The sequence below is a fragment of the Cydia pomonella genome, chromosome 9, assembly GCF_033807575.1.
Source record: "Cydia pomonella isolate Wapato2018A chromosome 9, ilCydPomo1, whole genome shotgun sequence".
NCBI lineage: Eukaryota > Metazoa > Arthropoda > Insecta > Lepidoptera > Tortricidae > Cydia > Cydia pomonella.
This window is the reverse complement of record NC_084711.1, coordinates 11,906,495-11,966,078: the sequence shown is the minus strand read 5'-3', so window position 1 is coordinate 11,966,078 and position 59,584 is coordinate 11,906,495. Positions and strand designations below refer to the sequence as shown.

At 36.1% G+C, this 59,584-nt stretch overlaps 2 protein-coding genes across 6 annotated transcripts; both read left to right on the top strand.

Moving 5' to 3' along the window:
* The first annotated feature begins 3,639 nt into the window (after positions 1-3,639).
* Positions 3,640-52,131, top strand: LOC133521404 (TOX high mobility group box family member 3-like). Of its 5 annotated transcripts, XM_061856349.1 has the most exons (15): positions 3,640-3,772; positions 4,249-4,422; positions 20,068-20,142; positions 41,724-41,846; positions 43,484-43,593; positions 43,833-44,052; positions 44,749-44,826; positions 44,966-45,099; positions 45,516-45,651; positions 46,327-46,407; positions 47,129-47,413; positions 47,692-47,922; positions 48,448-48,732; positions 48,923-49,041; positions 50,070-52,131. In XM_061856349.1, exons 2-15 carry the CDS (start codon positions 4,360-4,362, stop codon positions 50,137-50,139), a joined length of 2,010 nt encoding a protein of 669 aa, XP_061712333.1. In that variant the 5' UTR covers positions 3,640-3,772; positions 4,249-4,359; the 3' UTR covers positions 50,140-52,131. The 5 variants fall into 5 exon arrangements, with proteins under 5 accessions (XP_061712333.1, XP_061712336.1, XP_061712334.1 ...); XM_061856352.1 differs by lacking the exon at positions 44,749-44,826 and having other exon boundaries at positions 3,642-3,772; XM_061856350.1 differs by lacking the exons at positions 3,640-3,772; positions 4,249-4,422 and adding an exon at positions 15,261-15,433.
* A 995-nt stretch (positions 52,132-53,126) lies between these two features.
* Positions 53,127-56,708, top strand: LOC133521408 (protein RER1). The gene is made up of 5 exons (XM_061856356.1): positions 53,127-53,415; positions 53,602-53,706; positions 54,315-54,411; positions 55,917-56,140; positions 56,510-56,708. The coding sequence occupies exons 1-5, from the start codon at positions 53,338-53,340 to the stop codon at positions 56,591-56,593; spliced, it is 588 nt and encodes a 195-aa protein (XP_061712340.1). The 5' UTR covers positions 53,127-53,337; the 3' UTR covers positions 56,594-56,708.
* Positions 56,709-59,584: the final 2,876 nt, after the last annotated feature.

Genomic DNA, 59,584 nt, shown 5'->3' with positions numbered 1-59,584 from the left:
GAGGGATCCTCTTTTTGTATTTTATTTCGTAGAGTTTCATTTGCTCTAAGCATATTTAAAACGAGGCTTAAGCTGGCATTTTTTTATGAGCCAAGAAAAGAATTATTAAATACATCGCCATACGTCCGACAGAGCCAATTTAAGTTATTTGTTTGATTGGTAAACATGAACTTTAGATTTACCATAAAAATTATATGTAAGGTACTATAGTATAAATTGTACAGCAAAACCAAAGGCGTTCTCTAGACATCAGCCCCTAAATTGTACCCAACGCTCAGAAAATCTCCGCAATTGGCTACTTGTCAGTTTTTTGTAAATAATGTCAATCGATCTTGATTTTTCTGAGGATCAACGGTCTATATATGACACATGGCATTTGAGCAACACAAAGGTCAGGAATGAGAATTAAAGTCTGACGCTCGCACTCGACGATTGCAACGCCTCTAACAAAATGATATTGTAATGTGACGTCACATTAATCTGCTCTAAATGTATGGAAGATCAAGACAATTGCTATATTGACCCTGAAATATTGTGTTTATGTATATCGTTGTCATAAAATTTATATTTCAATAAAATGTAGGAATCAAATGGTACCATTTTCTTTTTTAAAGAAAATAATAATAATAATTTTTGAGACTTTTTTATAAAGGATTACTAATTTTCTATCCATTTAGCAAAATTTTGTTATAACATTCAACATCTGTCAAGTACCCAATAGACTACTATGCAAGCGTAAAGTACCTACAGACATCCAGTATTTTTAAAAAGTCAGACCGCCTAGACTATAAATCTGGTCTATTTGTTAATAAAATTACCTGCGTTAACATAATAGAGTTGCTAATTTTATCAATTTCACTTTCCTTTGGAACTAAAAGATCAAACAATGCCGTTGCTTTATAACAAAACGGATAATAAATCCCACACTAGGTCAGGCCGCTCGTCGCCCCGTAAGCCGAGATAAATATCATCGGCACGCGTCTCGGTGTCTCAAGGCGGCAAATTACAGTCGGAATCGTCGTGTCACTTCCAACAAAGTGGTGATAATGATAAAACGCGAGTCCATTCATGCCGCCGGGTGCCTGCCGCGCGCCGACCGCCGCACGCTGACAGCTGATACTTTGTTTACCTTTGTTATGCCTACTCGATTCACAACAACGACATCTCACATCAGGTGAATCGTATTACGTATGGACTTCCGGTGATTTTTTGCGAAGATACACACACCGGGCCAGCTAACTTTAAGCCCGGAGCCCGATTCTGATTTTAGTTGCTTGTTTTGGTTTTGATATGATATGTCAGCTGTGAACAGTGACATCTCTGGACCAAAAACTTTCATCTTAGAAATAATCAAGCAACGCTCACGTCTCACGTCATGTTACTAAGCACATTTCGGTATTTATTCGTTCCATTTCCATGTCCTAGTGATCAGGAATTAAAAGCCATACATGGTTTGTTATAATAAATAACAAAAACGTATATGACGAATGAATTACATGAAGCGTAACGTACGTACTCGTACAACACGTTCCGATCAGCTGTTCGTCAGACAGGCGTGTAGTTCGAGCGCTAGTAGTGGGTTGTTAGGACACGCACGTTCGCGCAATCTTAAGGTTAGGTGTAACGTGACGTATTTCATTGAGCCGGGATGTAAAGCAGCGGGCGGGGTCACCGTTAAAGTTAGTGTCGGCTGTCGGCTCATAAACGTATCGGCCGGGCGGGGGCGCGCTGGCCGCCCCCGCGGCGACCGCACTCGACACGCCGCCGGCTGCCGGCTGCCGCACGTCGCCGACGCGCTGAATCGCACCCATTCACACAATAACACTAGAATGGATATACCCACTGTTTTTTCACGTTTTTATTTGCTTTTTGAAATAGTTCATTTTATTCCTTGCGACAATTCGATCAATATTATTCGTGTTATGTTTTTGCAAAAAATGCTGACAACATAAAAGCTGTGGCAAAATAAGGGGACAAAATTAAATATCTGATATGACTTCACACGCTGATATGCTTAACAGCTCTAATTTAAAATCCTGGTATGATCTTCATTCATAGGTAGGTATATACCCGTTTGAAAAATCAGTTAACCATAGAGATTTTCTTATAGGTAGCAATAGATAACAAGTTGGCATTTTAATCGTAAAGCTGTTTGTTAACTTTATCTGTCAGAGTGACCTATTGTGAAGTATTTTCCTGATCAGATAGCAAGGTTCTTTAAATGCCTCTCTCTATTTCTGTCAGTAGGTACATTGGTTATACCTTCAACAACCTTGCTTGGATTAGAAAGTCGTTTGTTACTACTTTATTCAACGTCACAAATATCAAAACAAATTCTTTGTGTTAATTTAGGTTCTTTGTACAAAACAGTGACAAAAAGAACGCGTGCGAATATTTCCGTGTCCGCAATATCAATGTCGGTTAATCTGGCGGCGTATCCACAATAGCTCCCCTGGGAAAGGCGGCGGCGGCGTTCCGACAACAGACAGCGGGTGTCAGCCGCCACGTGCTACCCAAGGCCACTCGCTTAGTGTCAAGGTCATTGCCACTCCAGTTCAGTACACGCGGCGCCCACGCTTCTCCTGTCACCACAAATAGACCGACCCACTCGACTCCATCCGCACCGCGACGACACACCAGGCCGCCGGTAACTAGAGCACTTGACCACCTTTTTGCGTCAGATACTCGTACTATCCTTCTCGGTGCATTGACACAGAGACACGTCCTTACTAACGAAACTTTCTGCTTCCAAGTTATTTATCTTGTTAAGTACTCGAACCTTATGCTTGACAGACGATGCTAAAACCTGATTTCAAATAAGTTACTACCGAATCACCCTTTAAAACAATTGAAGTAATTTAAAAGAGATTGACATGGATACATTTAAACAGAAGGGAACAAATTGAATTGAATACGCTCTACAAGCAGGGGAGGCCCGGCGCCACCCTAATTAGTGAATGTTTTGTAAAGGCACTGTCCGGCCACTAAACACCTCTTGACATTACAGCCCTGTTTTACGCTCAATTAATTACTGCTGCTCCCATTTTATCATTCTACACCATTACAGTCGTAATAATAAAGTTAAGCTTTCACTCTTAAATGGTTCTAAAGCGGCTAATAAAACAAACAATGAATATCTCAATGTTTCTTCCAGGTCTCGACTGGTCGGAAAATTAACATTCATAGACACGTTATGTTGCGAACAAAATATGTAGAGATGGGGATTATGAGTTAAGTAATATAGGTGTCTTAAATTTAACTTTTGTACTTATTATTTGAAAAATGATAATGATGCGTAGTTTATGTTGTCCGGTGTTAAAAAAAGCTCTACGTTACCGCAATTAGCGTTGTTTTTTCAAGAATGACAATTTCTATTTAAGAAGCTGGTAATTAAATTCACGCTTGAAGGAAATACCTCCACCAGTATAAGTCCTCGAGTTTAATAGAAAACATTGGTGAAACCCTTAATTCGCGATTAAGGCAAACATGGTAGTGGGGTGGTGTGGAGACGAAGGCCGTGGAGTCAGTGCATATGCGGGCGTGTGAGGGGTGCGCGGCGCGGGGCGGCCCGGGGCGCGGGGCGGCGCGCCGCGGGCCGCCACTTCTCTGTGCTCGAGGAGCCCCGGTACACCTCGGTTTCCGGCGGGCGCTCCCTCGCGGATTCGCAAGTATCCCGCCGCGGTCGCGCGGACCCGCGTGTCGCCCACGTGGCCTCTCACTTAAAAGACGAAACTCCAGTTTTTTTACGCGCTCCCCATTGATAAAATTCCACGTAATTATGACCAGGCGATTAAGTTCAATAATGCCTTTTGCTTGCGTGCAGAGCTCCCGTTCGTCTTCGATGTGGCTTGCCACGCGTTGTCGATGAAATTCTTTGGACAGTTACGTTAGGAATTTGTATAATTTATTTTGATTTGTAAGTTTATTACTAAACATTAAGTTTTTAAATTATCCTCCTAGGATTTTTAAATATACCCATAATTTTGCACCAAGTTTACCAACCGTCCACCCCTATTGTTACCACTCACCACGTATTCCGATATTAAATAATAATACTTACAAGACGTCATTCAAACTAAACGGTCGATATCGTTAAATTATATACACCTACACATAAATTAACTGCCGGCGGCTGTCCTAAGTGTATAGTCATTCCGTTAAAATTTGGGCAAATAGTAAAAACCTAATCGAGCTTAAGGCACTCAAGCATAAGGCAGACAATAACAGTGATTTTTCTAATCTATCCAGAGTCTACTTTAATTTATTGGTACTGTTCACGGGTCAAATTGAATGAATCTGTCAAATGGACCGTAATATTTTAAAAGCAGATTATAAAATCAGAAAAGTGGATATTTCAAGATGGAGCCAATACAAACGACACTCCGCGATCAGGAGAGAGCGTATAAAATGTATATGTACACGGTGAGTTATAAATTGATATTACAAGAAAATAGGGATGTACCGACGATTCGGAAAAGCCGACTATCTAGCCTTATTTGTAGTCGGGGAGTAGTCGGCAAAATAGGCAGATTAGTCGACACTTTAACTAACGGAAAAACAAAACATAAAAGAATTAGACAGATGAGGAGAACAGTTATTGAAACATACTGTGTGTATGTTTCAATAACTATGCTCCTCAAAAACTATTTAGGTCGCAAGCGAACATTTTTGTTCATATTTTCATATGGGGCGTCCATTATAACCAGGGGCCGGAATTTTTGTGGCATTTTTGAAATGTCATAGATTTTTGTGGCATTTTTGAAATGTCATAGTGACTTCTCATTTATCGACATATCTACCTAAATTATATCGATGTATATACGCCAACGTAGAAAATTAATTTTCTACATACAGAAATGCATATTTGACTGTAAAAGAAGTAATTTAAATGAAAACCAAATAGTATGGAAAAAAGTATGACTATTTATTTCTTTTATCGAGAACTAATAGAACACTTTACATTGAATATGAAATTAAAAACAAAACCGAACTGAATTGATTAAATGGGACATTTTAAACTTTTTATTGCACATCTCTATTTAAATTTTCAACTAGTTACTCAAAATTTTTCGCTGGAGGGGGGGGGGGGGGATCCTTGAAAACCCCTCACAATAATGTACGTATATGTATATGTGATATATGTCATCACATCATATTCTTGGCTTTTTGTCACTGCTCATAGAAGCCTGGGGTCCGCTTGACAACTAATGCCAAGAGTTGACGTAGGCACTAGTTTTTAACTCTGCGATACCGACTGCCAAGTGACCCTTAACCTTCAGCGGAAACTCGGCCTTACTGGGATTAGTCCAGTTTCCTCACAAATTTTTCCTTCACTAAAAAGCGCCTGGTAAATATCAAATCAAAGTTTATCAAAGAGTTCTTGACTGGCGATTACGTAGTCTTGGAAGACCCTCAACAAGGTGTAATGATCAGGGCTCGGAACCGGTTTATTTTTAAATCCCGAAATAGCCCAATATTTTTAATTATTTTATACACTTTACGTAGGACTGGATCATGTATTTAGGTTACAACTTCGCATAATTAGACAGTGCCATTAAAAATGAAATAATAAAGCAAAGAACGAAAAAGAACGTAATAATACCGGTATTTTTTGTATGAAGAAAAAACCGGTTCCGAGCCTTGGTAATGATGATCTGGTTAAGATCCTAGAGGACTCCACGCGACCAGTCGTTATGGATACAAAACGACCGACGGAACGATCAAAACAATACTTTTTAAGGGCATCCGAACTTAAAAAATACTTTACAGTACATATGGGGCTACTTTATAGCACTAGTGCGAGAAGTAGCATATTATGTTACTGTGTCGAACATTTAAAGGGCCATATGTACTGTAAAACGTTGTACGATACATGTGCGAATAGGTAATTCGCAACTCGTGTCGATTTAAAACACTCCCTTCGGTCGTGTTTTAATTTATCGCCACTCGTTTCGAATTTCCTATTTTTCGCACTTGTATCGTAATGTACTATATTATTCTATTCTATCAGATGTTCTCAGACTCATATTCTTGCTCCTCCCTCATCTAATTCAAAATTTTATACATTGTAATAGCTCTTTTACCTTCCGGGCTGTTCGGATGTGGAATGCTTTGCCAGTAGAATTAAGATTAGCTAAATCTCTCCCCATTTTCAAAAATCTGCTGAAATTATACTTGCTATCTCTGCCTTAAGTTGCCATTTTATATATTGTATATATTATGTAAGTATAAATATATATTATATTATATTGTATATTTATTAGTGTATTAGGTATCGTTTTAATATTTATATAAGTAGTATGTATTTGTGTTTAATAGTCTCGATATTTAGCTCCTTACACTACCTGTTGACTTTTGTATGAGTTCTACATTTCCTGCTGCCTAGGTTGTCTAGAAGAGATCGCTTTTTAGCGATAAGACCGCGTGATTTTACCTGGTTCTATTTTCCTTTTTTTTTTGTAGTTTTACATGTATGTAAAATGTATAATTGTTGGTGCATCAAAGAATATTTACTTACTTACCCTATCGCCCTACCAGGGTTCCATTTGTCTAGCTTCATGTTATTTACTTATCTCTCTATCTACATATCTATCTCCATACATATATCTAATTATTGAACACTTAATGTGTTTTTTATGATTACTTATTTTATTCAATTTAGTTAGGTACTTTGAATGTAGTTGGCAATCAATTAAGATTTAATATTTTCGTTTTGACTCTAGATGTACCTATTTTATCGATTGGACTTTATTACTGATTAGGAAATAATTTACCTATTTTTGAAAATTTTGGTTATCGTGGTTTCAGTGATATAACAAAGACAGTCTTTGCTCTGCCTGGACCTTAAAACATTCTACAGTTGGACGATAGTGTATGAGGTTTCGTATAATTAATTATTCCGCCTCAGTTACAGTAGAACTATAGTGCCTTAATTTCAATGTTTCCGTCTCCTATTTTCTTAATGTTAAACTTTAAGCTTACACAAGTGGCGTTTGCGTATAATTAACTGTCTCGAATGTATATCTAATAATGTATCATTGTAGATACATTGTAACCGACTGAACCTAAATGTATCTGAATTTAAATATATATAAATTTATATATATATGTATAAAATAACTACCAGCTACTGATACCAGCTCCAGGCTGCCCCCGTCGCAAAGGTGCCCATCACGCTCACTGCGTTGCCGCGTTGGATTGCGATGGACAGCCTTTGCATCAGGAAAAACCCGAAGCGGGGGTGAAGGCCTCTTTCTAGCAGGCGACGGCCCAGATCCCTTAGAAAGGATTTATTTACCCTCAGCGCACCAGCATCCCGAAGTCTCGACAGGGAGAGGGACGAACAAATACCCATTCAGCACCGAGTATTTATCTGTTTTAAGGGAAGCCGCGTACTCAGCAGCCGCTCCTGCCGACCGCATAGAGCGGCTAAGATGCGAGGCGGCAAAAGTACTGACGCACGTGACGTCCCATAGTAAGCACTTACCTCTTTCCCACGGCACCAGGGTCAAGCCGTCAGGCCTTAGGTTTGGTGATTAAGTTTAGTTTTTGATTACTTTTTGTATTTTCATAAAATATATCATTTAACCTACTTATATATATGATTTTGATGGAATGTCACATTTTGTACTCATGACTCCTCGCTCTTTATCAGTAGGTACCCTAAATTAATCATTTTGATGGCATTTTTCGAAATATCCCTATATTATTATTGTCTTCACATTTTGTTTCATATGTATATTTATTACATTTCGTAAGTATAATTTTGTACACAATTTATAATATGAATACATGGTATATTTTATAAATTTGGAATGGAGATATCCGGTTTCAATCAACTTCTTCAATCTTGCCACATTGGGGAGGCAAAAATAAAATAATAATCGGATGTTGATAGCGAAATGTTCAGTCGGTGACTTAAACCAAAATTGTTATAAATCGCCTTTAGTTAAACACGTAAGTGAGAATAGTGAGATTAATAAATGCTTTTATCGAATTAGTAAACAATTGGAATTAAAATTTCACAAACGACGCATATATTTACAAAGAAAACAATATGAAAAAGTCAAAATTAAAGGACTATTTAAGTTAATCGCGGAATCACACAATTATCACAGGTAACTAGAAATTAGACTTCTCGCAACCCACCACGTTGATGTTGTCTTTTATACCACGTCGGTGGTAAACAAGCATGCCCGCCTGATGGTAAGCAGTTACCGTAGCTTATGGACGCCGCAACTACAATACGGTCTGTACAAATCCATCTGTTTTCTGGCCTCTTTTCCACATAGTTGTTAGCATCCTAGAGATCAAAATGGCTTAGAGATCAACCGGCTGCAAATTAAAAACCTGCTGGCGATTAAATTGCGCTACATTACAGCAACATATGTCGATATTAAAATAATTGTTTGAGACGAAATACCGACACTAAGCTGGTAATAATAATGTTAAATACATACACTTCTAACTGTATTATCAAGTTTATACGTCATATTACTCATAATATATTCGTACGTAGCGACTTTATTAAAAACTGGGGTAGACAAGCAATTTAAATTGTACCGTTATCTGTACCCACTGTACCGCAGGTAACGTAAATACACAGAGTTAATAATGCACATACTTTATGTTATGGAAGATATGTAAATGTTAATTTATTCTTTGTAAAACCATGATATTAGTTTCGGACATATGTTATCGGCACTACCTATATATTGGTAAGTATATATACTATATATAGGTCGTAATCTATGTCCAAATGTAAAAAGGCTTTCACAAATAAGGAACGGAAAGCTTCTCTTTATTCTTTGAAATCAGTGGGCAATGACGCATTTTATCATCCACATCCAAAGTAATTTTGAGTTATTTCCTCTCGTTGCTTAGTGGATTTCTACATGACAAAAATGGCATTGTTTCGAAAATTTTGGAATATATTTGTAGTATTTTACAGCTGGTGTTTTATTCTTGTTGACGTAGTGAAAAAAAATGTAGTTCACTCGGCACCGGCAGCAAAGTTTGTTTACCTCTCGTGCCATGAAATTCTCGCAACGCACAAGATTCCACTTTAAGAACCACTCTATATGATCGTGAGTAAGTTTTGGAGTAATTGGCTTGCTCGGATCTCTATATTAGCACGAGGGGTAAAACAAAAATATCAAGCCTTGTTACTTAAACAAATAACTGTTTACGATAGTAACGATAAAGCCTCTGAATTCATTGGTAGATATTTTAGACATGCAAAAGTGAACTCAAGGAGGAAAAGCCATACTCTTTACTTCAAAGGAAAAAATACTTAACAAAATATACCTATTATTTTCACTACACACGCCCAGATAGATAGGCTCTCTTTATTTTAAAAAGGAGGGAGCACAATTGCTTTTTATCCACTCGATAGCAAAGTGATTTCATGAAAATTTTAAGTTGTTTCGTCACATTGAGTGGTAGGTTGGGCTTTTAAGCGAAGTGAGTGATTTTCAATGATATATATTTAATATTAATAATTTGTTTTCAATTAAACATATTTTACACGTAGCATTTTCACCTAGATCTGTATTACACTCGGCAGCAAAGTTTGTTTGCCTCTCGCACGTTGAAACTCTCGCAACGCTCTAGAATAGCATGAGAGGTAAATACTTAGTGCTTCCGATACAAGTGTTACACGCTGACACGGGTACCCGTGTTCTTAAGCCCGGCGATACTAAAAACCCGAACTACACGAACCCGCCCGGATTCAGAACGTTTACATGGGTAACCGGGTACACGGGTACATGGATCCACAAAATAACGGCTCTTATTGACCCGCGGGTTCAATCCTTCATTTTCGTGTATCAGAGATTTGTGCTATGAAGGGATACGATTGAATATAAGAGATATTAGTAACATTCGATTACTTTGCAGTTTTACCGGATTGATTGGTAATGTCAATAATAAGTAGGTAGGTAGACTTTGTTTCAATAAGTCATATGTTTTGCTTTACTCTAAATAAGATTAATATTAACAATATCTTAGCAACCGCTGACTTGATTGATATCACTTTCTTCATTGATGTAGTTTTTTGATAATAAAAGTAAACCTATTCTTTATTGTATTGTAATCATGCTCATTATACAATTTGAGGATGGTAGTTACATGACACCCTATTAGGGTTTCAATATTTTTTTAAGTCTAAGTAGATATCAATTTATGTTTTATCGACCTAAATAACTAAGACAAAAGTATATATATAGTTATGCTTACTGAAACTACCACGAACGGGGTAATAACAAAGTGGGATTAAATAGCCATATTCTGTGCAAAACAAAAAACATGACATGGATAATAAACAAAGTGCAGGTGTTTCATTCAAAAGAACGTGTTGTTTTTAACAACATGCGTTGGCGCTTTTGGTCTTATCTATTTGTGATATGCTCAACACATCTGCAAAAAAAAATACAATAACTAACCCTTCAGGTAGGATTATTCCATTGTTTTGTTGCCGCGTGGCATTAAAAAGCATTTTACTAATGACAGAGACAGCAAGCAATTGATAATATCTATGCTTAAGATTTCTAAGTATCTCATAGAACTTTAGTTAGACTCCAGTTCGCCACTTGGTCAGTTGAATAACTACTAGTTTTTCTACGTTAAGCGTATCGTTCTGTTGCTTTATTAATAGTTTTTGTTTTGTTGTTTGTTTCCAATTGTGGTTTACTGTTAATTTGTCGTTATAAACTTTATCGTTAAAAAATGAAAAGCGTATAACTTGCAAAATAGTGTATATATCGATGTGTAAACATCAATGAGATCCCCGTCCCGTTCAACGTATATGGACTCCATTTTATTTTAACGTCCGATAATAAACATAAATATAATAAAACATAATTTATTATCTCAAGATGTTTGTAATCGTAGTTAGCAACATTTTAATTGTATTAATTGCAACGTAATCTCAGTAAATCTAACAAGGCTCAGGTAGAAGTGGTAGAACGCGTCGTATAAATAACAAAAGGAGCGACGCACAAGCGGTATCTTTTCAAGATTTCAAAATATGTACAAAAAATTAAATTGGTATAACACAACACAGTATCAATCACATTGAAAATCCGATAAAACTGTTAAACAATCGGAGCTCCTGAACCTGAATCTATGTTTTATTTAAAGCTATACATGACATCAATCTCCGCTATACGGCAAGGGCGGGGCGGGTTAGACCCGCGTGTATTTATGGTCCGTTTCGCCGTGTACATGTGTACACGTGTACACGGATACATAGATCTTAATTACACGTGAACCCAACTAAACGTGTAAAATGGGTCAGAAAACCGTGTACGTGTAGTTAGGAAACGGGTACCGAACACGTGTACACGAAACCCGGACACGACCGCGAGTTCTAGTAAATACGAGTTTTGTGTCCTGACTGAGTGATTCATCCACGCAGAGCCGAAACTACAAACGATAGAAAGTTGAATTTGCACACTAGGTTGCATTAAATTTATAAACTGTAGAAGTGATAAGAAGCGATTTCGATAAATTCAACCCCTAAGGGGGTTAAAAGGGGTTAGATAAAGATACGTTCCTTATCAACTAGACATATTAAAATACGCTTTTGAACCCTACACCTCTGACCCGAGAATATTTAAATTCTTGCTAACAACTCATTTTTTCCTAAAAAAATCGACATTCGAAGTTTTATAATATCTTATCGCTAAAGTTACACACAAAGACGGGTGTTTTTTTAGAAAAACTTGAGTTTAAGCAGATATAACAATACACGTACATTATTTTTTCCTGTTCTCAAACATATACTCAAACAAGCCATTAACTAGCAAGTTGCTTGAGCATCATTTTCTATAGGAGTTAGAAGATTTAGAACTTTTTAGTACTTTGGAAGACAATTTCTCCCAATAGGTTGAGTTTGGGCAGCTAAAAAAATACGTGTCCGTTATTTTAGACTACTCTATAACATATATAAATATAAATCAAATCGGAACCGGACAGGGTACCTTTCCTTGTAAGTTGTATGTTGTTAGGGTATGCCAGCGATTGATAATAAACATGTTTTTTTTCGTTCGCTGGGGTATGCCAATATTGCCAATATAGGACCGACAAGAAACTCGGCGGGATACATCTTTTCAAGACATTACATCTCATAGCTAACATGCATTAATTTAATACAAATGTATAATTTAAATTTAAATGGATTTTAGAAAAAAAAAACATAAAATAACATACAGTACACCATACTTTCTTACAGAAATTGGATGCACCATTTTTTGCTTAACAACAGTTTTGAATTTAAAGTCTGTAAGCTCGGTGACATTTTTGGTATCTTGTAATGGAATTTTATACAACGTCCCAAGAAAGTAAATTCAGAGTTTTTGGAAGTTCATCCCCTAAAAGGGACGAAAATTTGTATGGGGACCAAGGAACCTGATACTTCGTGAAAAGGTATTTATTATATTAAAATAAAAGAAATTCATACCCTAAGGGGGTTAAAAAGGGGATGAACGTTTGTATTTGGAACAAGTTTTATTTTACTGTATGTAATTGCATGATTTTTATACTAATCTAAATTGAATATTTTTTCTTATTTAATGCATGTTAATTATAAAATGTAATGTTTTGAAAAGATGTGTCCCGCCGAGTTTCTTGCCGGTCCATATTGGGATACCCTCCTCCAATTGAGGGGAGATTTTAATCTTTTCGGGTCAGAGGTGTAGGGTTAGAGCCGGTGTAGCTTTATTTGACGTTCATACCCCAACTAGCAAAAACACGCTTACAACAGTCTCAAGACTACAATTTTTTCGCTCTTATATTGATTTTATATCATCGTATAAGCCCGGATTTGGGCACAAATTATAAGCGTATTTATTTTAATATCGTTCTAATATCAGTCTAATTTAATGCTGTTTGCGTTTACAGTAATCTTCCCAAAACTAATTTAAGCTACCTCAGGCTAATATCGCTTTTACATAAGTATCTTGTAAGCCTAAATAAACTTATTTTGATTTTTTGGAAGATCACACAGAGTTGAAACATTCTATTTATAAAGTATAAGTGTACGAATAAAATTAACTGCAGCGTGACAAAAAAAAAGTGTAAATATTTATCAAACTGTTTATGAATTATGTTTAAATATAATAACGTGCTCGTTATCATTGTGTGTGTTCATGTTTTACGGTAAGTATTCACATGGGAAAATATTATTTACTGTAAAGTAAACCCTGTTTTACGCTTCAAACTTCATGCGCCTGATCAAATATAGGTATTTGTAGCCTCTTATAATTATTTTATTTATTTATTTGTATTGATAGGGAGCCATTGCTGTAGGTGTATTTTTCAAGCGCACTATTAGAGTATTTTAAGATTATTTACACTAACTTTGGCATTCTGAATACAAATGATATGGCCATGTTGAATTAATTAGGGTTTCTTGCTTTACTTAGTAAAACCCTTAATATATTTGTTTATCCTTACTTGATTACTAGACACATACTTACTAATAAACTAAATGTCTTTTTATTTAAGTGACAAGATTGGTGATGGGAAATGATTAAATTTATGGATTCCCAAAATCGATTTAAGATCAAATCATCTTATATTGAACTTGTCTTGTGTGATTTAGTATCCTGATCCTATATCACTCCAATATCTTACTAAAGTGCCGCTGTTGATCTTATTATAGCTTTAAATAAGATAAAAAAAAGTACGTACTTACAGTGTCCTTATGCTATGCTGATATTAGCCTTACATTCTTACAATAGCATTTAGAAAGTCTAATATAAAATCAAATGAACTTAGAGAATGGGGATATAAGACCAGGTACTCTCAAGATCAATGAGACTTCGTAAATGTTATTGTAGGAGCAAGAGGCTTATAATAGTATTATGCTATGCTGATATTAGTCTTGCATTCTTACAATGGCATTTAGAAAGTCTAATATAAAATCAAATGAACTTAGAGAATGGGGATATAAGACCAGGTACTCTCAAGATCAATGAGACTTTGTAAATGTTATTGTAGGAGCAAGAGGCTTATAATAGTATTATGAAATGCTCTTATAAACATATATAAGACGAGATAATAAGACTGACCTTACTAAAGTCTGTTCTAGCTTGTCTAAGACTCATATAAGAGCGATTGTTATTCCAAAACAATAATAAGAGCGCTATAAGCTCACCACTCTTATAAAGTGCGCAATCTGAGACTTTTTTGCTTGTTGGGACGTGCATTGTAATATGCCTACTTGAATAATAAAATATCTTTATCTTTAGGCTAGGAACTTGAAACTTCGTGAAATTATGTTAAAAGAAAGTAATTTCATTGTTTTTGGAAATTCATGCCTTAATTGTATATTAAGTTAGGAACTTGATACTCCGTAATAAGACATTTTCATATATTACGAGAAAAGTAATTTCAGCGTTATTTAAAATTCGTCCCGTAAGGGTTAAAAAGGGGTTGAAAGTTTCTAACGGGAACGATTTGAGTAGGGACTTGAAATTAGTAGGAAGTGTAGTGTGTGTGTGTGTGTGTGTGTGTGAGTAGGAAGAGAAAATATTAGAAAGTACGAAAAATAATTTTACTGCTTTTCAAAATTCAGCCCCTAATAGGGTTAAAAAAGGGTTTAAAGTGTGTGTTCGGGAAATAAATCCATGTGGGCGAAGTCGTGGGAAACAGCTAGTTTAGATATATAAAAGTTTAATTTTTATTACCTTAGAATTATAATTAGGTAATGCAATCTCGAAAATTGTTCATAAGATCGAGAATCGGCACCCGTAAAATAGAAAAAAAATATTACACATATGTATATTTCTGAGGTCGGAGTTCCTTATTAGAACAAAATTACTTGTAAGTATTGTTGTTTCTTATTATTCCGTATTGATCTATTTGTTCCGCTTAATGCGTATCAAGTATCGTACCGATTTCCAGGTTTTTAACAACTATTGCAAACTTCATTAAATTGTTTGGATACTAACGTATATAACGTATATAAATCAAATATGCTATACTGATATCATATTGAAGCAATGTAGTCGTCCTAATTGATTGATAAGTATGAAGCGGAAAATTGTGGAAAATTCGCTTCCAATTTCATATTGCTGGTCTGTCTGGCTGAAAGCAATCTGAGTATGTAGTATTGGTAGATGTTGAGATGGTATGTTTGTTGGTCGGGCATCGGGCAGGGCTGGCGCCCCCGGCGGCGGCGGCCGGCGGCGGTACTAGCGGCCCCCCGGCCCGCAGCGCGAACGCCACGCAGTCTTCCCGCGCTACTCGCACGTGCTGTAGCCTGCATTCCACGTGATACTATATATTACTAACTTTATCGAGAAACAACCACAATCAAGTGCTAAATAACCGGACTTAATTAGTGCAACTTGTGCTTTTATGTGATCAATTACATCATTTAATAGGGTACTGTGTAATGACTTCAGTGCTCTATCAATTAAAGTTGCTGGTAATTGCATTGCTCTTTTTACTTCCAATACATTAATTAAGATCTTACATGGGACCGGAACGCATTATTAATGTATGGAATTTATGAAACCCTCTGCTGGATGGACTTAGTGGCCGTAATTGAATTTTAAATGGTAGGTAAACTTTTATTACTAATGTATACGTAGTTTATAAAGTATCAAAATAAGTTTCAATCGGTATCTCGTACTATTTTAAAAGATAGGTATTTTTGATTATGCATGTGATGTCAGAGCAATTTAAAGTGCTGCTCAATTTAATCACCATTAAGAACATTTAACGTGTGTTCGTTACGGCTCTACTACCCGCATTATTTTAGTGAACGTACGAACCCAATAACACCGGCAGTATATTTTAGCGTCATGAAAAAGTAAAAATAATATTTGTAAAGCAAAAATTAAAATACAATTACAAAATCATTTGTAGTTTTTATAAACTACTCACGCTACACACTTATCTAGTTCACAACATATACGAAAATACATATAGATAGAAAGATAAGATGTCGTTTCTTAATGAAATAATTTCTGTCGTAGATCCACATATTATCTACAGTTATGTTATCTACAATTGTAACCTAATTTAGTTTTATTCATGATTAGTTTAGTACTTGTTAAATGTAATACAAAATAATTTAACTTAATTTATTTTTATATGTATTAGCTATCTAGAAACGATATTATCCACAAAATGTCAGAATACATAAGTGGCTGTACGCATTTATATTGTAATAAGGACCGAGTAAGTTAATCATCCCAATTGGAGTGCAACTTCCACGTCGTAGTATCTAGGTACTATTTACTGTTCGCTTTCATATTTTTCTTTGTTTTGTTAGGCCTTATTAAAGATTGTGGAATGTAAATTCCTTCGTCTTGTAATATTCCGTGGGTTCCGTAGACTATCCAATATCTATGACGTGACTGTAAATGTATGTGGGTTAAAAGAACTAATTTGATAAAGCAGACTTGCTAAAATTATAAATAATGATAACCTACCTATTTAAAATTATGGACATTAAAGTACACAATAAACATAGATTTACTTATGTACAAACAACAGTTACAGGTTACAGGCAAACCAAAACATCATCCCCGGTGTTGAATAAATATTACACAAAGTAACACTAATTAAAAAATAAATATCTAAATGTTTTTATCTATGTTTAAACTGAGCTAGACGCTCTCAATACTCCTAAAACCCAGATAGAACTACTCCCTTTGTTAAGCCGTTCTTCTTTTTTAAACATAATAAGTAAAAGTTACACGTTTAAAACATTCAAATGAAAAGTATAAAACCAAACTTAACCGCCCTCTACACAATCCCTGGGCCCCTAAAAACTGGTAGAGCAGGTCCATGTTTGCTGGTAAAGAAATGAGTCGCTACTAAATTGTTACGATAGATGGCAGCTCTGAAGTACGTTTCCCATATAAAAACCTCTTACATCAATTTTATTAACGCTGATAATGGATTTTTTACGAGTGTACTGCTTTTATAGCTGCATGAAATTAAACATGTAAAGTTATGTTTTGGGTATGTGTTAAATTAGGTTAGGAAAGAGATTTAGCATCTTTTAGAGTACCTACCCAAGTACCCATAATTGTCATATATAGTACTTTATAATTGTCATATATAGTACTCAATGTATCTGTATTACTTCGTACTAGCTAGCAACTTTGTTTAAAGTCTGTACATATCCCGAATAAACGATTGGTAAGAGGATACATTGCAAACGTTTTTTGTCTTCATAATTATAGTTATCCCTTATCTTCTACGAGTTACTAATTTCATAAATACGAACACGAACACATTAAGTTTCTGATGAAAGACACATTCCGTTTGTAATAATAACATCAATTGATTTAACGCTCTTACAGTGGGAGGAGCAGAACGAGGTCACCGACCGACAATTATAATGTCCTCCTCCTAGAGAATACCACCATCTACTCGGGCCGGTACCACGTACACAAACCTTATTGACGAACCACTTACAGAAAATACCCATTCTACATTTTCATTGAATAAAAATAATAAGTTGTTCTAGTTTAGTTATTAATTTATATTGTTCTGGTTTAAAAATCAAATTAGATTAAGTATTTAACGCTACTGATACCTAAATGTTCGATCGATTAAATAACGAAAAAAGGAAAATTTTGAAAACAATAAAACTAATATTTTTGTTGTGTTAGACGTGAGAAAAGGTTTCAATGTAAAATTAATATGTTTTACAAAAGTTTCTTTATTTACAAAAACGATTCTGCAGCTCCCTTTTACGAATTTCCTTAAATAATAATTACTTAACTATAAATTATCACTTATATTCCCTTAACTTTATACAAGCGTATTTTTCGAACGGTTTAATCTAACCTACCTACTTATTACAAAACTTTCTACTTTCCACGCTCTAAAAACATATTAGATACATCGTATCATTATGGATGCCAGATTTAATTGACAATTATTGAGATATATCGGTTAGAAAAATAGCTCCGCTTGTTATCATAATATCTCCTTTCAAGTTAACGTTTATTATAATGTAGGTTACTTGATGTTGAGTAATTGTGGCAATTACGTCGTGGCATAAACGTTAGTATAAAGGATATGATTATATAGTGTAGAATTTATAAATTCGCTCCCCGAGTGTCAGATGCAAACTATTATTTTACTTAATGGTACAAATAACACAGAAACAATTATCAGGCATGTCCTTTCACTTGGTTATTGATAATATTGTATTTTGTGCTGGTTGCCCGCTGGGAGCGCAGCCGGTGTGCCACAAAACCGGTCCGAAAGGAATGAGACCGACTTGTGGCTCAAGGTACCACTATTACAATGTTGATCAATCGGATTTTGAATCGAATGAAACATTAAAACTATTGAACACATTTCTTTTAACATGACATGTACTAGAATGTAAAGTCCGTCTGTCTCTCCGTATGTCACAGCCATTTTACTCGAAAACGATAAGCTATATTTTAATAAAATTTGAAACATTCTTGAACACCAACTTTTTGGCGTTTTCCTTGAGATCCTTGCTATCAAGGTTCTAGTTTTACTGTAGTAATTCCCGCCGATGCGATGTCTCGGCGCGTGATTTGGTTTTTTAATTATTTTATTTTATTTATTTATTTAGGGCATCAACAACAAAATTATACAAAATGCAAACCCTCAATTTGGCAACGTCCAGTGCGAGGAGGTTTACTCACGACCATTCGTGTTTTCTGTCAATTTAAGGGTAAAAAAAAAGTCCGTTACTTTTATTTTATTTTATAGAGTAGTGTCGTGTAGTTCGTGTCGTGACATCCATGATGACGCACAGATTTGTCAAACAAATCTAACCTTTAATAACATGACAATAAGACACGCGTCTTCGTGAATGACACTATATAAATTAAAGGGGGTGTTTCTAGGAAGTTAACTAATGAACTCTATCTTCTGAAACGTTGTATAGTCAGCGTTTGTTTTAAATCCCATATTATGCGCATTTTATTTTATTTTAATTAAACGAAAGTCTTAGAATTTGTGGGTTTTACGATAGTACCAGCCAATAATATCACTTTTTCATAGAGGTTTTTTTTATTTGTACTTTTTTAGTTATAAGCTGAGTCCCAATTGTAATTAACAGTATTTAATTGTAGTTTTCAACATTATCATTACCATTAGTAGCCTATTTTGTTACTTTAGCTGTAAGTTTTCCTAAGAAATAAAATAAAATAAATAAATAAATATTTAATTTGGAATGAGTATTGACAGTAAAACTTGATGTCGGAACTCGCAATGACACATTGGTTGAAGCCTAGTCCGGATATAAAGCACGGACTGTAAATAAATAGGTACACATATAGAACTATAGCTAAATTCCGTAATACAGAGAATGCCATTTAAGCTTAGCTCTCTACGCCATTCAATATCGCAATGTTAAGAAATAGAAACTGGAACGAGAATTGCCGTGCCGCACCGACTAAGTAATGTAGGTAAGGAATAAAAATGTACAGTAATATTTTTATAACAAGAAACCCAGTTGCTGCAAGTATTAAAACACGTAAATAGCTAATTATCCGTATGGAATGCTGTATTTTTCTAATTTGTTCATCTAGTTACCTTGTAAACTATCCCTCGTGATATTTTTCTTTTATTTTTCTTACTATTGAAACTTTATCAAATCGCAAGTATTATTTAATAAGCCAATACTCGCTTGCTTATAAATTGAAATGCAATTGCGGTTGTATGCATTTTATCCAAAGTTTCCGAACCCGAATCGAAACTTCCGCATCGAAGGAATCAATCACGCAATTCTCAATCAAGCAGAGTAAATAACCAGGATCAAATAATTTGCTCTCCGCCCGATAGTTGGATCTAATCAGCAATTTTCCCAGCAAAGATTGAGGGAACTTGGTTCCTCCATATTATAAAAAGAAGAAAGTAAAGTAAAATTGATCGTAACGATCATCCCGAGAACCTAAGGAGCCTATTGTATATTATTATAACCGTTGTAAGTACTGGCCATCGCAGACGTTATCCTAGCGTAGTACACATACTAGTAATAAACAGGATCATTAATAGTATTATAGACAGTTTGTTATTTATCATTATTATTGACAGAGTTTATCTTTGTTGCAGAGACCAGACAATCTCGAGTTGCCGCTGTCAGCCCCCCGTGACACTAAATCTAGCGTGTACGCTATGAATGATCAGGTGAGTTATTTGATTAAATCCGAAGAGTGTTTTGAGTACCTCTATTTGAATTCAAACTTTGTATTACTATTGTATAACATCAGTTAAATCAATTTACTTTTATTAGTTTTATTATATTACTTATTGTGCTGTCTTGTATTGCCTCAAATTACAATTGAGAGAAAATACTCAAAGGCGTATCTTAACCTTACTATATAACATTTGTATCAGGGGGTATTCCGATATTTTAGACAAGGTACTTGGTTTTACTCACTCTAACCAATTGCTTAAGTAAAAGAATTACAAAAAGTATATGCTTTTTATGTTCATACATACCTAAAAGAACTCGTACACAACTTTATTATGTTAAATTTAATTCGTACCCCTTTAACGTCGTGCCCCGGCCTCAATTGTATACAAGGCCACCTTGATAAAATCCGCTTTAAGCACTGCTATTACGTCGTTATATTTTAAGGATAACGATTATTTTTATGACTTTGGAAATGTAGACCACACGTGGTAATATAGGTATTATTACATAGGGCCTATGTGATTCCTATTAGGGGTTTTATATTTAGCATTATGTTAATTTTAATTTCCCATAACTTTATAAAATAAATAGTACATTAGGATTATTCCTTATGTTAGGTTTTTAGGTGAATTGAGAATAATGTTCGTCAGAATTGCGAGTAATAATGAACAGGATTGATTTCGGGTCAAAAGCGTTCCAGAAAAGTAGTTCTTCTATAAAACAATCTGATATAAAACAAAAGCTGGGCCATTTATCTTTCTTTTAATATATAATTCATGTGTATTCGACTGCTAAAATTCCAACTATGCATATTTCACAAAACCTACTCGTTGGATGGCAGTCAAAAATAAGCGTGTTACTGAAAAGTACCCTAAGTTTGAAGGGTATTAGCTGAAGTACAGACTTGTCGGAGAACTAAACGCTGCGCTGGTGATAAAATAACGTTCTAATAAAGTAGCTTCATACAAATAACTAATTGTACCTATTTTATTATAGTATTTTATGCAACAGTTGTATAAGAAGGGTCAAAAAAGGCGAGTGGCGTGAGTTACAATGTGAGCCGGAGCCGAAGGCGTAGGCGAACATTGTAAAGGAATACGCCACGAGCATTTTTTGACCTACTTATACAACGTTGCATACAATACTTTTCCTACGAGTCTACAAAAATAAATCTTAATTTAGGTAAACAAAGCAAATTATATAGCCAAGACGCGCGAGCATACCTTGTTACGCGCCTGGCCCGCCCCGGGCCGCGGCCGGCCGGTTAGCGACACCTTCTCGTAACTCATGAGGCCCTGGTACTTGCTACTAGCTAAATTAAATTTTTGGACAGTTTTTTCTCGATTTTGGCCACCGTAGCCTACGGAGACTAACATGCAACGCTAAGCGGTCTTCGTAGTCTATGGGTGTTGCTATATTACGGGTGTCACATGCATGTTTCTGACTTATGAAGTAATTGTTTTTACTATGCAACCAAATGAATATTTTGTAAGTTGGCGGCATATATATATTGGCCACCACATCTATAGCAGATGATTGTTGCAGCGTCGGGTAAAATCAGGTGTTGCGGGGAGGTTGATTGCAACGTCTGCGATGACTGAAGAGTCCAATACCAGAGCGGCATCTTCTGCCACAGCAATCACAAACATGACGAGAGTCCAAGGGAGGAGGTCTAGCAGCGCGGAGTCTTTTCTGCCTAAGGTTCTCTAACCAGTCCTTGTCATGCTTGTCTACACCCGCTTTGAGATCTCGACGCCACTCTGGCCTCATTTCAGCCTGAGATTCCCAATTGTGAGGATGAATATCGAAGCAGATCAAGTCCCTCTTGCAGCAGTCCTTGAATCTAAGCTTAGGGCGTCCAACCGGCCTCCTAGCGTTTGCGATTTGGCCCAACATGACTTGACGTGGGAGTCTGGAAGCGTCCATTCTATGTACATGGCCAAGCCAGGTGAGCCTTCTTTGCTTTAGGATCGCTGTTTCGTTTCGTTTTGTTAGGTTGGTAGGCATTAATCGCAGTAACGTTATAGCGATTAAAAGCACAAGTGCTGTTATGAGGAATAGACAATATAGACTTTTCTTGAAACCTTTTATGTATGTTCATATATTTGTGTTAATGAATGCATAAATGACAGATAACAGTAGAGGAGTAGGAAAAATTATTAATGTGACACTGATTTTTACTCCTTTTTGGGAAGTATATTTTTTTACAATGCAAACGTGTATTTGCGTCTATCGACAATTCCAAAATAAACAAGTAGTAAAAAAGTCACGATCTAATTTAAAAAATAATTATATTACGTTTTAATCAGTATAAGACAAGCTTTCAAATCGTGGGTCACTTTTTAGGGTTCCGTACCCAAAGGGTCAAACGGGACCCTATTACTGAGACTCCGCTGTCCGTCCGTCCGTCTGTCACCAGGCTGTATGTCATGAACCGTGATAGTTAGCCAGTTGAAATTATTACAGATTATGTATTTCTGTTGCCGCTATCAACAAATACTAAAAACAGAATAAAATAAATATTTCTCTCCAATCTCGAGGTTCTCATCCAATCACCGAAGTTAAGCAACGTCGGGCGGGGTCAGTACTTGGATGGATGACCGTTTTTATAGATAATGGTACGGAACCCTTCCTGTGCGAGTCCGACTCGCACTTGGCCGGTTTTTTTATTCAAAGCTTTGTATTACATTTTATCAGTTAAAACTTTTGTGACAGAACTGTAATGACCTAAGTCCAGATATAGTATAGTATATAAGTAGAAGTTGGTTCGGCGTGAAAATAAGGATTTAAAGTCCGTTTACTTTACGATTTCCACAGGAAAGGCTCATAACCATTATAAAAGTTTTGGACCCGAACATATTGGTCATAAACGGGGTACCTTTTTCCGTAAAACAGAAAAAAAATGATTCTTATTTTATAGGAGGTAAAGTAAGCCTACACATGGGACGCAACGCAAACCACCAAACTGCTAACTGCAGTTAAGCAGCTCAGAAATTCCATCTCAGCTCACATATACATAGCTAGAGTCAGAGCTAACTCGGCAGCGATTTTGGTAGCACAGACTGACATATTTTAAACGTCATAATCTCATAGAGTTTTGCTTGGAGGGTTTAACTACTAAGACTACTTAAGAGATTTCTTCTCTGACGAAAACCTCGGCCAATGGTCACATGTTACGTACAAATAGCCATACATTTGACGCCCCTCGCCGCTCCCGCAAAAATCGGCAAACTATTTTGTACAGAAAATTACAGATAAAGCGTCCCCAGTTGTTAAATCCTCCAAGGAATTTTGAGGTTTAAAATAACACTTGCACAGTGTGTACTATCTAAATAGCTGCCGAGTTAACTTGGTCTGACTCTACATAATGTCTGAGGACAGATGAGCATGACGTCTAGATTAATATTGCCAGTGTATGTTTCCAATTTCATTCCAGTCCAATTGTAACACCTATATAGTAAAACAATAACAATAAATTACCTTAAGCAATTATCTTTTGATTTCTATAATGTGCACACAACACAACACATCATGACAATAGAATTAACGCGTTGCCACTTATAAATAAAAACAATAGCGCAGCAAGAGCTTTTTATGACCATTAACTTTGCGTATAGTTTGCTTGGATTATTCTCTGCAAATTAGAATTTACAACGTTTTCAGGCATAAGCGCTATGGGTTTTACGCCTAAGAAGATGCCCAACCAGAACCCTCGTCTGATTTCATCAATCATAACCGATAAGTTACGTGTCAAAATTTGGATTAAGTACTCCTTATATTTTAAATAGCTTTTATTGAAAAAAAAAAGATTTTTACTTTATTTCACAGAATAATCGGACAAGTGCGAGTGGGACTCGCCCACCGAGGGTTCCGTACTTTTTATATTTGTTGTTATAGCGGCAACAGAAATACATCATCTGTGAAAATTTCAACTGTCTAGCTATCACGGTTCATGAGATACAGCCTGGTGACAGACGGACGGACGGACGGACAGCGGAGACTTAGTAATAGGGTCCCGTTTTACCCTTTGTGTACGGAACCCTAAAACGATGTACAAAAGGCGAACTTGATGCCTAAATACATTCGCTATTTAGCAGTGGCGGCGCATCACAAATCTTCGTGGAGAACCCGAAGCTAATTTTGCTTTCCTTATCTCCATGAACCGATCGTGAAAGTATCAACGGACTGAAATTAGACAAGCCGGTGGGAATCGAGTTCTATGAACGATCCGCCACTGCTATTTAGGAACCTATTTATCCTGTCCAACAGTCCTTGTGATTGTTGCCTTATGTGTTGGTAAGGTACACATCACTATAATCTAAGACTGGCAATACAAGAGTCTTAGTAAGTCCTGTGGTGGCATCATGGTTCAATTTTTATCACTTGTCACTATGCCCGTCACATTCGCGCTTACATACTTGTTAGAACGTGACAGGTATGGTGACAAATGATAAAGAGCCGACCATCTTAGCCCTACTGGCCGATAGGAAATGTTTAAAACCTGGGCCCCATTTCTCGAACGATAGTAGTTTAATATTATTAGTGTGTTGCCATAGTAACCCATACGATTTGACAGTTTGTGGACTAATGGGCGTTTTCACAAAAAGTTGTTGGGCCGAAAAAGTCATGTCCCATGACTTTGTTAGCCATTTTCTTGAATTTTGCCTAAATTTATGTTGAATGATGAAGACTATATTAACAAACAACTTATAGACTGTTTACTAGCCCTTAAAAAATGTAGTTTGCTCTGTACAATTTTAAATTAAACCAAATAAAGTAAAAAGAGTGGTCTAATTTTGACGTGTCCCATACCAACCATGCCAAGATCGGAGTAAGAAAAATAATACAATTTCAAGACTATTTGAAAGTAACGGGTATTTTACTTATAAAGAATAACCCAAACTACAATTTTAAACCTTAAAATGCAGCAGTGTGGTTCAAATTTAATTAAAAACAACAGGTTTTGTCTTGTCCTGCGAAATAGCGTTTAGCGGAATTCCCATACTACGCCACCGCATTTTTATTACCTTGGCAACAATAAAGCAAAGCAATACGAAGTTATTTTCGATTATAGCAACATTTCAAGCCTGTATCAGCCGCCAGTTTGTTGAAAATGACAGCAGTTCGTACGCAATATGTGAAAAGAGCGGTCGCGTGGCTCTTAGTCAAAAAAAGGAGTTCCACCTAAGCAACCGATTTTGATAAGGTAAGATAATTCTTTACTTAAAACTTTTTAGCGTGTTATTAACCGTTTTAATCAAGATTCAGAATAAAGAGTAATATTCATTGTAAATCTGATACTTTATTTGCAATTATATTTTAATGTCGCGAAGTCGTGGATACGTTACCTCCATTACGCCACTAAAGCGTGAATGGAACTAAAAAGTGACGTAATGGAACTCTAAGGCTCATTTCATAAAGAAGCTATTGCTGGGTACTTACATGACACTGTACGTTATTTAAATCAGAATGTGACAGTACGATAAACTGGTTTGAAAATCTACAATAGTAATACATATAAATAGTTCATTCAATTGCAAATGCCATATTATATTATTATTATTTTTATCTAAATTTTCGTTTGTAAAGGTCGTCGTTAATAATAGTACATTGTGAAACATGAGGCGTAAGTTAAATATTGCAAACTAGAGAATAGTTAAAAGGCGACGGCTTGCCGGAGCAATTTAAAGACTTGAGTTTGCGATATTTTTACGCCCCGAGTTACACACAATGTTTTTCATCGTCAGCCTGTTTGCTTGCTAATCTGCCAGTCTTGGTTTGATTACGTATTTATTTGCGATGGCTTCTAAACTGCTAAACTAATACCACCTGTGAGAGACACGCTTATTAATTGTTTTAATGGTTCTTGTGCACGAAACAATGGGCTGCATCGATCTCTGGGAGTATTTCTTTTTAATAGATCGCGAAAAAACAGGCAAATTTGTTAAGTTTTGGCTAATGCCGCTTCTATAATTCTTTAGACTAATCAAAATAACTATTTTAACTTTTATATTGCTTTATATTGTACCTTTAGTGTAAGCCAAGATAAATAAGGAAAGACCATCTTTGGATATTTTCTATTTAGAAAATTTTCAGGAATCGCCTTTCGACGTCTGCCAGATACTCTATATTTATAGTAAAAAATTAACAAAAATAAATGGTATCCCTTCTCCTCTTTACACACTAAAGTGATTAAAAAAGTTTTTATAGTTTATATAATAAAATAAAATAAATAAAAATAAAGTGCAAAAAGCCTAGCAATGTGAATATTACCTTATAGTTCCTAAACGCCATTTTGTGTTCCAGTCTACGCCACTGGTCAATTGTGTCCTTTTATGGCTGTGATTTATTTTCTAAGATATTGTACAATATATTAACGATATTGAAATGATAACTTGTTAAAAGACATTGTACTTAATTAGCTATCAAAGATGGATAAAGCTTTTTTTCAATTTTAAGTATTTGTCAAGCTGTGGGCAATAATATATAGTGAAAAGTACTGAAAAGTAGCGTTAAGGAAAGATTTTCGATAAAAGTGACTGGTTTTGTTAACATTTTTAAACGATTTTCTTTTTTTTTGTGAAGAATTTTTTGTTTATGTTTGATTAATACAGTGTATTATGGTTTTAAACTTTCTAGTTTTTTTTAAATCCATTGCTAAATCAGTGACGTAATGGAACCTCTTCCCACCAAACATGAAGTATAATTGAGATTATTTTCTTGAATTGTAATTATATCTTAATAAATTTAATAGTTTTAAGCTGTTCATACAATAAACTATCAAATTAGCTACAATTGAAAATAATTTAAAATATTTTCAAAAGTGGAATTCCTATACGTCACCAACAACTTTTTGTGAAACCGCCCTAATAATATTAGTCTAATACCGTTCGAGAAATAAGCCCCTGTACAATGATCTCAGGGTTTTAGTGTTGTAAATTAAGTTTAGGTCATTGTTAGAGCATTTTCGATCATTTATATTGCCTGTGTTTATATGTATTTTGAAAAAAAAAAATATACAGCACAGTAGGTTGTTCCACGGGATTGATAATTAATACAGTAAAAAGTTAATATGAAAAGGCTCAGAATATTAATAGGCATTCGTTTGCATAAAGAACAACCTTGCATGCATATTAAGTTATTAACGTAAATGTATCTACATACTTACAACATTGCAACAGAACCGCGGTATGATAAAAAAAACATGGCTAGAAAATAAAAATGCCAAAGGAAAATACTTAATACAGTATTCGATGTATGTAAATAAATGCAAATCATGGCGCCCCGTAGAAAAAAAGAAGTTATCCCAGTCTGTCTGAACACGTCTACGTCTGAGGAAGGACCAAACAGGGTAGTAAGTGATATAATAAAGCATAGTTCATATAGAATTGGTATGCACTAGAAGATTGTTATTTTTTTAAGTAAATAAAATAAGAAAGTTAAGAATGGTGAATTTTAAATAGTAATGTATTTAGCTTTCAAATATGTATAAATTATAAAAAAACTCTGTTATGTAAATAATTACGAACTGTTTTCATAATGGACCTCCGTCATTTTCTGCACAACACTTTTGTTGACATTTTTGGCGTGTTGATTTCTTGTAGATCGCAATGAATTGATACCCTGGACAATTTGACTAGTCTTGTTTGATTTTTTTTTCATGATTGCCCAGTACTTTTTGATAGATTGAAATTGGGGACAATTCGAAGGATTCATCTCGCGGGGTATGTAATTTGCCTGATTATTAGCATGCCATGCCTAAACTTTTTTTGAGAAGTGGCAGCTGGCTAAATCTGGCCAACATTTCACAGGACCGTTATGGGTTCTAATAAATGGCAATACTCATTTCTCTAAGCACTCTTTAATATAAAGGTCCGACTTCATTGTTGACTATGTTATAAAACTTTTCGTCTTACAGCCGCAACTATAAATTCAACTCGTCAAGTTTCACGAACTTATATTTTTCGGGTACATTACCTCTATTATCAGCCATATAAAAATCGAACCTAGTAGTTTATTAAAATCGGGTTTTACATACGTCTTGTCGTCCAACAACAAGCAACCTTCGAATTTTGTCAATACTGGATCGTACAATAGTTGAGCTTGTGTTTTAGCTTGTCAGATCTGTTTAACAGTCCGATTGCTGTTTTTTTGCTCGATAGGTCTTATAGCCACCTCTGAGGTGAATCATCTTTATCTTTCTAGAAGTTTCTTTGAATTTTTGGGATAAATCGTAATTAGACCGTCCTGAATTTTGTTTGAGAGACCTTGGGACTATTTTCCCAAAATCTTGTTATTTGTCCCGTCCCAGACCTCCGATTAGTTTGTATTTTCCTGTCGGCTGATAGAGTCCTAGTAACTGTTTTATGACCCTACAAATACAAGCTTTTAGCATCTTAAGCGACTTAGCTGTCTTTGTCCGGGATCAATAAGAATTTTTGAAGTATTTGTGCACGATAAATCTCCTGTTCTCAATTTTCATGGTCGAAAACTTTAAAATGCATAAGGCTAGAAAAATAATATTTTCACCATTTATACTTTGAAGGTTGGTGATGAACTGTAACTGTAAATTCTTTTCCCGCCACGGAATTATTATTTTTGAAACATTGCTAATTATGTGCCAATTCTATATGAACTAAGCTTTAGGCGAGAAGGCGAGATGCTCTATGCTATGCTAAACAGGTAGATAGCCAGAACGAACACCTATGGCTTTTTGAACTGGGCAGCCGCAGGGATCGGAACCGGTTACCTTAACCGGGGGTTTTCATAGGATTATTTTAGAAGTGGTTATAAAAACCCTAACCATATCGGTAACCTCCTGATAAGGTTAATTTTTGTTTCGGTAACCGTATCAGATCGAGTAGTGTTACCGGTAACCGAAATCAAAACCGAGTCAATTCAGTTAAAGCATAATAGGTTTTGGACCAGTTCAAACGATTGTAATCTTTACGCACGCTTAAATTCAACTTATTATTAAATAACCGTAGTTGGCATGGGCTGTCTCTGATGCCTCGACCTCAAACAAGTTTTATTGCCGGTAACGTCGTTGTTGTCAATTCAAACAATATTGCACTTTGAGTCCTTAGGCTGAAATTCAAAATATTATTGAGCAATTATAGTATTGTTTGGAGTACAGCCGCAACGCGGCCGTTCCTTTGTGTATTTTTACACCTGTGTGTTCCTATTGTTTTTGTTAATTTCGGAGCAATTCTTTTTTAGACTTTTTAGGAAAAGGGTTTGCAAGTAAACAACATTCTATCCTAATTGCAATTTTTCACTTTCTTAGCAATATCAAGCCCTTATTTAGCTCATATTTTTTGTCTAGATAGATTATTATTTTACTATTCGAGTTAATACTTGGTACAGTCAAGGTATTAAATATAGACCCGGACAAAGTGCCAAAAATATATACACACTACCTTAATGCATAGGTAATAAGGTCGTGTATACATATTTTTGGCACTTTTTTCGTCACGATATTTAATACCTTGACTGTACCAATAAATTAAAGACTGATGATTTGAATCTTCCTATAATAATTTATCTTCAGATTTCAGAGATTAGAATGTAATGAAAAAAATCGCTTACTGAATTTCTGATAGAGATACATGCGTTAGCGGATTGTGGACATTATGGTAGGTATTTTACCATTGTTGAAAAGTGACATGCTAGTTATTATGAGCTTTTTTTATAATAAGCAATAAACTAAAAACATTTTCAGATGCGGTGGGTTGTGTGAGCTAAAAGTTAAGTGTGAGCCTCGCGAAATCGCCTTTTCAAAGTAGCTCTAATTTTCCTCTCTGTATATGAACATTATTGAAAATATTTTGACACGATTTGTTGTATATTAACCACAGCTATAACCCTACATTTGTTTTTTTTTTTTGATTTTTAATTATTATAAGAGTTAGGAGCATTTAAAATTTGAATGAAATCTGATTGTCGGAACCCAAAACGGGACCCTATTACTAAGACTCCGCTGTCCGTCTGTCTGTCTATCACCAGGCTGTATCTCATGAACCGTGATAGTTAGATAATTGAAATTTTCACAGATAATGTATTTCTGTTGCCACTATACCAACAAATACTCAAAGTACGGAACCCTCGGTGGGTGAGTCCGACTCGCATTTGTCCGGTTTATAACATTTAAAAGATTTTATTGCCATCTTTCAAAGCTAATTGATGAAAGCTAATTGTAATTTAACATTTGTGTAATAATGTCCTATAATATTTTTTTTTTTTTTTATTTATTAATAGTATCCCTTAAGAATAAATAAAAATAAGATAATTAATAAACAAATTTAATTTAAAAAATAACTTAATTGTATTTCTTTTTTAGAAACTGCCTACTGCCTACAAAAATCCAACCCACTGAAAAGAACAAAGTATTTTTAAAAGTAAAAAAGAAAAAGATTAAATACAAGAACAAAATTTCAGTATTATATATTGGGGGTGGTTCTTTTTTCTTTTTTACTTTTTAGTGATAGGTATTTCATTTATGGTTTTGAGCAAAAATACTAGTTTGTTTTATAGTTAGTAATCTCCATTTAGTTTTGGTCTAATACTAGTGGATGGCCAACCTCGATTTGAATCACGATTTTGGTGCAAAACGATTTGTAAATAGTTAGGTATACGTATTATGTGTCGTTGTATTATTGTAACTAAGATTTCGTTTGCCTAGGGTTTAAATTATGTATATTATATAGATATCTGGCCAGATAGATTAAGATGTGTGAAGAAAAAGTTAACTAAAAAAACAAGAAATATTACTTTGCTAATCCGCGAGAAAATAACGTGTTAGTCAATCAGTGCTAGTGCTAGTGCTAGTGCTAGTATGTTGCTTTGTGCGCGGGGCCCGAGGGCCCCGCGGTGTGCGTGGTGCTGTTGTTTGGTTGTTTGTCATGTTGTTTATGTTGTTGTTAATGAGTTGTTGTTGTAGTGTTTGTTGTTGTTGCTGTTGTTTAGGTGTAAAAGTTTGTGTTTTCTAATGGGAAAAGGTAAAGCAGTTGTACTTTTGCTTGCAAGGAATGGTCCGCGTGCGAGCACGCACTCCCGCAGCTCGGCCTTCGGCCTCGCGTGCTTGGGCGATCCAGTGGGACGCTCCGGGCCTTCGGCCCTACGCGGAGCTCGGCCTTCGGCCTTCGCAATATAGTTACTTTGGGGGTTGAAGGGAAGTTGGAGCTTAAACACGACCCAATAGTAAAAGTGTCTTGACAAGCTCACGTCGGGCCTACGGCCTTCGGCCTCCGGCCCGCCGTTTCGCTTGTCTAAGACACTTTTACTATTGGGTCGTGTTTAAGCTCCAACTTCCCCGCTGGCGAGCCTCGAAGGGGACGCTTCGGGCCTTCGGCCCTACGCGGAGCTCGGCCTTCGGCCTTCGCTAGCCTCAACGCTTCGCCGTCGGGCCTTCGGCCCGCCGGCTCCGCTTATTGAGACAGTTGACTTGTTGCCGGTTCGCTTTATAACTTTTCCCGTTATTTTTGTTGTTATTAATATAAAGAAGTTTTCTTTTCCAAAGGGGAAAGTTAATGCGGTTGTACTTCCGCTTTGGGCCGCACTCTCGCAGCTCGGCCTTCGGCCTCGCGTGCTTGGGCGTTCCAATGGGACGCTCCGTGCCTTCGGCCCTACGCGGAGCTCGGCCTTCGGCCTTCGCTGGGTTTCGAAGCTCAGCGTCGGGCCTTCGGCCCGCCGCTTCGCTTATTAAGACAGTTAACTTGTAATTGGTTCGCTCTATAAATGCACTTTTCCCGTTATTTTTAGTATAAAGAATATTTGTTTTCCAAAGGGGAAAAGTAATGCGGTTGTACTTCCGCTTTGGGCCGCACTCTCGCAGCTCGGCCTTCGGCCTCGCGTTCTTGGGCGATCCGATGGGACGCTCCGGGCCTTCGGCCCTACGCGGAGCTCGGCCTTCGGCCTTCGCTGGGTTTCGAAGCTCAGCGTCGGGCCTTCGGCCCGCCGCTTCGCTTATTAAGACAGTTAACTTGTTGTCGGTTCGCTTTATCACTTTTCCCGTTATTTTTGTTGTTATTAATATAAAGATTATTTGTTTTCCAAAGGGGAAAAGTGATGCGATTGTACTTCCACTTTGGGCCGCACTCTCGCAGCTCGGCCTTCGGCCTCGCGTGCTTGGGCGATCCAATGGGACGCTTCGGGCCTTCGGCCCTACGCGGAGCTCGGCCTGCGGCCTTCGCTGGGTTTCGAAGCTCAGCGTCGGGCCTTCGGCCCGCCGCTTCGCTTATTAAGACACTCGGGGAGGGTTGGTTTCGCTTCGGGAGTAGTGCGGGAAGTTGGAGCTTAAACACGACCCAATAGTAAAAGTGTCTCGACAAGCTCACGTCGGGCCTACGGCCTTCTGTCTAAGACACTTTTCCTATTGGGTCGTGTTTAAGCTCCAACTTCCCCCTCTCAGGTGACGCTTCGGGCCTTCGGCCCTACGCGGAGCTCGGCCTTCGGCCTTCGCTGGCCTCGACGCGTCGCCGTCGGGCCTTCGGCCCGCCGGCTCCGCTTATCAAGACAGTTGACTTCTTGGAACGCTTGGGAGCACCGTACGCACGCAGCTCGGCCTTCGGCCTCGCTTTTAGTTACTGGGGGTTGCACGCTTGGGGGTCGGGGTGAAGGCTCCGGGCCTTCGGCCCTCCGCCGGGGTCGGCCTTCGGCCTCCCAGCCTGAAGCTCGCCCTTCGGGCTCGCTTAAGACAGTTTTTATATAGGTTTTCGCTTTGTTCCTCACTCCCGCAGCTCGGCCTTCGGCCTCGCTCATAATTACTGGGGGTAGGGCGCGCCTGGCCACTCGGGGTGAAGCTCCGGGCCTGACGGCCCGTCGCGGGGTCGGCCTTCGGCCTCACGGCCTGAAGCTCGCCCTTCGGGCTCGCTTAACCTACTTGAAAATTTGATTTGCCCCTGTCCGCCGCCATTTTGGATTTTTCCAAAAATTTTTTTTCACATGGTAATCTCGGGTCCCCAGGCTCGCCGCATGCCAAATCTCAGCGCGCTCGGACCAACTTGAAAAAAAAAAAAAAAAAAAGTCGGCCATTTTGAAAATTTTTTGATGCAGTTTTTTTTCTCTCGGGGCCCTCTATGACATTTGATCGAGCATTTGAGCTATGGCATTTGAAGTTACATCTTAAGGTGTTATATTCAGAACTTTCGTTTAAGTTGCATAATCTCGAGTTCGATATACTGGATCAAAAGGCGAGGTACTTTGCTTCAGAACTTGCACACGACATGTATACCACCCAGCTTAATAAATTGCATAGCTTAACAGAGTCAAGTTCTAGTTCATTTTTAAGGAGGAGGGAAATGGAACCAACAACACACCATGATTTCCATCCTCGCGTAAAGAATTTAACTAATGTAGACTTTGCTGAGAATGAAATTGGGCTTTTACGAAAAGGATTAAAATATAATTTCCGGCCAAAAATAACTCAGGGAACTCTAGAGAATTTAGCAGTGGATTCAGAGGTTGCAATAGTGCGGGGCCGTGGTGATGTAGATACGAAGACCATGGTAGCTAATATTATTAAGAGTTCTAGTCCAGCACAGGCTGAGGGTGCTGTTTCTGATGTTTTGGTGCTGAGATCTATACAACAGAAAGTGCAAGACAATGATCTGGTGGTTTCAAAAGCGGACAAAGGCAATTGCATTGTGATCATGGGGAAGGGACAATATAATCAGAAAGTATTAGATCTTATTCAAGGTGATGGTTTTTCGAGCTTGCATAGGGACCCAACTCCAGGGTTCCAGAAAGATCTCAGACATGCAATAAAAAATTCTATGTTTGTTTTTGAAACCGAGCATCAAAAGAACATGGTTGTGCCTATGAATCCACGAGCTCCTTTTCTTTACGGACTTCCAAAAATCCATAAGGATAATATTCCGGTTCGTCCAGTGGTCTCTTACTTGGGTGCTCCAACTTATAATCTAGCTAAGAGGTTGAATTGTATTATTAGACAGAAGTCTCAGTTCCAGCCGAAATATTGTTTGAAGAATAGCTTGCAGTTAATAGAGAAAATAAAAGATATTAACATACCAGAGAATGCTGTCCTTCTTTCATTAGATGTAGACAGTTTGTTTACGAATGTGCCATATGGGGATACTTTGGATATTCTTAGGGGTCTTTTTGAAAAGCAACGGTTGCATCCAGGGGAGGTAGATGAGATGATAGATCTTACTGCGATTTGTATGAAACAAAATTATTTCAGATTTGGGGGACAGTATTATTTGCAAAGTGATGGTTTGGCTATGGGTTCTCCGCTGAGTCCTTTAATGGCGGATATTTTTATGGACCATTTTGAGAACCGGCACATTGTAGGCAATAATAATATATTATATTATTTTAGATACGTAGATGATTTGATTATTTGTTGGACGGGGAGCATGGGCCAACTGGATGCTTTTATTACTGAACTTAATAGTAAGCATCCGAAAATCAAGTTTAAAAAGGAACTGGAGCAAGACAACTCATTGAATTTTCTGGATTTAACAATTTCGAGAGTGAATAATAGGCATCATTTCCAAATTTACCGTAAGCCTACACATACTGATTCGGTTATCCCGGCTTCTTCGACGCATCCATGGCAGCATAAGTTGGCTGCTTTTCATTGTTATGTGCATCGGATGTTGACTGTGCCTCTTTCTGATGAACACTATCGAGCTGAACTAAATAATATTTATCATTTAGCAGTTTCGAATGGCTATGATAAGTCTGTTGTGGATGGAATCATCAGAAAAAAGCGAAATAGTATAGTCAACACTATGTTGTATGCTGCACGATCCTCTGAGCCGATTAAGAAATACAAAGCGAGCATAACTTATGTTGGCAAATTGTCAGATGCAATTTACAAAATTTTAAAATCTAACGACATTCCTGTGGCTTTTAGGACAAACAACACTTTGCACTCTAAACTTTGCAATGGGAAAGATAAGATCGAGAAGGGGAAAAAAATCTGGATTTTATAAGCTTACTTGTGATAATTGTAATAAAGTGTATGTGGGGCAAACAGGCCGTAATTTCACTACCAGGTATAAGGAGCATGTTGCGTCATACAGACATAACCATCCAGAAAAGTCAAATTTTGCGAAGCACTTGATAGACAGTGGCCATGCTTTACCTGAGAATCATTCTTTTGATATTTTACATGTTTGCGAGAAAGGATTGCGTTTGAGTGTTCTGGAACAGTTGGAAATAATTAGGTACAACAATAGGGGGATGATTCTTAACGAACAGTTGAATGTTGCGTCATCGCCGTTATTACGAATTTTTCCATCTCACTCACACTTGCACAGTAGGGGGACTGGTCAAGGTATAAATATGGCCGACCGTTCTAGACAGCTCAGTCAGTTGTCGGGTGTCAGACCGTCAACATCTCCAGCATCTCCTGAGGATGCCTCGTAGAGAGGCGAAACACGTGTCGAGTTTTGTACTTTTGGTGGTGGGTTGTTATATTTATTTGCGTATTTATTTTTGCGGTGGGAGGGTGGGAACATTAATTGCATGTAAAAATACGCAAGTAAGTATAACGGGTTAGCACTGATTGACTAACACGTTATTTTCTCGCGGATTAGCAAAGTAATATTTCTTGTTTTAATTAGCATGGATTTCCGCAAAGTAACGCCTGATTCTATTAATTATTTAAAAAGTTAACTCTCAAAAGACTCGACAAAGTAGTAAAGGCATGTAAATTATAGACCTTACTTTCACTCCACTTCCACTCCCACTCCCACCCCCACCCCAAACGCGAGATAATCGCGAACAAACACATATGAACAACGCTAACCTAGACGCATTGAAAGTATTTTTTTTATTAACTATGGAAAATGCCCAACATCAAGAGGGGGCAAAATTTCAAAGTCAAAAAAAAGTTAAATGGGTTATCATTTGAAAGAGTTCAAACTGTACATTCCAAAACATTTTTTCTTTTTTTTGTAGTGAAAAAAAAATATGGAGGAAAATTTATTATCTCTGATATCGCCGAAGTTTACCGGAGAAAAATTATGTTTTTTTTTACATAATATTAATATTACTACAAAAATCCTTTTTTTTTATTTACAAAAAAAAAACAAATTCAGTTTGCAATTTAACCAACTTTACCTGTGTTTATTCTTCTACTTAAAATTTCTATGAGATTACTTTAAAGACACTTTTTTCAAATAAAAGAACAATTTTTGAAATCGAGTCACATGATAGAGAATTATCCTCGAAAAACAACAATTGGTTAGACAATTTACCGATAGATACATTATACTTAGTATAGGCACGTATAGGTAAATACTTCTGATCAAAAGTCTTTCGCCTTTATAGTTATACGAGATAATTCAAAGTTTGTACGGAACTCTCGGTGCGCGAGTAAAACGAACTCGCACTTGACCGGTTTTTTGACGTTCGGAACCCTCAAAAGCTTAAGGGCGGTAGCGCTGCATTTGTTTAAAACAAACATGAGGTTTACCAGAAAAAATATACACTACAGATTTTCGGTTCCAGCTGGTGCTAGTATTCATTACGGGTGATTTACGAAATTACCCAAATACACCTTATATACACATATTTATAGGTGCTATCAGCAGGAAAACTAGCTTAAGCGCTTGATACCTACATCTAAAGAGCCCTCCACACTCGTACGCGAATCGAAGCGCGAAGCCGCGAACGCGAGTGTGGAGGGCTGTGGGCTGAAATTCGGCTTTCATTGACATAGAAACCGAAGTTGTTATTTTTACGTTTTTTTGATTAAAATAGGTTTTGCCCAGCATTGTTATGGTAACCTATGAATTTTAGACGATTTGGAATGAAAATTGTGGAGTTATGATTTTTTTTCAAAATAAATGTATGGAGCAGGAACAAGAAATCATCATTACTCAAGAACCGCAAAACAAACCGTAATATCCTCGCAGGTGGTTATACTACGAATTATTTGTGATTTTTTGGCATACTAGATATATCCGCCACGGGTGCGGTTTTTTTTGCCAAAAAATCACAAATAATTCGTAGCATAACTATCTGCGAGGATATTACCGTATTTGTTGCGGTTCTTGAGATATTTTGATATTTTGTTCCGACTCCATACATTTTTTTTGAAAAAAAATCATATCTTTACCATTTTCAACTTAAATCATGTGAAACTTATAACTTAGCATAAACACACTGAGCAAAACCCATTTCAATCAAAAAAATCTTAAAATATTGAATTTGGTTTTTGTTGTTTTTCCATAAAAACAATTAATGATTTAAAAAAAAAACCGCACCCGTGGCGGATATATGTAGTATGCCAAAAAATCACAAATAATTCGTAGCATAACTATCTGCGAGGATATTACCGTATTTGTTGTGGTTCTTGAGATATTTTGATATTTTGTTCAGGCTCCATACATTTTTTTTTGAAAAAAAATCATAACTCTACCATTTTCAACTCAAATCGTGTGAAACTTATAACTTAGCATAAACACACTGAGCAAAACCCATTTCAATCAAAAAAATCTTAAAATGTTGAATTTGGTTTTTGTGCTTTTTCCATAGAAACAATTAATGATTTAAAAAAAAAAACCGCACCCGTGGCGGATATATGTAGTATGCTAAAAAATCACAAATAATTCGTAGTATAACCACCTGCGAGGATATTACGGTTTGTTTTGCGGTTCTTGAGTAATGATGATTTCTTGTTCCTGCTCCATACATTTATTTTGAAAAAAAATCGTAACTCCACAATTTTCATTCCAAATCGTCTAAAATTCATAGGTTACCATAACAATGCTGGGCAAAACCTATTTTAATCAAAAAAACGTAAAAATAACAACTTCGGTTTCTATGTCAATGAAAGCCGAATTTCAGCCCACAGTGGGCCCTCGCGTCGATTTCGCAGATTGTTCACGCCTTCGCGCCTTATTCCCCGTTTTTTGTCGGTATTTGGCCCGCGTCAAAGGAGACGCGAAGCGCGAACTTGCAAGACTCCACACTCGCGATCGCTTCGCGCCACAATTCGCTCACGAGTCGGTTAATCTGTAACTCAGTTAAACTGTCATAACCTTCTATAGCGGCTACTTGGTTATATTGGGTGCGAACTTGATCAACCAAAAATCAATTTGACAGTTCCCAGTTTGAATCAGTGCCTTGCCGCAACGCAAACTAAATCCGATCAGCTGACGCTTCGGCGCCATCTTGCCGCGAACCAAACTGCGAAATCACCGTGAAATTGTGCGAGTGTGGAGTCTACGTCAACGTCGCGGTATATTCGCTCCGCGAAGTCGCGCCGCGATTCACGCGCATAGACTAGAGGAGGCTTTACTTAATTCAAAATTCTAAATGTCACTACACAGCTAGGTGTAGCTGCGTTTAGTAGGTAAAGGGCCCTCCACACTCGTGCGCGAATCGAGGCACGAAGCCGCGAACGCGAGTGTGGAGGGCCCTCGCGTCGATTTCGCAGATTGTTCACGCCTTCGCGCCTTATTCCCCGTTTTTTGTCGGTATTTGGCCCTCGTCAAAGGAGACGCGAAGCGCGAACTTGCAAGACTCCACACTCGCGATCGCTTCGCGCCGCGATTCGCTCACGAGTCGGTTAATCTGAACTGTCATAACCTTCTATGGCAGCTACTTGGTTATATTGGGTGCCAACTGGATCAACCAAAAATCAATTTGACAGTTCCCAGTTTGAATCAGTGCCTTGCCGCAAACTAAATCCGATCAGCTGACGCTTCGGCGCTATCTTGCCGCAAACCAAACTGCGAAATCGCCGTGAAGTTGTGCGAGTGTGAAGTCTACGTCAACGTCGCGGTATGTTCGCTCCGCAAAGTCGCGCCGTGATTCACGCGCATAGTCTGGAGGGGGCTTAAGCATTGTAGTCTGACTGCACTATCCAGGAACAATTTTTTAGGATGCTAGTTCGGAATACTGAATTAAGAATTACACTCTCATTCTCTTAATAATAAAGTTGTGTTAAGGACATTTTCACAAATGCCGCATAGGTTCTGCTGCTAACTGCACGTTGTCATGAATATATTATTTTTTTGCCGCGACTATATGCCGCCCTATTAAAAAAAAATGACTTTTCATAGCGTCTATCATTCCGATCCATATTTTCTTTTTATTTGGCGTTTGTCGATGTACGGCTGTCATCTTGGATAGGCCCCAAGGCCCCCCTGTTGTCTGTTCTCACTCAGTACAAAATTTGATATCCAAGCCGTAGCCATTTAGGTGGTGGGCCAGGTGTTTTTTTTTTAACAATTATGGCCTGAATGCGAGTCCTTTAATCCATGGGCAAGCTGTGTATGTTTGCGTTTTAGGGATGTGGATATGTCGTTTTTAATCATGTTATGAAATGCCACTACTGATAATATTCTTACATTTCTACATACCTATTTGACGTTTATTTTGCAAGTATGTATGGAGTGTGGATTTAAAAGGAGTGAAATCTCTTATGGTAGAACTGTTGCAAAAGTGTCCAGCTGACAGCTATAAATAATAGTTCCAAATCTCTCCAGAGTAGCGCTAGAGTAGCTAAGCGTTATTGACGGAGTGAAGTGCGCTGTCTATGATTTGATTTTTTTCTCAAGTATTTTCTAGGTATTGTAGCGCCACCTATTTGAAGTTTTTTGACGACACTTTTTGGTACACGGAGATTTAATTCCTTACCTCCACCTTCCATACTCGTATGGATATAATCATATTTCCAGTCTTCTTCGCGGATATGGATGTAAAGTAACTACAGTGGCATGATATTTTTAGGATTCTTTACCCAAAGTGTAAAAACGGGACCCTATTACTGAGACTCCACTGTTTGTCTGTCTGTCTGTCTATTACCAGGCTGTATCTCATGAACCGTGATAGCTAGCAGCTACAGTTGACATTTTTACAGATGCTATAAGCTATAACAACAAATACTAAAAACAAAATAAAATAAATATTTAAGTGGAGCTCCCATACAACAAACGTGATTTTTTGCCGTTTTTTTACGTAATGGTACGCCACCCTTCGCGCGCGAGTCCGACTCGCACTTGGCCCGTGTTTTAAAATAAGATGCAAATCTTTTGTTTTCATATGCCAGATACTGTAGATATATGGTTCGATTGTCCCAATATGTCCAAACAATTTTACGTGGTACAAAGGCATGATTCATATAGCAATAAAAACAGAGATAAGGATACTTTTTTTACACTTTTGTCCATTTAAGGGGTTTACAATTTGTATGTACCTATGCAAAAAAACGAGATCTACGCGGACCACGTCGCGGGCATATAATATAATAGATTATTAATTAATGAACACCAATAATTCTAGTGAGAAACGGATGCTTTTCCCCGAGTTAATCATTCTACTTTTTATTTTGAATACGAGGATAATAAAATACATGTGTATTTTACCAAACATTGTAGAACCGAGAATTAATATCAGAGTAGAAACTATACAAGTCTGATTTGATACAACTAGTTTTAACTGGGCAAACGCGTTTTCACTAAAAACGGGTGTTTTCGGTACGGATGGACGGTGCAATCTTGAACGTGGCTAGTATTTAAGAGCCCATCAACGTGCTCACTAGCGCCACTGGAAAATAATTGTGATTGTTTAAATTTGACGATAGATATTTAAAAAAGGGGGCCGCTACGTACTGTATTTTGTATTTAAGTACCTTTTAAATACATCAAACTAGTTTCTATGTTGCTGGATTCATCGATCTATGAACTTAAAACAAAAACGGCCGTTTTAACTTTGGACGACTAGATTGGCGAATCCAGCAACGTAAAAACTAGTATGATGTATTCAAAAGGTACTTCAATACAAAATACAGTACGTAGCGGCCCCCTCTTTTAAATATCTATCGTTAAATTTAAATAATCACAATTATGTAGCAGTGGCGCTCGTGAGCTCGTTGATGGGCTCTTAAGGCACGAGGATTAAACAAACTTCGCCACCGACACCGAGTGAAATACATATTTTTTCACCACACCAACGCGAGGAAACAACTCAAAAAATTTGTATCAAATTACTTTGCCACTCTTGTAGATAAAATGCAACTTTCTCATTAGATATTAAAAAATGAAGCGAGCCTTTCCAAGCTGGTGTAGTAAATAGTTATTTGTTTTACAAGGAGGCAAAGTTGTTGTGTAACCGCTCGTGGTAATATATGAATGCTCGAGCAAGCGAAAGATCCCAAAATTGAACCACGAACGTAGCGAGTGATTAGAAAAGTGGAATCTTAAGTATTGCGAGGGTTTCAAGACACGAGGGTTAAATAAATTTTGCCGCCGAGTGAAACACAACATTTTTCACCACACCAACGCAAAGAAAATACTAACTGTAAAATATCAAACAAAATCAAACCCAAATTAACGTTGCCCTACATGTAGATAAAATGCAACTTGCTCATCAGTTTTTGAACAATCAGAGCTGGTAAAGGCTGGTTTGGTGAAAATTATATTAACAGATAAAGTGAATCTACCCATGATTTTTATAGAATAAATATATTAAATACCTAATCGCAAAAATTGGCGTTCTGCACTCACAACGAAATCAAAATGCCCGCAATGTTAGATAGGTGTGATATTAAGATCTTATTGAAATTGTAATTATTTATTTGTTTTTGTTATAGACTTTTCATACACCATCTTTCGGCGACGAAGAATTCGATATCCCCTCCATTCACGGGCAACATGCGAACGGAGGCCAACCCCCTCACATACAATACAGCCAAATGCATCATGCAGCGCCACAGGTAAAACAACTTGTATTAAGAACCTAATCCCAAAAACTTACTTTATGAGTCAGCTCCCTGACATGACATAGGTATCCACTTTTCTTTATAGCTAGGTATATATGGCAATAGGTACTTAAGTTGGGTTGTTGCGTCCCCACGCCTACGCTCTGAAATGCAAATCGCAATCCGGTAATAAACCACGAGCGAATCCATATACCAACACAATATTATTATAATCTACATGATTTATACATAGGTAACTAACGTATATAAATAAAATTGAAACACACGCATAACTTCGAAAATGAACTGTTGTTCTCAATTTCGCATCACATAGCTAATTATTCATTTGAGTTGGATAATAATAATTTTAGTTTTCTACCAGCTAGAAAAAAGCAATAGATAGTTCCTTAAATTGAAAAACTTACCCAATATCCCAGCAACTGCTTATATTTTAAAATCTTTTTTTAAACTACCAGAAACAACTAATCAGATGGCTTTGACACAAAAGTGGTTTAGTGTTGCTATTGTATTTTTGTTTTTTAGTGTTTTCGAAAAAAATTAAATTTTAAATAATGGCCCAGTCTCGCACTAGTCCCTTATTCAGCCCATCAGTAGAACAAGGCAGCAAATTAAAAAAAATGTAGTTACAAACTCACAAAGGTTTGTCCTTCCATAGAAAATTTGAATATCGCGCCTTTTTCTAATGACAAAGTGGGTTTCCCAGAGATATATCAGAGATATGTCAAGCCATTTTCGTCAGTAGAAAAAGGGGTAAATTAAAAAAAAAATTGGCGCTAGAAATATTAATAAATAGTACACAAGAAACTTTGAATTTCGCACCTTTTTTTACTGATAAAGTTGTTTGACACACTATACCTATAATCATAAATGTCCTTTAGAAACGTTAATAATATGTGGCATTTGATCGATCGACTGAGTTCTTTGCTAATATACCTATGAAAGGCTTCTTCAAGGCTAGGGTAAATAGGTATCTCATAGGTAAGCGTGCTCCACCGTAGACCGCATCATCACTTACCATCAGGTGAGATCGTGGTCAAACCTACCGTTATAAAAAAAAAAAGCAATAAAGATACTGGGCGGCTACCGAAAAAATCGTAATTCGGCAATTGCGGGCATTTTTGTCTGTCACTCTAATTACGTCTTAGTGAGAGTAAAAGAGAAAGATCCCCGCAATTTGCGAATTACGGTTTTCGCGGTAGGCCCCCAGATTACTGATATATATGATTTTTTAGATGGCAATTATTTAAAATCGCATGCCATTTGTTGCACCGTGTGTTAAAGCCTTAATGCTTGCCTCGAACAGCGTTTTCATGTTGACAGATTATGTGTTGCTCTCCTTTTCGTTTTTGTTGTTTCCGTCATTTCTCTTATGACCATATCTCGTTTCTTTGCTTTCGTTGCAGAAAAAAAACATTAATATTATTTTCCGCTTCTTCTATCTTTTGTATTTCCTATCGTACATTTTAATAATGTTTGGTTTAAATGTCCAGCTATGAACCGATAACTAAACTATAGTATAGTTCTAAACTTTCGTCTTAGATTTGTAAACAAATGTCCACTTTGTTCTAACTTACAATTTCTTACATTTTATCTCAGATAATCAAGTCCTATATAGATAGTATAACTTATAGGTGGGGATGATGAACCCCGCCCAAGACGGGCTGGCGCCGCCGGGTGGTGCTCCATCGTACCAACAACCTCTGTACTTGCAGGAACCACACACACCAGTCACTTCACACAGGTAAATGCCGAAGTTATTGAGGACTTGGTTTTAATACGAATACGTACTCACAAGGACCTAAAATATTCAATTTATTCATTACTGTTACTATTTTACATGTTAAAAATCTTTATTATTAGAAAAAAATCAGTTTTAATTATTTTTTAATACCATTTGATCTTGTTAATGTCTTTTTCTACGGAAATGTATTAAAATATAAATCTACCTCAAACATGTACTGACCATTATTTACTTTTTAGTGGTGCGGGTGCCCCTGCAGGAAACTATGTAATTCAGCAGCAGCCAGGTGGACAGCAAAGGCTACTGATGATGCAACCATCACAAGTAATGAATGGCCCACCAACCCCTAATGCAGGCACCCAGAACTCTGCCCCAGTCTACAGCTCGCCCCAGAGGGCCTCCCCACCTGGGACCACAAGTGATGACTCTGATGATAGTGTGCCTTCTCACCATTCACAGGTATATCTTTCATCAATCATTTCACAGCTTGCCAATAAACAGCATTAGTAAATGTACTATGTAACTAAGTATTACACAGGTATTAATGATGGAGGTAAACCAATTTTAAAATGGGTACCCCTTCACAAAGCCCATATATATCTATATCTAAAGTATTCTTATAAATGTAAAGTTATGTATATTTTGATACACAAACATGGCATAACCATTTTTTTGTATTGTTTGCATTAGCCTACATTACACATATACATTATAAGATTACTTTCGATGTGGACAATACTCTGGGGACTCAACATTAATGTTTTTTCTTTACCTTATTGTACTTAAAGGACATCTATATAAAATATATAGGTTATGATAGTTGGTTGTAACATATTTTATAAACTATAGTAATAATTATGTTTTAAGTGTAATAAAATTGTGTAACTTACATTACATACATAAATGTCTCTCAAGATCTCTATGTTATATGTACAAAATAGGTATACTAGGCATGCATGCATGGTTTATTGTTATTTTTCTTGAGTTAACTGATCAAATTTTTTTTTGTGGGACTAATATACTAATCCTGTCATATTTCCTTATACTTTAATATAGTTCATTGGCATATCAACTCCTTCATTCATAGAAATAATAAAATTTAGAGAGAAATGGTAGAACATAGAAAATTCTAATGGATTGGTTGTTTGTTGGTAGTTGCCTGGTGATGCGGAAAGCCTTCTGCCTATCCATTATTGCTCAGCGAGCCGGCAGCAACAAACTACGCTTCATCAGGTATAGGCAGACTTTATCCCTTAACATACATATTTCTAGGAATATGTTATTCTTACATTACATACATTGCCAATGAACTATATTTGAAATTTAAAATACTATGCTAGTGGTTACATTCTTAAACAAGTTACCTCTACAGATGGGTGCTGGCAACATGGGTGTTAAGAGATCTTCACCTGAACCAATGGATAATGGAATGAATCGTGGCCAGATGCAAAAAAAACCTAAAGTACAAAAGAAAAAGAAAAAACGTGATCCTAATGAGCCACAAAAGTAAGTTGCATGTCTCTCTTACTGTCGTGTAAAATCAATCAATCACTTTATATGCAACAGAACACAATAACATCAACAAAGAATATAATAAAACAATCAGAACAGTAATAATGCATTACAGACTAGGATGTCAGAGTCAGAATTACACTAAGGCACTGTATAGATATCAACTATTATTAGAAATCATACATTTTAATTTATAGCATTTGCAAAATATTCTTTAATAGACAAGATTAGATTTCAATATATAGAATAATAAGGTTTATTTATAAAGTAGGATTTTAATTTAATTTCAAATGTCCTTTGATCCTTACATGTTTAAATGTTAATGTCTAATTTATTGAACACTAATTGTGGTGTTGTGTAAGTTTGTATCGAAACATTTAAACTTAATTATAATTGTCATTCTCTTGCAGACCAGTATCAGCATATGCATTGTTCTTCCGAGATACTCAGGCTGCAATCAAAAGCCAAAACCCTAACGCAAGTTTTGGAGAAGTCTCCAAAATTGTGGCTTCCATGTGGGATGGTCTTGATTCTGAACATAAAAGTGTAAGTGAATATTTGCACAGTGTTAGTAATAGTGGTAACAACCAACAAGATTTATTTAACTTACAGTAAATTAGCAACAATATTTTCATTTATCATGCTTTGAAAGTGGGTCATTGTTGCAGTTGGTCAAAAGTGTGCAGAAAGTATCACTCAGTTATGCACTAGACATTTTACTTTCCAAGTACGTTGTTTCATATTATAAACAATTAATATGGTTTTAAATTGATTTATTATACAATTTCCATTCTGATATTTAATTCCCCATTACGATACTTTACCTAAATTGTTAATTTAAAAGATCCCTCAATAAATACTATAACAGTATGAACATCTTTATTCGAAATGAAAAGTTGAGTGCTTAACTCGGGTGAAAGGCGCCATTTTAGTCTCGAGCTATTGGCGCTCGAACACAGTGACAACGATAGGATATATCCTATGGAGTCTCATACATATATTGCGGCGTCCCTCTTGTCAGTTAATAAATTCACCAAGGTATAACAAGCTGTTAATGCAGTAAAGCACTGGTGCGTGAGCTAGACTGCACTATGCACGTATATAATAGTGGTTTCCCACTTGCACATCGTAGCGGATCAGCATCTACTGTGAAGATCGCCTAATATATATATGCAGTAAATGTTACGAATTGTGAGTAATAGCTATACTTTATTTTTATAGGTATACAAACAAAAAACTGAAGTAGCCAAGAAAGAATACCTAAAAGCACTTGCTGCCTACAGAGCTAGTTTAGTATCAAAGGTAAGACTCAATCTTTGTATTAATCCACAGTATGTAGACAATAGCGGATACCGAAGACTCCTTATTATTCGTGAGATAAATCGAAACATGTTTGAACGACGGAAACAAGTTTTGCTCACTCTCTTTGTCTCGCTCGAAAATTACAAAATAACCGCCAAGCCGCGAAGCGCGTCGAACGGGACAGACGAACTCTCTCCATCGCTGTCTCGCAGTTGCGCCGCCGCTGTTGAACCGATCAATGTTCGCTTGGCAACTTAGCTAGAATCCGAACATGACGCTTACCTTGAAATTTAAAAAGTAGAAGCTTTTGAAGCGAAGTGTGTTCAGTGAGCTTTTGTTTCTAAATATTGGTGAATAAAGTGTTCTTAAAACACATATTACATTTATTTCAGTGTGAAGTGTCATTTTTCTTACATATCGGGATGTGCTTTAATTTTATTGTGATTGAATAGGTTATAATACAAATACGCGGGTAATACAAAGTAGCGGCATAAATTTAAAAGGTTACAATTTAACTTTTATGTGCTTTTTCAGTGGTATTTAAAAATGTAATTCTAATGTAAAAGTCTTTGACTAGCTTTAGTATTAAAACGTTGCATTTATTAAAAAAAGACAGTATCAATTCGTAACAAAATGTCGTCTCGTCGTAAATTTAAAATAATTTTCATTTTAATCCGAATTGAATACTTGTACTATAATATCAAAACCTGACCTGTTTTAGGGAGGTGAACAGGAAAGTCCAGCCATGTACAATCACGGCAATAATACCAACTCAACATATGGTAATTACTACCAAGGAGTACAAGGACAGACATATGGAAATGGACATTCGCCTCAGGGATATGTGCAAAATGCAGCACCTCAGGGGTACACCCCGCAGAACTACCCTGGTGGACAGCCTCAGGCTGCTTATACTGGTCAGCCTGCTCAAGGTTACCCACAAAATCCACAGCAGACACCGCAAAATTACCAAGGGAACATAGCACATAACCCCGCTACATATCAGGTATGTTTTTTTATTGTAATAACAGAAGCTAATGTCAATAATGGAGACATTAATATTTTATTGTATTCGTTTTTTAACATATCTAATAAATGCCTGCATTGAAACTTATATTTAATTGCAATGTAAAAGATTATGAAGTATCAAATTAATCAACTCGTTCCCCATTGTAGTTATTAATTAGTGGCATGTTATAATTTTAATCCTTTTCTTTTAAGAAAATGTGCTACAACGCCTATGCCAACTATTATAATAATTATTGAAAAAAAAATCTATTGCAGGGTGCTCCAGGGCAAAACCCCCAAGGTTACCAAGGCAATCCAACAACACCACCTCAAGCATGCCAACCCAATGTTGCCCAATCACCTAGGAACTACGCCCCAGCCCAGTCTCCCTCCCACTATGCCCCAACCTCCGGCATGGCTTCACCTCCGGGATACAGACAAGTGCCCTCCCAATCTCCGCCTATGGGACAAGTTCACAATGCTTTGCAATACCATCATTCTCAACAGGTAAATATTTTTTTTATTGGATGCTTTGTAAGACATACAAAATGATACGATCATTCTCCTGTACATTTATTTTATATTACCATCCCTCACTAAAGTGACAAATTATCTGCCACTTAATCTTGTAGATGTAGCGTAGGGACCCCTGACTGGAAGCAGGCGGGCTGTCAATTACTTGTCACGTTCATTCAGCCCAAAAACTACCAGCCACTTAATCTTAGTAATTATATGAAAATAATTTATAATTTCTTCTTAAACCTAAATGATTAAAAACCAAAAGAAAATCTAGCTTATTGTAAATTATTTGTACCCAATATACATTTTGGCGATTCAATTGAAATCTATTAATTAAACTGTTACTGTCAAGCAGGGATAGGTAATGCAAACTGGTAGAAAATTATATAGAAATTACCAGTAAACCGATAAATTACCTGTATTTTATATACTAAATATTTACCATTTGCATTTCCTAGACAGAGGCATTATGAAAATGATATTTACAATTTAATGTTCTGATTCATTTTTCAGCAAATGCCACAATCTCACCAACAAATGCAGTATCAGCAACAGCAACAGCAGCATCAACAACAACAACAACAGCAGCAGCAACATCAACAGCAGCAGCAACAAATTCAACAGCAACAGCAGCAGCAGCAGCAAATCCAACAACAGCAGCTTCAACAGCAACAACACCAACAAATCCAACAACAATCAGCACAACCCCAGCAACAGCCCCAGAACCAAACTCTTAAACCTGAACCACATTCTCCTAATAGCAATGGAAGTTCTGGCATGCCTCAGCACTCTCCAGAGGTAATTCGACAATTTTACCTTACTGCGCTCAAAGGGTAGCATTTTCAATATTCACAAATTCAATAGGGTTTTTCATTATTTTAAAACCACTATTATTACTAATATTTTTTATTAATCCGTTATCGAGTATAAGACATTAGATAGTCTACATAGTCTTAGACATTTGACAAATATGATCAATTGTCCGCAGCAAAATGAAAACCGAAGCACGCCATCGTGCATCCGTCAAGGTTGTACCAACCCGGCCATAGCCAATAGTGAATGGGAGGATGAATATTGCTCTAATGAATGTGTTGTCAGCCATTGCAGGTAAATACCAAGTGACTATTCCTATAAACTCCATACAATATTGTTCACTGCATCGGATACAATTGCAATTAACATCTACATATGACAGCTAGTCTGAATATTGATAGCTGCTCAAGCTCTACTAGTTCGATTTGAATAATATTTATACTATAAAGGATATTTCAATGCTAATACTGGCCATAAAAATATTTAAACTAATGGGAATCTTTTTTTTTTATTATATGAAAGCAAACAGCTGTGGTTGTTGAAAGCTGTTTCGAAGTTAGAAACCAATTTTTAAATCTTTGAAAATCGAACTTAAATGTACCTGGTCTTCATTATTTGGTTCCTTCTGCTATTTGCCTTGTATAACAGAATGACTTTTAACACCTATTAAGGTCTGATTTTTCACACATCAGATAAAATAATCAGTAAGATAAAGATAACACGCTCCCTTTCTTTCGCAAGCAAGAAGAAAAAGAGAGTGTTATCTCAAATCAAACCTTAGTCATGTATTATATTTACTCAATCAAAACGATAGACGTTAAAGAACGGTCCAGATTTGGATTCAGCAATTAGCAGCACCTAAAAAGTCTTTTTTTTTTTTAACAAATGTTTTTATTAAATACGTCACTTTGTTTACAAAATTATAGCATACATGACTAAGCGTTTTCTTAAAATGATTTTAGACCAGCTCAATAAGTACTGAAAGATCCCTCACATTGCTATAAATATTATTCAAATCACATGAGTAGAATCGGAGCAGCTAACAACTTTCAGATCTGCCCACGTTCATGGTTCTCAAACATTTATGGTGACGAACCCTTTATGAACGTAATTTTTTTTACGGATCTGTCGTCTTATTTCTGCCAACGTGGCTTGCCGGCCTTGCCGTATGTTAGGCTGATTGTTCAAAAGACCATTTTGTAAAGCCTCAGGGGTACGCGTATCCCACTTATATCATCTACTTTTCACAGACAATATGATATTTTTAACACAACAAGAGGCTTTTTGTGCTGGGTATTATAAAAGACTTGTCTTATTTTCAGGGACGTCTTCAGTTCATGGGTGGCCTCTAATAGCAACAACCAAATGCAAAATTTCTCAGCAGTAAAATAAAGTATGAATTTTGTACATATCAATGTTAGGAAAACTATGTCCACCCTTATAGGGGGTCACAATGAATCTTTTAGGAATACAAAAATATGTTAGTTCATTGATCAAGGTACGATTATTTATTGTCATCTTATACGTTATTAATATTAAACTGAAAGGTAAATAAGAGCATTCCATGAGTTACATACATCATGTTAGGAGTACATATAAAACTAATAAGTGATGGTCAGAAGATTTGAGATTTAACTTTTACTTTATTTTGGATCAACTATTCATTTGTGGCCACCTAAATAAAACAAATATAACGGGTATAAAGGGAAACGGCGAAATGTACAAGCTTCAGTATTATATCCTAATTTGCTTTATAAAGAACAATACCTACTCAAGCTAGACATTGTAAACTGCCATAGATCTTATGGAATTTTATGTATGTATAAACTATTATTGGAAGATATAAACTGTATGAAGTCAAAAAAACTCCTTGGAGGGTAAACTGACAGTAGTTTAAAAAAGTGCGATTTAATGTAAACATAAAAATGGGTATGTGTTTAAAATGTTGTATCACATTGCGGCAATTTCATGTTACAGAATGCGTCAGTTTACTCTTTTTGCATTTTGGATACTGTACAAATGTTAAATATTTGCATTTATGTTTTATTTGTATTTTACTATGTTTATGGTACATTCCGCAAGCCGCTTTCTTATCCATAGTTTCCAATACATGGACATTTCTATCGTAATATCGTTTTTAAGTTGCATATTGTTGACTTCCGAAACTAGATACTGTCAAAAAACTTTTTTCATAGTACCATCGTCATTCATTACACATAGTTTACTCGTAGTAATAAAGCGGAAAGCCTCTAGTCGTGTATAAATAACGCTATCGAGACTAATGGCTTCTCCTCTTCTTGTGTTGAACAGTTGAGCCTACGAGTACGTAATTATATTGATGAGTCTAGAGTAGGTTGATGAATTAAGATCGTATAAAATTCAAGCAATCTCTAAGTCGAATTACGTTCCTATACAATAATTATAAATACTATCAAAAGTGCAGAAAACAGAACCAGAAGACAAAATAATTATATAATTTATTATAAAATACAATGTGGACGAGTCATTAAAACATTTGTACGCTTTCAGATTTCATACTACTTTTATAAGTACCTATTATAAATATTACACATAATGTAATATTTCTAGATGGAACCTATTACTCACTAGTAGTCTGCAAGACACAGTAGTAAATTTTGGTGTAGTAACTATGTTGGCAAAATTTTACATTAGGCCTTTGTACTACGATAAAAATGTTTTTCCTTGTAAATTATTAGGTAAAATGGAGCAATAAAACCAAGAGTGCGTTAATTCAATTAATGTTACCTACTAACCCTTTACACTCTCATTTTGGTTTCATAATATTCAACTAAATTATCTTAGATATCAATCCCTTAGTATTTCGCTGCCATATTCAAATAACAGTAAAAATGTTAACTTTCAATTTTACTTCAACATTTCATTTCCTCTTTATATTTGGTTTAATCAATATATAACATCGTAATTTTGATGTAATTAATGCAAACGTTGTTATACCAATTGTAATAATGTATTAAATACATTGTAAATGTTCCATAAATATTCATAACATAATGATAAATTATAGCAATATCCAACAATTGTTTACTAGAAATTTGATTTTGTATAGAGTTTAGCTGGACCAAAATTTTATTTGAATATGAAGGGTGATGATATTTATAAGATACTACAAATCAAATGTCTATTGTATGATATTCGATACAATTTTGTAAATAAAACCTGCAATAATAGAAGTAATAGAAATTAGATAAATCATAATAATTATTCTAATTTTATCTTTTTTATTATATAGTATTGTTAGACTTAATTACTAGGAGCAAATTATCTTTATAAAATGTACCATATAACAATGTATAAATTGTAATTAGAACAATTATTTCATTAAATTTCTTAAACAATAAGCTACATTTGTCTTTGCATTCAAAGTTAAAACGTAACCTACCTACTTTCCTATATTGATATCCCGAATTGGGAAACTAAAACCCTAGTTCACGGCGTCAGCCTTTTATGCTGGAGACGCTGGTTCGAATCCAGCCTGGTACCTACTGCTAGTGTACAACTTTAAATAAAACTAGTCATATAACATATGAACAAGATTCGCGCGCCTTTAACTAATCTGTGTGCAAGCACCATGTAATATATGATCACGCAATTCACACACCATATTGCGGAATTTCAATGGAACTATTTTTTTCATACTAAACTGAACTGTCACCCTATAGGTACATGAGAATAACAGCGCCCTCTTGACAATGACCATATATTTCTGGTCGGACTTGCCTCTTTTGCTAACATATTTTTTTATTTAAATACATCTGTGCCATACAAGCATGTTACAGCAGCTGTTGTCGTAGCCTATAGACGCCTGCAATTCATAGGTTATAACATGCGCGTTGTCGGTCCTGTACTTTCGATCCTCCGAGAAAGAGAGTGATGGGTTGTTAGAAAGACAAGTTAGACCAAGATAACTCTGCAGCGATTTTGAAAGCATAGATTATACGTCATTTCATGGAATTGTGGCGTTTAAAATTACACTTGCACAATCTATGCTATCAAAATCACTGCAGAGTTATCTAGGTCTAAATCTAACCCTTTTTGTTTGACATATTGAGGAAAGAGAGGCAAATGGTGCGACTCAATATCACGTAATGAATCCATTTATCAAATTGCAAAGACAAGTTGAAGGCTAATTGTCAAATCTGTATATCCCCTGTAGCATAGTAATTATAGAGGAGCTACACCACGTAATCTCCTTTCATAAAAAATCCTCATTGGTTATTTTCTCCAATCAAATAAATTTACGACTTCTGATTGGTCAAAAAATTGGGACCAGGGAGAGAAATTTGGAATCTTTCTTATCTGTCACACTTGTGTCATGTCATACATGTCATCATCATCATGGTTTTATCTGTGGGCCGAAGTCGGATTTCGTTCTTATGATAATTATTCGTCTAGGATATAAATTTATATTGATAAAAGTAATTAATTAATTAGTTCAGTGTACATGTTCTTTAATTAGATTTGTAGTACAACAGTTGTAACCTTTTAGTAATGTGTTTATACTAGTCCAACAAGAATCTTAGGTCCTTCTGCTAAGTGAAATTTGTCGATATGATGGATGGAAATGATTTAACGTCTGAAACACCGCGGAAGGGCATAATTTCACAAGGATGGACGCGTATATCGCAGGTAATTAAAGAGTTATTAAACTTTCACATTCTCCTAGCAATATATATATTGTTACAAGTATAATTTCATCGACATGATACCTAACCTACTTGTGGAGCAGTAATTAAATCAAATCATTTGACCAATATCAATTATGTAAAGCGTACGTTTTCTAGTTAGAACTAACCATACTATTTGTCTATGTAGATATACCAGGGCACACTAGATAGATGGACTCCATACACAAGAGGGAGATGGATTGGAACTATCCTTCTACTTACAGTATTTATGCTTCGAATATTTGCTAAGCAAGTGAGTAAATGTGGTGTTGTTCTAAAACATTTTTGATACCAATTAAACTACTGCAATAATTATGTCAAACATCCTGCTTACCCCTATTTTCCTACATTTAACATAACTATTGATGGACTCACTACCTATATTGAAGGTTGAAAAACTAGCCAGTGCTCTTACCAAATACCTTATGCTTTGATTTGTATGTTGTATACAATAAACTATGTACGCAAAATTGTTTATGGGATAGTTACAGAGCTATATTAAACATGTTTAGAGCAAAGCATCAGGTACTTTATTATTATTTAAACTTTATTCTCGCACATCCATTATAAAATTGACTTTCTTTTTACTTTCTGACTTTATATTTTCATGATGTGTAATCCCTTGCAGGTAAAAGCCTCCTCCATCTTTTTCCATTTCTCTGTGTCGGCAGCAGTATTCTCCCAATTCTTTCCTGCAATTGTTATGATGTCATAAACCCTTCTTTATCTTTTTCGCCTTGAGCTTCATTTGCCCAGTGGACCTTTCCATTTGGTTGTTTGAATAGCCCACCTCTTGTCTTAGTATCTAGCCAAACATCCAGCCCATCTCAGCAGGTACTTACTAATATATTATGTTCACAGGGTTGGTACATAGTAACTTATGCACTTGGTATCTACCATTTAAATTTATTCATTGCATTCCTTACACCGAAGATTGATCCAGCTATGGATTTTGATGGTAAGTTTATGAACCTAAAATAATAAATATAAGTTAAGGTACTATAGATATACATTCCCATGCAGAGTTGTCAAGTATTAAATTGGATATTATTATTTTATATGCCGTTTGTGGCAAACAAGCATATGCAATATTTTTATTCATATATTATCTTTGCAAGGCTTATCAGTGGTATATGGTATTTCCTGTCTATAACTGATGTATTGAGCAATATGTGTTACTTTGGAGGTTAATATACACTAACTAATGGAGCAATCCCCTCATCCATGAGTAGCAATAAACCCTATCACATTTATTTTAATAAAAAATGTGTTCTTGTTTTTCTGTCCCCGCCTATATACAGACACATTTTTAGAACATACTAGGAAATATACTAGCAAAACAAAGAAAAATAAATAAAATCTCATTGTAGCTAAATTAATTAAATTTTAGTTTATTATAGCATAATAATGATAGGTAACAACATGCAAGCTTAGTGACCGTACACATAATCCTATAATAAAAGATATTTTGCATACACTTGTGAAATAGAAATAAGTACTTTATTTGAAATAAATAGATTATTTTTTACTATATCTGCCATCCAAAGACAAACTGAACAAAATGATATGTGACCTAGACACAGAAAGCCAAAAAGTAGGGTTGTGTATGAACACTCTGAAGACCAAAGCCATGACCAACGGAAAACAAGAACCCATTTACGTCAATAACCACAGGATCGAATATGTAAACGAATACTTATACCTAGGTCAAATTATATCCCCACACGACTTGACTACGAAAGAACTAGACAGACGTATTGGAAACGGGTGGAAGCAATATTGGAACCTGAAAGAAGTTATGAAAAATAAGGAAATGAGTATGACCATAAAAAGGAAATTGTTTGATACCTGTATACTTCCAGTTCTAACTTATGGTTGCCAAACATGGGCACTTAACAAATCCCACTACAAAAAGTTAGAAATTTGTCAAAACGCTATGGAGAGAAGTATGATGGGTAAGCGACTATCTGATAAAGTTAGAAATATAGATATAAAGAAATGTACTAAAACAAAAGATATTACTACAACAATTAAGAAGTTAAAATGGAAATGGGCAGGTCACACAATTAGAGGGAGAGAAAAGTGGTCTAAAGCAATAATGTACTGGTTTACAAGAGACAAAAAGAGGAAGCGTGGCAGGCCAACAAGAAGATGGGAAGATGAGATTAAGAGTGCAGCAGGAGGTTGCTGGACTACAATAGCAAGGGATAGGGATAAATGGAAAGAGTTAGGGGAGGCCTTTGCCTACAAAAGGCATACAGATGGATAATAGATATATATATATATGTTAACAACAAAATGTACTTACAAAATACTTGTCTGAAATAAAGGCTATTTCATTCATTCATTTCATTCATATCTGCCATTCAATATCTTAATTTTGATTGTAGTGCTGACAAAAAAAAATAGATAAAAGTACATTATTATATCAATAACATTCAAAAACGAATAAATATTTTTCAGGTGATGATGATAATGGGCCAGCCCTTCCAACGCGGTCTAGCGAGGAATTCAGACCATTCATCAGGAGATTGCCTGAATTCAAATTCTGGCTGTCGGTCACCAAGAGTACAATAATTGGATTCTGTTGCACTTTCATTGATGCTTTCAATGTTCCAGTATTCTGGCCTATTTTAGTTATGTATTTTATAACCCTATTTTGTATTACTATGAAGAGGCAAATTAAGGTAATTTATTTTTATTTTTACACTTTCAAACAATCTTTTAATTTCAATAGTTGTGTTAAGTTTACATCAAGAGTAACATAAAAAAATCATGAGGCCCCATGATTCATTTTTTACCCCACCATTAAACAAGCTTGATAATGCAATAACAACATTCCAAATTTAATATATTTTTTAAATTCCACTAAGTCTAATTTAGTCATGCAATTCATTCAAACAAATATATGTGGGTATAATGGGGGGTGGGGTGACCTCCAACCAGAGTTTGAACTTTTCCTATGCGATATTGAACCACTCTATACTACCCATATCTATTTAGCTAAACCAACACACTTTTATTAGCTATTAAATGCATTTTTTTTCTTGTTACAGCATATGATCAAGTACCGGTATTTACCTTTTACCCACAGCAAGCCAAAGTACAAAACTATTGACCCAACAGTTTCTGTAAACTGACGACAATATTTCATGTAAGCAAATATCTGATGGATAACAACTGGGAAGATAGACAAATTTAATTAAAACCATTGTATTCAATTATTTCAAAAAATACAGTTTTTATTATCATGTTTACACATTTTTAATTAGTAGTTAGAGTCGGTATGGAAAGAGAACAGTCGTGGAAAATAAGGGAATCAATACATTCTATAACCCTTCTCTTTCCACACAGACTCTAATATTGAATCTCGGAGACCTTCAAACCAATATCAATTTGTCAATATCAAATTCTCTTATTATTTGTGTCTCTTATCGTGAGATCATGGAACAAATGAGAATATTTTGTTACAATCATTTTAAATATATGTTCATTACTTTATAAAATGGAATAGAAGCACCTTAGATATTAATGCTGCATCACATGACTAAAAATATTAAACATCCTATGTGCGGCACACTGGGTCCTTTATACTTGCTCTTTTAGGACTTATTTGAATACAATGGGTGCTTTCATGGCTTTTATACTTTATCGTGATACGACACAATTTTAACGTGTACGATACGACGATTTACCGTTACATAAAATCTACTGCATACAATCTTATACATTCTGCCGCACTATACTGGCCGCAAAACTAACCGGCCACTGAGATCATAATGCTATCTCCTTTACCCTTGTTAAGACCAACCAAGAGTGAAAGAGATGGCATTATGACCTGACCGGCCAGATAGTTTTGCGGATAGTATAAGCATAAGAGCTAATTTTGAAATGTCATTTAATTGTATACCTTGTACTTGTACGATGTTCTACACTATGTTATAAATTTTAAAAAAAGCGTCAAATATAAGCATTTTCTGAGATGTCACATTTGCCTCTAATTATGAGGCTGATGTATAAATAAATTAACTATTCGAGAATAATAATCAACTTTATCAAAAGAAATCTTTTTAAAAATTGGCGCAAGTTTTAAATTTTCTATTGGATGATAACCCTTCGCTCTTACAGTTTATTTGCGACTTTTTTTTCTGACGGAAATGGCTTGGCAGATTATAATTTATGTTGCACCAAAGATAGTTTTTATATCCTTTTAAGATTAATATTAAAATATTTACTAGCTGTTTCCAGTGGTGAAGTGAACAAGCAATTTCATTATTTGATATTTATTAGAAGAAATTATTTTAAGTAAGAATAATTGTAAGATCTTTACATAGGTTTACTAATGTGTTGCAGAAAGATGTTTTTTAGAATTGCATGAATTCTAAATGTTGAATTTAGTACTATAAGCCATGATATAAGTTATACCAAAGATAATATGTATCTTTGGTTATGCGGAAATTATGATTTCATGTTAACATGTTAGGTAGGCGAAGTTATGTAAAATCGAAATTAGGGTAGGTACGTATTTTATTTTTTTACCAAACCAACTGGTAAAGGCTCTCTTGATTGTTCAATAACTAATGATAAAGATGCATTTTATCCACATGTGGAGCAAAGTAATCAGATGCAATTTTTGAGTTGCTTCCTTATGTTAGCTGAATTTACTTTTTTATGATGATTTTGAATGATAATTTATATTACCTTCATTTGGATTTGATTTAATTGGATTGTTTTGGTATTTAATAGTTAGTAGATTCCTCGCGTTGGTGTGATGAAAAATGTTGTTTCCCTCGGAGGCAAAGTTTGTTTAACCCTCGTGAATGAAACCCTCGCGATGGTCAAGATTCCACTTCTCGAACCACTCGCTACGCTCGTGGTTCAATTTTGGAATATTTCGCTTGCTCGGGTATTAATATTAACACAAACGGTTTTAACAACAATTTTGCCACTTGTAAAACAAATAAGTATTGCCAACCCATATTTTTAGTGAACTGCAACATTCTCGTTATATTTTTAATAGTGTTTATCATAAAACTTTTTAGCTAAGTAAATAATGAATCTGCAAACCTTACGTTATATTACAAATTTCAAATATGGAACGTCTATCAATACACATTACGCCTTAATAGTGTGTAATGTGGAGTCTTGCAAGTTCACGCTTCCCGCCTCCTTTGACTCGAGGCTTATAACCGACAAAAAACGGGGAACTAGACGCGAAGGCGTGAACAATATGCGAAATCGTCACTACGCTCGCGGTCTCGGTTTCGCGCCGTGATTCGCGCATGAGTTTGGAGGGAGGCCCTCAAGCCATAGACGGAGGACTCCACACCATAGATAAAAGATCCAAAAGATGAAGTCAAATCAGCCAGCTGTCATCGTAGCCACTTGATAAGCAAGGTAAGCCCAATGTGTACCCAGTTGTTGTGGTCATGTCGATAAAGTCATATCGATAAACTATCGACATTTCTTACAATATTAATTTTACTTAAAACGGTAAATCGATAAATAACATGATTAAAATCGATCAGTTCACATTCCTAAAAACGTACACACGCAGCCGGTCAACCATGAAAATGGCTACGACTTGATTTGAAGTTCATTTTGTATGGTTGTCGTTTTTGACAAATGGCATTTTTACAAGAGCGAAACGAGAGAAGTGATACTAGTTGACTGCACCGTCAAAGAGAACAGACAACGTTGGAGCCTTGCTCCACACACATCGTTCTGTGTAGGTATCCCAGCCTCTTAGCTATCATAATGACTGATGATAGGGAATGACATTGGTACACACTTAAGTACACAAATTGTATCATGCGATTGAAAATAATTGTAAATTTTGCATGACACAATTTGTGTTGGTATTAGAGTTCCGTACCCAAAGGGTCAAACGGGACCCTATTACTGAGGCTCTGCTGTCCGTCCGTCCGTCTGTCACCAGGCTGTATCATATGAACCGTGATAGTTAGCCAGTTGAAATTTCTACATATTATGTATTTCTGTTGCCGCTATAACAACAAATACTAAAAACAGATTAAAATAAATATTTCTTTCCAATCTCGAGCTTCTCATCCAATCACCGAAGTTAAGCAACGTCGGGCGGGGTCAGTACTTGGATGGGTGACCGTTTTTAT

Excerpts from the sequence above, each read along its gene's own strand:
- LOC133521404 (XM_061856349.1), top strand. The coding sequence starts at position 4,360 with ATGGAGCCAATACAAACGACACTCCGCGATCAGGAGAGAGCGTATAAA. Across the intron at positions 43,594-43,832 it reads ACACCAGTCACTTCACACAG|TGGTGCGGGTGCCCCTGCAG; the intron begins GTAAATGCCGAA and ends TTTACTTTTTAG. Across the intron at positions 47,923-48,447 it reads AATACCATCATTCTCAACAG|CAAATGCCACAATCTCACCA; the intron begins GTAAATATTTTT and ends TTCATTTTTCAG.
- LOC133521408 (XM_061856356.1), top strand. The coding sequence starts at position 53,338 with ATGATGGATGGAAATGATTTAACGTCTGAAACACCGCGGAAGGGCATA. Across the intron at positions 54,412-55,916 it reads TCCAGCTATGGATTTTGATG|GTGATGATGATAATGGGCCA; the intron begins GTAAGTTTATGA and ends AATATTTTTCAG. Across the intron at positions 56,141-56,509 it reads CTATGAAGAGGCAAATTAAG|CATATGATCAAGTACCGGTA; the intron begins GTAATTTATTTT and ends TTCTTGTTACAG.